Source organism: Camellia sinensis, unplaced genomic scaffold, assembly GCF_055761805.1.
Source record: "Camellia sinensis isolate YWXY unplaced genomic scaffold, ASM5576180v1 Unanchor3, whole genome shotgun sequence".
NCBI classification, from domain to species: Eukaryota; Viridiplantae; Streptophyta; class Magnoliopsida; order Ericales; family Theaceae; genus Camellia; species Camellia sinensis.
This window is the reverse complement of record NW_028129178.1, coordinates 20,863,876-20,935,964: the sequence shown is the minus strand read 5'-3', so window position 1 is coordinate 20,935,964 and position 72,089 is coordinate 20,863,876. Positions and strand designations below refer to the sequence as shown.

The window sequence follows — 72,089 nt, the reverse complement described above, 5'->3', positions numbered from 1 at the left end:
AATCGTGAGAAATGAGGTTATGAAAGAGGAATGTTGAGATTGGGAATGTATGGGATTAAAGGGTGTAGTTGAATTATTTATCACTCACCGAAATGAAATGTTGATTGAATATCCATTGCGCATTTATTTCCTGTTTAAAAATAACTGCTTTGGGCTATCGGTGGAGGATAGTCGTGATTGTTGTAGACAATGCATGATGATTAGGCAAACGGAAACTAATCACTGGAATGAGTCATTGAGTATGATGATTGAAAGAACACGTTAAATTTATGTGTTGTGTGATGATGTGTATAATGGTTGTTTATATGCATTGTGTTGTGTTGGAGGAGATAGGGGATGTACTCCACGGTTTAAGGGAAGATAGGGGATGGACCTCTAAACCGGATATGTTGGGAGGAGATAAGGGATGGACTCCATAGATAGAGCTCATATGCTTATCTATTAATGTGTTGACAGAGCTCATATGCTTGTCATTGGAAGTGCGATAGTGCTCATATGCATATCTGTGGAAGTGATGATATAGCTTGTATGCTTATCTGTTGTTGTGTGATATAGCTAGTATGCTTATCTATTATGAAATGGGAAGTGTTTGATATGAGTTACTGTCTCATATGAGTTGTTGGCCAAGTTCTGAGCCATGGTTATAAGTTGAGAATTGAAAGGAATTGGAAAATGAATTGTAATATGGACTTGTATGTCATGAAACTGTAAAGTGTGATGCGAGAAAGTATCAGTATTGGCCATCTATCAATTGCTAATCTTTTAGTCATTGTTCATGGTTGGTTTAGTGTATTTCTACTGGGCTGTGGCTCACCCTATATGGGAATATCATTTTCAGGTACAGGTAGCATGCCACCTCCAAGGACATAGCTTGGGAGGCTAGAGGCGGACACACTTTTGTTGTCTTATTTCTTTTGATGTATTACATGTAAATTGAAGCCAAGGGCTTAATGTGTAAATGAGTTAGTACTCTCTTGTTGTAACCAAGTGTTAACTTGGAAAGCTGTAAGCCTTTAGGGCATTTGCTTTTGTTGTTAACATGTAATACTTTTTGTAAAGAAACTCCGATGAATAGAAGAATGTGGAACTTTTTATATCAATGCATGTCTATATTGATGGGTTTAATGTTGTTATTTTGAGGGCGTTACACCATGGGCGCCTTAGCCTGCGAGATGGTAGGAGCATTGAGGGAATCCATGGACATTCTCAGGGCTGAGAATCAAGTCCACGCCCATGTAGTTGAGGCAGGGCCGTCTTTTCTAAAGAGGGAGTTTTTCTGGTCGAATCCAGACAAGTTTTTGGGTGATCCAAAGGAGCCACTAAAGGCTGATGAGTGGTTGGAACAGATGACAAAGACATTTGAGATGCTTGGCATCGAAGACGGAGGTTACGGGTGACCTTGGCATCCTTCCAGTTGAAGGGAGACGTGGGTTAGTGGTGGAAGTTTGTTCGGGGGCGTATTGGGGGGACTTGGAAGGCTTTTGTTGACGCCTTCCAGGAGAAGTTTTTGCCTCCCACTGTAAGGGAGAAGTTGAGGGATCAGTTCTGTCAGCTTAAGCAGCTGAATACACATGTGACAGAGTTTGAGGTCGCTTTTACCAGTTTGTCGAGATTTGCACCAGAGTTGGTGGTGACTGAGGAGCGTAGGTGTTTGGAGTTTGAGAAGAAATTGAGGACCAGACTCATGCTTCGAGTGGCTGGGTCCATGATTAGGGAGTATGGGCGCCTTGTGCAGGCTGCAGCCCATCTTGAGACCATTATGCATGTTGAGGAGGAAAGGATGAGCGGGCTCTAGGAGAAGTCAAGATGGTCAGGGGAACAACAAGACGCAGAGGGGTTCTAACCCTCAGCAGTCCCAGGGAGCACATTCGAGATCTACCTTTCTAGTACCGAGTTCGGGTTCTAGGAGAGGTGGTCAGGGAGACATCACTTGTTTCAAATGTGGTCAGTTAGGCCACAAGTCTCCAGCTTGCCCACATAGAGGGGGAGGGCAACGAGCAGCCTCATCTTCGGCTCGTTCTCAAGGCCAGAGTCAGGGCAGAGGCCAGCCGCTCACTTGTTATCAGTGTGGGCAAGCGGGGCACCTAAAGAGGTTTTGCCCACAGTTGGGTGGCACACTTGGTGCATTTGGTTCGAGGCAGACATAGAGTTATCAGCCAGCTCAGTCAATCCAGGCCTCGAGGGCCAATTAGGGAGCCTCTTCGGCTCAGTCTCTATAGTAGTCTTATGCTTCAAGAGGTGAGCAAGTAGATCGGAGACCTATAGGGCGTGTGTAGGATCTTGTACCGAATCCGTCTGTTGTGAGAGGTACCTTTTTGTTTTGTAACTTGGTTGCTAATGTGTTGATTGATACGGGTACATCTCACTCCTTGATATCTGCTGCTTTTGCTTCTGTTTTGGGATTGGAATTGGCATAGTTAGCTTCTCCTATTTGTGTAGTATCACCTGTTGGGGTCAGTTGATTTTGAAACAGGGGTGTCGGGGCTGTGACATAGAGGTCACCGATCATCGGCTTCCCTTCTCTTTTGTTTTGATGGATATGTCTGGGTTTGATGTAATTTTGGGTATAGACTGGTTATTGTCATACCAGGCTGTTATAGATTGCTACAGTCAGAGGGTTTACTGTATGTACCTTGAACGGGGATTGTTTTCATTTCTTGGAGATCGGGTTGGTAGGGTTTTACCACCAGTGTATGATCCGCGAGGGCGGAGTGAGCTTAGTTGTCTTCTCGCTAGCCTTCTGAGTAGTGAGTGTGATGAGACCAGGACTGAATTGCCCATAGTGGTTTGTGAGTACTCGGACGTCTTTTTTGAGGACCTTGTTAGTTTACCACCCCATCGAGAGATTGAGTTCTCTATTGACTTAGTGCCTGGCGCGGCACCGATGTCCATGGTACCGTATCGTTTTGCCCCAGCCGAGTTGAGTTAGTTGAAGATTCAACTCCAGGAGTTGCTAGATAAGGGTTTATTCGCCCTAGTACTTCACCGTGGGGAGCACCGGCCCTCTTTGCTAAAAAGAAAGATGGGGCTTTGAGACTTTGCATTGACTATTGAAAATTGAACCGGGTTACGGTTAAGAACAAATACCCTATGCCTCGTATAAACGATCTGTTTGATCAGTTGAAAGGATCCCGTTGTTTCTCTAAGATAGACTTGAGATCAAGTTACCATCAGCTGAGAGTTAGGGAGGAACATATTCCAAAGATGGCATTCCGTACGCGGTATGGCCATTACGAATTTTTGGTGATACCTTTGGGGCTCACCAATGCCCCAGCTGTGTTTATGGACTTGATGAACCAGATTTTCCAGGAGTTCTTAGATCGTTTTGTGGTTGTCTTCGTCGACGACATCTTGATTTATTCACCTTCTAAGGAGGAGCACGAGGAACACTTGCGAGTGGTTCTTGAGTTGCTTAGAGCCCATAAGCTGTATGCTAAATTAGGGAAGTGTGAGTTCTGGCTAAGAGAGGTTAAATTCTTAGGCAATGTAGTTTCCGGGGAATGGGTGACGGTAGATTCGTCCAAGATAGAGGCAGTGCAAGATTGGGCACAACCTAAGAACGCCTTTGAGATCCGTAGTTTTCTAGGTTTAGCTGGATATTTCCGTCAGTTTGTGAAGGATTTCTCCAGGCTAGCTTCGCCGTTGACTAGATTGACGCGAAAACGAGTTAAATTTGTTTGGACTGAGACTTGTGAAAAGTTATTCCAGGAGCTTAAGGTTAGACTTATCACCGCTCCAGTCTTGATTATTCTGGTGAGAGGTTTAGGTTATATAGTGTATTGTGATGCCTCACGTGAGGGTTTGGGTTGTGTATTGATGCAAGAGGGGAAAGTAGTAGCCTATGGCTTGCGACAGTTAAAAACACACGAGAGGAATTACCCTACGCATGACCTAGAGTTAGCAGCTGTGATATTTGCCTTGAAGATTTGGAGGCACTATCTTTATGGTGAGAGGTTCGAGGTGTTCTCAGATCACAAGAGTCTGAAATATTTGTTTACATAGAAAGACTTAAATTTGAGGCAGAGAAGGTGGATGGAGTTCATAGAGGATTATGACTTCGAGTTGCATTATCATTCGGGGAAGGCCAATGTTGTGGCCAATGCCCTAAGTAGGAAGTCCATTAGTGATGTAGCTTGTATTGCTATCTGAGAATGGGAGATGTTGGGTGCTCTTGGCGAGTTTGACTTGCATCTGGGCGAGTCTGTGGAGTCTGTAGCCTTGTTTTCTGTTGTTGCACAACCTACACTTGTGAACCGAGTATTAGAGGCGCAGAAGGGTAACTTTGAGGTAAAATCCCTCGGGGGAAAGATATCTAGTGGGAAGGTAGAGAAGGGTTTGATTGTGTATCCCGACCTGAGTGTGAGGTACCGAGACCGTCTGTTTGTACCAGAATCTTGCCGAAAGGAAGTATTTCGAGAGTTTCATCATTCACGCCTTGTGGTGCATCCGGGAGGCAAAAAGATGTATCATGATCTGAGTCACCAGTTTTGGTGGAGGGGTATGAAGAAGGATGTAGTGGTGTTTGTGTCAAAGTGCCTTACTTATCAGCAAGTGAAGGCCGAGCATCAGAGGCCAGCGGGTTTGTTACAGCCCTTGCCTATAGCCGAATGGAAATGGGAGCATGTCACGATGGACTTCGTTGTAGGTCTTCCGAGGACTCAATGGGGTAGTGATGCCATTTGGGTGGTAGTTGACCGACTGACTAAGTTAGCGCACTTCATTCCTATGTGCGTGAGAGATTCGGTAGATCAACTTGCCGACTTATATATTCGGGACATAGTGAGGTTATACGGGGTCCCAGTGTCGATTGTCTCAGATAGAGATCTGTGTTTTACTACTAGATTGTGGCAAGTTTGCAGAGTGCCATGGGCACTAAGTTGACCTTTAGCATAGCTTACCATCCTCAAACTGACGGGCAGTCCGAACGTACTATTCAAATCCTTGAGGATATGCTTCGAGGCTGTGTCCTTGACTTTAAGGGGTTGTGGGAGAGGCACTTTCCCTTAGTGTAGTTTGCCTACTACAATAATTTCCAATCAAGCATTGACATGGCATCGTTTGAGGCCTTGTATGGTCGACCGTGTAGATCTCCTGCGTGTTGGGTTGAGGTGGGTGATGCACCTTTGTTGGGCCCGAAGTTGGTTCAAGAAACGACGAAGAAAGTTGAACTTATTCGTAAGAGATTAGTTACGGCCCAGAGTCGCCAAAAGAGTTATGCCGACCGCCGGAGGAGGCCTTTGGCATTTGAGGTGGGTGATCACGTTTTTCTGAAAATATCACCTAGGCGGGGTTTGATGAGGTTTGGGAAGAGTGGGAAGTTATCCTCTCGGTTTATTGGCCCTTTTGAGATCCTTGAGCAGATTGGAGAGGTTGCTTATCGCTTGGCGTTGTCGCCGCAGTTGCTCGGAGTGCATGACGTGTTTCATGTTAGTATGCTTCGAAAATATAAGTCGGATCCATCACATGTATTGGATTGGACTGACTTAGAGGTAGATGAGGATGCCTCGTATAAGGAGAGGCCGATAAGGGTCTTGGATAGACGGGACCAAGTCTTGCGAGGCAAGACGATTCCCTTGGTTAAAGTTTTGTGGAAATATCACGGAGTTGAGAAAGCAACTTGGGAACGTGAAATCAAAGTCCGAGAGAAATATCCGAACTTATTTGCTAATGTATAACTCTGTATTGAGATTGTAATTGTTGTTAATGAAAAGTAAGAACATTGTATATGTTTTAAATTGTGAGAACATTGTATATGTTATGGACATCTTAGAAACATGAATTTATTGTAAACATTGCATATGTTTGAGAATATGGAATATCACATGTGTTGTGTTACATTGGAAGCATTGTATATGCCATGTACACTTCTTGAAAACTTCAATTTTGAGTGAGCATTATTAATGTTTTGGAAATTGTGAATTTCGTTTCAATATGGGGCTCGTGTATCGAGTCAGTGAAAATGAATGACAGTGGATGGGTCATGGTATTAGATTTGTAAGAATAACATGGTTGGGAATGACCAAACGTTGATTTTGAATTTGATTTGTAATTTCGGGGACGAAATTCTTTAAGGGGGAGAGGTTATAGCGATCCCGATTTCTAACCCGACCTTTATGGTGTTTCGGGCTCGGGTCTTGTGTCTTGATGTTGTTGTTTATGTCTTTTCCTCCTCTTACTCTTTGAATTTGAATTTTGGAATATCTTGGGCGTGTTTAGAACAAGTTGGTAGTGAGTGTGTGCAAGTGGTTGTTGCCCAGAATTTTGGTCTTCTGCTCGAGCGGGGTTTGCAATCACTCAGCATTATGTGCGTCTGCAAAAATACTACATAAGTGTTTTCCGCGCTCGAGCGGGGTTTATTATGCTCGAGCGGGTCTGAACTCGAGCGGTCTCCATGGCACTCGAGCAGCTGTCTGAAGTTTGTAAAATACTAGAAGTGTGTATTCTACGCTCGAGCGGATCTCTTTGCGCTCAAGCGGGTTATGCCTTGCTGTCGTGTGTTGGCGCTCGAGCGGCCTTTATTGCGCTCAAGCGGGTAAAACTTTTGTGTCTGACGCTCGAGCGTTAGGGTCTCTGCTCGAGCAGACTGCGCGTATATCAGATCGCGTAAGTGAAATTTTAAATCACTTTTTTTGTCCTTTCTCTCTCTAAAACTTTCCAAAACCCTAAGTTGAGAGCTTCTCACTCTAAAATACCCTCTCTCTCTACATTTTAGCCTAGATCAAGTGATCTCTTCACCATCTTTCCTTCATTAAAAAGCTTGAGCTCTTCAAGATCACCATTTTCATCCGAATGGAAGTTGATTTCGGCGTCTTTGGGGTTCATCTCTTGCTTGGCTCATCTTTTCTTCTTGAGGTAGGGATGTTCTACTCTCCTTTATGAGTTTTAACATAAGTATTGGTCATTTTGAATAAATTGTGGGATTTGGGAATTTTGGGTGAAGTTAGGGTTTGAGATTGAAAGTATAAAAGAGAGATCATCTATTTTTGAGGTTCCATGTGTATGTGTAGTCTCAATAATGAGGTTATAGTGTATAATGGGAGGAATTTTGGCCTTGGGTGCAACATTTGTAAAAAGGGGGAAAATGCCCTAATTTGCATTATGTAAATGTAGACGCGTCCCGCGAGGGGCCTTCGCTACTACAGTTCGGACTCGATTTTGTTACGGTTCTAAATCTGAACCAAAGAGTCCAAATCCGGCAAATCGTTTTGAGAAAACAGATTTTGAAAGAAGTGCCAAACATGGACTGCTTTGCCAGATACAGAGTCGCCACCTAAATATTTTATTAAGGGGGAATTTAGGAAACCCTGACTCGGTGCCAAAGGCCACGTGTCCGTCATCACCAAAGTTGCCTCGGCTTGGGAACTTGGGTACGATCGGGGAAGGTCAGCTATGAGCACCCCCTCTCGCCCGGTCCGAAGACCGGCCTCTACTAACCGTGATATTCTATTTTGAAAATGTTTATGTGTTCTTATTCTGGTTATTAGCCTACAATTACTATGTTATGCACACAGCAAACAAGTATAGACCAAATCGCCTAAATTGGAACAAAACATTTCATGTTTGTTTTGAAAATGGTTTGCTACTCGCAAGTAGGCTAAAATGCAGGTTTTGCCACCCTCAAGTGGTTTTTTAGAAAAGATGGTTTTCCCACTATCTAGTGGGCTTTAAAATTCACAGTTTTAATGTGTTATCCCAATTTAAGCAATTCGACCTCCATCCACAGGCATTCAAGCAGTAATATCACGTAAGCAACTAGCCTCATGGTAATCATGCTATCATGGCAACACTCACACGCATGCAAGGATGCTAAAGTATAAATACTTACATCGTACTCCGTGCCAAAACAAAGAACTCGTTAGCAATCAATGCATGATCCAAGTCCATGTTTAAATGCCTAATGCAACGCACATGGAATGTCACTAGAGTAGGCTCGGCTAGTCTATGAATGGCATGTGAAAATGCGCAGCTAGCATGTATTCAAGTTAGATTTGAAATGCTAATGCTGTTAGCATGATGCGCCGAGCCTGGTGCATGTAAGACAAATGTATGGATGCACGCATGCTATCATACTGTTATGCTAATTTAAATATGCCCTAGTCTACCATCATAGGCAGGTAAATAAAAGGGAGAAAGAAGTGGGGGTAGGAAGACATACACACACGCACCCACACTTATTACAAATACGCCCTCACTCGGAGGGACCGAATAAATATTACAGTCCGAATAAATAACTAACTACTTAATTAATTATTACAGAATTCCTATTTAATTAATAAATTAAATGCAAAGGGAAGGTGGCCACGGCCCCCGCCTCGAGATGCGCAAATGATGCATGCTTGACCCATATCGCCCGGAAACTCGCTGCCATAGCACTACTCCCTCTGTTTTCACTGCCTTTTCTACTCTGAAAACTTGTCAAAGTCCCAGAGAACCTTCTATGAGCATTGCAGAACATCATCGGCTGGGAGGGATGGCCACCGGCTGTGTACAATATCCATCGGCTGGAGATAAAGCTATCGGCACTGAATAAATGGCCGGTCGGCACTGAATGTTGCCGGTCGGCAGAAACTTCCTACAGAAGACAGTTTTGACAGCAACAAAGGACAGACAGTGTATGGCATGAAATTCCAAGCAAATGTGTGCACCAACACATCCCTTATCATGGTTTTGACTCAAAGGGGGATGTTCCTTGATTCTCGGACCACCAATTGCGCATTTCGATGCGTGATGGTCCAAGAAACCAAGTATGCGCTTTGATTTCAAATGTCATGCAAACCAAACAAACACATAAAGCCCAACCTCTATCACATGATCAAGAGGCAAGGCATGCATGCCAATGCAATGCAACCTAGGTATGCAAACAAGAATACAAGCATGCTATGCAACTACATGGCATACACAATGCTAACAACATAACATGTGCAACGCTTTGAAACATGGCATACACAATGCAAGATGGGCTTACACCAATACAAGTGGACCTCAGCCACACTCACATAGGAGGCCATAAGATGAAAATGAAGTGCCTCGAAATGCGTGCACACGGGCACGCAAACCGAGGCAATGGCATATGCAATGCAATGGCTAAAATGACATATAGAATGCAACATGGGCTTATACTAACATGAGAGAGCCTCAACCACACTCACATAAGAGGCCGATGGATGAAAATGAAGTGCCTCAAAATGCGTGCACACGGGCACGCAAACCGAGGCAATGCAAACAAGAATACAAGCATGCTATGCAACTACATCCCATACACAATGCTAACAACATAACATGCGCAACGCTTTGAAACATGGCATACACAATGCAAGATGGGCTTACACCAATACAAGTGGACCTCAGCCACACTCACATAAGAGTTCATAAGATGAAAATGAAGTGCCTCGAAATGCGTGCACATGGGCACGCAAACCGAGGCAATGGCATATGCAATGCAATGGCTAAAATGACATATAGAATGCAACATGGGCTTATACTAACATGAGAGAGCCTCAGCCACACTCACATAAGAGGCCGATGGATGAAAATGAAGTGCCTCGAAATGCGTGCACACGGGCACGCAAACCGAGGCAATGGCATATTCAATGCGATGGCGTGGAAAATGATATGCAAACATGCTAATGGGATTTCAGCACTGAAATGTGGGGGAAAACAGCCCCGAAATGAGGCGAAAGTACACCTGATGCATGGAATAGTCCCGAAACATGAATTTTGGCACCCGAAATGGCCTATAGCTATACCAAACATGCACAATATGGACATGCAATGAATAGACAGTAGCAAGGCAGCCCCAAAATAAGAATTTTTCCAGTTCAAAGCATGGCCAAACAGCAAACATAAATAGGGCAAAACTAGTATGCAAAAATGGCCCTAAATATGAGATTATGAAGCAACTCACAGCTGCTGACTCCAAACAGGTTAGGGCCCTTCAACAACATTGAAGAGGGGCCCAAAATATGCACATTTACAGAACTGTAAAAACGCCAAAAACAAACATAGGTATGGCTAAGCTCTTATGCAAGAAATGGGCCAAAAGGTGGGCAAAGAAGCAAGTATACAAAAAATTCATCAAACAGCCAAAGACCCTTAATGAAACATGACAAGGGGGTGAAAATATGGCTGTTTTTAGTTCGGACCAAAGTCCAAAAACAGCAACATCAGGGGCTGCCAAGGCATGCAAAAATGGGACCCAAAAGAGAATATAAAGGCAAGTATAGCATGGAGGTCCCAAACAGTGTTGAGCCCTTCTTCAATGTTGAAGAGGGGCTCAAAATAAGCCTATTTACAGTTTACATAATGCTCCAAAACAGATCACTTATAGGCCAAGAATAACATGCAAGATAATGGCATTTAAGAGGGGTAATGAAGCAAGTGCAAGCTACTGTCCTCAAACAGCAAGAGGTCCTCAATAAAACATGAAGAGGACCTCAAAATATGATGATTTACAGTTTGGGTCGGAGCCCAAAAATGCAAGCAACTATGGCTTAGATATGAAGCAAGAAAAGACTAGAAAAGGGAAGAGGAGAACTCACCCTTGAAGACCAGCAAACCAGCACCTCTTGGACCAAGTTTAGGTGCTCCTAAGCTCTGAAGAACAGCCTCAAGTTTCTGTAATGGAGTAAGGATGCCTTGTGCTATGATTTGATGAAGAAATGGCCCAAGAACAAGGGTGTTTGATGGTTGAATGGGAGAGATATAGTGAGAGATGAAGGGATATATGTATGTATATATCAGATATATCTATATATCTCTGGTTTTTTGTTCAAAACATCCAACCCCCCTAATGGAGGAGGAGAGGCCCCTTATATAGGCAAGACTAAGCTTCTAAGACAAGCTACAAAGGGTCAAAGGGGGCTAAGGGGAGGTCAAGGCATATTGGAGAAGCTAGGACAGCTGGTAAGCTTCTTGGGGAAGCCAAGACAAGGGGTCAAGGCTTCCTCAAGAAGCCTTGAGCAAAGGGTGCAAGAAAAGAGTCAAAAGGGGTGCAAAGGGTGCAAAACAGTCACACACGTGCATGGGGAGCAGAGTCTGTGCATTCCAGCTGGCACAGCTGGCATCCATTCAATCTGCAGAATGCTCTGGAAGGTCGTCGGCTAACAAAAATGGTCGGTCGGCTACTTTAACCTGCCGGTCGGCAATCTATTTGGCCGGTCGGCCATATATTTGGTCGGTCGGCAGGAAAAATCTGCTCTGCAGGTCTAACTTCAAACGGGCATAACTTCTTCATATGAACTCCTTTTCAGGTCAATATTGTGTCCAAATTGAAGCCCCGGAAGTAATATTTCCAATGGAACCAGCCTTGCATCAAAATTCTAACTGTACAAAAAGTTATACTTGTTTTGGTGAAGGCTGCTCAGTTTCAGTCCAACCGGGATGATGCCCAACTTCAACCAATCATATCTCCGCCCTCCGGACTCGGATTTAAGAGATTCTTGAATGAAAAATGAAGCCCCGGAAGTCTTCTTTCCAACGGTTGTGGCTTCATAGATTAACTCCAAGTGTATAGACTGATAAGCTTGATTTAGCGAGGACTGCTCGTCCCTGTCTTAGTAATTCTTGCCTATCTTCTTCTCCAACTTGGCTTCTCCCCTCTTCTCCTCTTTTCTTCAACTTCAAACCCCTAAGAAAGGTGTTTTGAAAGATTTTTCGAAGATTTCATCTCTCTTTCATTCATTTCCACTTTGTCCTTGCTCGGTTTATCGAAAAGCGCATTTTTTTTTGACAAAATGTGAGCCTCGGAACATCGTAGAAACTTTATTTCAAAAATGTTTTGAAAGAGAGGGTTTTAAGGTTTAAAAACCATTCAAAATAGCTTTGGTCCAAAATGGGGTGTGAAGTTGAGATTTGTCTCTCTTCTTGCCGAAGAAACTGAACCTTTCCCCTGCACACCTGTCTCCACCAAGTAAATCATCAGTAACGCCCAAGTCTTATGGGCTATCAAAAATGGGGTGTCTACAGTAAATTATTTGTATAATTGATGAAATCAATGTGGAAATATGATATTGACTTAGACATTATGAAATTGGGAAAGATTGTGATTAAATGGTGTAGTTGGATAGATAAATCACTCACCTATGGAAAATATGATAAATTATCTGTTTGATAAATTATTTATCTATTTAGAAATAACTGTTTTGGGATATCAGTGGAAGATAGCCGAGAGTGTTGTAGAAATTGCATGATGATTAGGTAAATTGAAACTAATCAATTGAATTATGTCATTGAATATGACGATTGGATTGACACATTGTATATGTGATTGAATTAGTCATTGTATATGACGACGTGTTGAAATACATTGCATATGTATCTTCGTTTGGGAGGAGATAGGGGATGTACTCCATTATTTGGGAGGAGATAGGGGATGGACTCCATTGATAATTAAGTTGGCCGGAGTGTCCAGGGTGAAAGTCCCGAAACCTTTTATATATATTTGGGTGCCGGTTCCCTCGGACGAAGTTCCGTAAAATGGCAAGATATTGGAAGTGAATAGAAGTGTATGAATGATGTTCATGATTGAAGTGTTGATAATGTGAGTTGTAGTCTCATTTTGAATTATTTGGATAATACTGAACTATGTCATGCATTGACTCAGAGAAATATATGAAAACGGATTGAAATAAGATTGTAAATGTTGATTGGTCATGGGAGTGGTATAAGTTGGTTTATGAGTGTTAAACATTTATCGAATGCTAATGTTTTAGTTATTTCTCATATATTGTTTAGCATATCTCTACTGGGCATTGGCTCACCCTACTTGGGACACTATTTTTAGGTACAGGTGATATGCCACCTCCAAGGGCTTAGCTTGAGATGTGTAGGAGTTGAAGGCTCTGTTTTGATTATTTTGTTTGTGATTAAATGTAAATCCAAGCCGTGGGCTTTCTATGTATAGAGCTAGGACTCTACTTTTGTTATAACCAAGCGATGACTTGGAAAGCTGTAAGCCCGTAGGGCATTCTTTTGTTGTTGATATGTAATATTTTTGTAAAGTAAACTCTGATGAATAAATATACATATATAAACTCTCTCATGTCTAATGATTGTATGAATGGTTGATTTACGTAAAAAAATTTTGAGGGCGTTACAAATTGCAATTTCTTATCGGAAAACCCATGTACTAATTCCACATAATGTTCAAATCAAACAAATCAATAATCGAGCCGAGCAAGAGTAGCCCTAAGCTCTGCTTGATAAGGCTCGTGAATATAAAATTAAATAAATTAATATTTATTTTTAATAATATATTAAATAAATTTTCAATAATCTTTTTATTTTTTATTTATGTTTGGTGTTTGTGTAAATTTTCATATTTGATTGATGAAATTTATTATTAATATAAGTATTATTATATATTTTACTCATTAATTTTGTATTTTTTTCAATCTTAATAAGTAAATTAATTTAAATTAAATTTTTTTTTTCAAGCTCAAGTTCGAACTCAAACTCAGCTCGTTTATGTAACCGAGCGAGCTCAAGCCGAGCTTGACTTCAACAAATATTTGACGAGCCGAGCTCGAACTCGATTTTTGAAACTTGACTAGAGCTTGAGCTCGACTGATTCTTAATAAACGAGCTTGAACATTCAAAAACTCTACTCAGTTTGGCTTGTTTGCAGCCCTAAATGGATACAGCCAATAAATAATTACTAAAATATGCAACAAAACCAGCTGAGACTGCAAATGCATGTTGAGTTTGTCTTTGATACTTTTAGCAACTTTTTCTTGTGTCTTTCTTTTTGTCTTTTTCTTTTTTGATTTTAGTTTTTCTTGTATCTTTCTATTAAATGTAAAGTGTCTATCTTATCAAAATAATAATAATAACATTTTATCAAAATTTTAATAATTACTCACATGTGGGACCCATAGGTAGTAAAAAAAATATTAGTATATTAATTTGTAATTATAACAAAGCTATAATGAACTCAGTTACAAATTATTTATGTTATTTGATGGTCTTTTTTTTTTTTTTTGGATTTGGAAATAGTTATGGTCTTTAAATACTACTAATATTATTATCTCTAAAAAATAAATTCATGGTTGGGACATTGCATGTCCAAGAGTACTATTTGCTTGGTTTGGGTTTTCTAAAAACACTTTTTAGAAAATTCTATTTTCTTATTTTTCGTATTTTTTTTTTGTTTTTATTGAATTTTTTTAATATTTGAAGCAATTTAAAAAAAAAAATTAGGCACACCTAACATAAATACACTTAAAAAGTAAGAAGACTTATTTATAAGTCATTTTTCAGACACTTATGGTAGACTAAGTCCTGTGTAATTTCTTATAGAGTCTCAAGTCCTATTTAGATAGGAATGTATTCCACAAGATCCTACATAAACGTAACGTGACGTGACACCTATATAAACATAACGTAACGTGACACCTACATAAACGTAACGTAACGTGTCACGTTACGTTTCGCAAACTTAATGAGTTTTTATTTTTTTAAATTGAATGTGAAAATGTTGTTGGTTTATGTTGGTGTCACGTTACATTTCATATAAATATGATCTATGGTAACATTCAATTTCATATAAATTGAATGTTGCCATAGATCATAGGTGTCACGTTACGTTTATGTAAGTGTCACGTTACGTTACGTTTATGTAGATATGATCTATGGTAACATTCAATTTCCTATACAGGAAATTGAATGTTGCCATAGATCATAGGTGTCACGTTACGTTATGTAGGTGTCACATTACATTATGTTTATGTAGATATGATCTATGGTATAGGAAATTGCATGTTACCATAAATCATAGGTGTCACGTTACGTTTATGTAGGTGTCACGTTATGTTACGTTTATATAGATATGATCTATGGTAACATTCAATTTTCTATATATGGTTTTACTAATATTTATGATATTAACAATTAATATTAAGGGTAAATGTGTCAACAAACTTTCCACAGGACTTATGGGAACGTAACTTTTTTGGGTGATTCTACTTACACCACTGTTTTACCTCCTTACACCCTCCATATAAGATTGTTTTTTTCTTCCAATTTTATCCATATGTGAAATTACTTAAAGGGACAAAACACTAAAATTAAATGTATTTGATTATCTCCTTACACCCCCTGACCTTTCAATTCCTACTTCTCTTTTTCCTTTCTCAACTTTTCTTTTCTCTTGCATATCTCTTTTGAAAAACTTATAATCATAGTGTTTTGATCATCAAAAAAAGCAATGTATGAAGAAACGGTGGTGAAAAACCATAAAAAAGGTGAAATAGTGACTTTTTTTTTTTTTTTTTTTTAGTTTGGTAGGTTTTTGTTTTGATTTTCTGGATTGGTGTGCGATTTTTTGTTCGGTGTTTTGAAATTGAACAAAATAACATAGTCCGGCATCACAGTGCCAAAAAAAAAAAAAAGTCTAGCATTCTATTACCGAACATCCCCAAATTATTATTTATAACAAAGTGGCTCTGTAAATGTATAGCAACTGAATGCTAGACAAATATATTTTTTCCAGCAACATAACACCAGGCAAATGTAATTTGTCTACTATTGTGTGACTGAACAGACACTTCACAGTGGGCTCCACTAACTTTGTTATGAAGCAAATTGAAATTTTCCAATTGTATGGAAACATAATGCTGGGGAAAACTATTTTGTCTAGTAACACAACACTGGATTAATTAAAATTCACTAGCAATTTATTACCGAACAGCCCCAGCACAAATTATTACCACATCATTTGAGAGGATGTGGCTCTGTAAATGTATAGCCACAAAAGGCTGGGCAAAGCCATTTATTCCAGAGTTATATCACCGAATTTTTGTAAATTGTTTCGCATTGTGTGACCGAACAGGCACTTCAATGTGGACTCTACTGACTTTGTTGGGAAGCAAACAAAAATTATCCAATTGAATGGTAACATAGTACTGGGAAACAAAATTTTATCCGGTAACATGGAACTAGAGTAGTTCAAATTGTTTAGCATTGTATTACCAAACAGGCCCAACACAAATAAAAAAAACATTGGTTAAGATAAAGTGGCTCTGGAAATATATAGGCCTTGTTTGGTTTGTATTTGAGAAACATGTTTTGAGATAAAAAGTACGAAAATTTGTTTGGTTTGGCTTTTTTTCAAAAGATGGTTTGAAAAATTATTTTGAGAGAAAGTTTTGAAAAAAGTGATTGATTTGATGTGCATGAGAGAGAGATTTGTTTGGAAAATTTGTAAACCAAACAAGTTTTGGAAAAAAATTTTGGAAAAATTTGTTTGGTTTGATTACTTTTGAAAACTTATTTGTAGAGAATTTTTCCCAAATTTTTTTGAGAAAAACAAACCAAACAAGGCCATAGCAACTAAATGCTGGAGGGATCTATTGTTTCCAGCAACTGAACACCGGAATAATTCAAATTGTTTAACAGTATGACGCTGAACTGACCCATAACACTGAAAAAATCAATGTTACTTCCAACAAATGGTACCATATCCCTCCAAAACACGTTAATACCATTACAATGCATTACAACAATAACAAATCCAAATGTTCGCCAAAATAAGTTTCCATTGACATAAATATTGAATACAAAATAGATGTGAAACTATTTAAAATTCTTACAAAAGTATGACAATTCATTACTTGTCCAACCAAGTATCCAGTTTACAAAAGATCTAAGGCATCCACAAAAACTATGCCATTAGGGAAAAGTATATCCCAAATTTTGTACGGCCTAGGCATTCACAAAAACTATGTCATAAAAAAAAAAAATTAGATCCCAAATTCTATACAGGCTAGGCTTTCACCATAAAAAAAAAAAAAAAAAACTACATCCCAAATATCATGTACGGTTAACACAAAACTATATCCCAAAATGTATACGGGCTAGACATTATGCAAAATTATGTCATCAAACAAAAAGTAGATCTCAATCCTCATGTACGGTCCATCCTACGACGTGTACGATAGTAGACTTGATGCTCTGTACGTGTCGAAGTAGATCCCAAACTCTGTCCATCAAGAACTTGCAGCATGCGACCAATGGTTTCATACAGCATGTCAGGGTACAAGACACGCTCATCACAACCGAGCCTATGGAATGCAGCACCAGCATTGAAAGCAGCATCATTGCACTGCAAAAAAATTGATAAAAATCATACTTAGTGTTTGATTTATGGTGAACCACTTAAAAGTGAAAAAAGTTAATTCACAATTTGCTTACCCACTCAGGATCCATAGTAACATCATTCTTGGGACATTAAACACGTGGATCAAACTAAGAGTGATGTGTAGGATTTTGAATGTAACGCCCTCAAAATAATACATAAAACCCATCACTTTAGACATGCATTGATATAAAAGAAACTAACATTTTCTATTCATTAGAGTAGTTCTTACAACAGTATTACATGTTCACAACAAAAGCAAATGTCCTATGGGCTTACAGCTTTCCAAGTCAACACCTGGTTACACAAAAGAAGAGTACTAACTCTATACAAGATAAGCCCTTGGCTTGATATACATGTAATACAAACAAAATAAACAAAAATAGTCTTCAACTCTCATCATCATCCAAGCTATGTCCTTAGAGGTGGCATACTACCTGTACCTGAAAATAATGTCCCATATAGGGTGAGCCAACGCCCAGTAGAAATATGCTAAACACAATATGAGCAATAACTAAGACATTAGCAATTGATAAATGTTCAATTTCCATAGACCAATTCATAACCCATTTCCATTTCATGACCACTATGTTCTTGTTTCATTTCAGTTTCCATTTCTTATCAATTTCACAATTTACATCAACGACTCAGAACCTGGCCAACCATTTATATGAGACAGTAACTCATATTAAACGTTTCCCAGTTTTACAATAGATAAACATACTAGTTGTATCACCATCTCAACAGATAAGCATACAAACTATATCCACATTTCAACAGATATGCATATTAGCTATATCAACACTTCCAAAGATAAGTATATCAGCTATATCAACACGTTAAGTGACAAGCATATGAGTTGTATCAGTGGAGTCCATCCCCTATCTCCTCCCAAACAACATCCGGTTTAGAGGTCCATCCCCTATCTTCCCTTAAATCGTGGAGTACATCCCCTATCTCCTCCCACACACACAACGTATATACACATAGGTCATATACACAATCAATCAATACATAATGTTAATGTATTCTATCAACCGTCATGCTCTATGACATATCCAATTAATTAGTTTTAGTTTGCCTAATCATCATGCACTGTCTACAACCATCAACACTACCCTCCACCGGTAGCCCAAGCAATTATTTCTAAACAGATAATAAAAGCTTCAACAGATAAAATATCAATATTTTCAAAAGTGAGCGATTAATAAGTCCAACTCCACTATTCTACTACATAATGAGCCAATTTCATTATTTCTAACTCAATTCCATATAACCACAATTTTCCCAAATTAATCATACCAATTAATTTATACTACCAATTAGGGTTTTCTACCCCATTTCCCAATATTGACCCAATGGTCCAAATATCAACAACCAACAACGATATCATTATTTTGAAACCCACAATACACATTTTAGAATCAAAATAACAAAATCCTCTTTTAACATTTTGAAACCCTAAGTCCCAAAATTACCCAACTTCAACACTTTATCAAAACAACCAAAAATCTATGTCAAAGACCATAAGAGTGAGTAGGAAGAATCCCTACCTCAAACGATGACACCCAAAGAAGAAGATGACGAAAATGAAGTTGCTCCAAATCACAAGTTTCTCGGATCAAAATGTAACCCTCGACGATCAACACAACTTTTACAAAGGCCAAAGGGAGGGAAACACTCTAACTAGATCAAACCCTAGAGAGAAGGGAGTTTCTAGAGAGAGAAGCTCTCAAATGGCGTTTTGGAAAAGTAAGAGAGAGAGAGAGGAAGTGTAGAAAATGATTCAAAAATGCCCAGATGCCCTCTGTTAGACGACATTCCCGCTCAAACGGAAAACACAACGCTCGAGGGTCAAGAACAAAAAACTAGGTCCGCTCGAGCGCAAGAAGGCCCACTCGAGCTCCAAGACACAAGAATAAAGTACATCCGCTCAAGCGCGAAAACCAGTCCGCTCGAGCGTAGATTTTCATCTCCCAGAACTTTCACCAACAAGGTACTACCCGCTCGAGCGCCAACAAGCCCGCTCGAGCATAGAAAACACACCTGCAGAAGTTTTGCAGTGACTCGAAATGCTGGAAGGGTGTAAACCCCGCTCGAGCGCAAAATGACCCGCTCGAGCGAACCACTCAAAAACTAGGCAACGACAATGGGATCCAAAGCTCTACCAACTTGTAACAACCAAGCCCAACACATCCTAAAACTCAAACAAATGGAATTAAAGGACGACAACAAGATAGACACAACTACTAACTCCACGGAATCGAGTCCGGAATGCAACAGAACCGTAAAGGGAATACCGGAAACGCTATATTGAACAACCCGATGCGAAACACGAGCATACCACTCACGATATCCCCATACACATTGAGGTGGCCGCTGTTGTACAGGCACACTACGAGCATTAATGGTGTAACGCCCTCAAAATAACAACATTAAACCCATCAGATAAGACATGCATTTACATATAATCTAACCACATTCTTTTATTCATTAGAGTTCCGCTACATAAGTATTACATGTTAACATCAAAACAAAATGCCCTACGGGCTTACAGCTTTCCAAGTTAACACTTGGTTACAACAAAAGAGTACTAACTCGTTTACACATTAAGCCCTAGGCTTGAAGTTACATGTAATACATCAAAAGCTAAGCGACAAAAGTATGTCCGCCTCTAGCCTCCCAGCTATGTCCTTGGAGGTGGCATGCTACCTGCACCTGAAAATGATATTCCCATATAGGGTTAGCCACAGCCCAGTAGAAATACACTAAACCAACCATGAACAATGACTAAAATATTAGCAATTGATAGATGGTCAACACTGATACATTCACATAAATTACACATTTATGTCATACAACTTATGAGTCTAAGTTACCTTTCATTTTCCCTTTTTCAACAGATAAGCATGCTAGCTCTATCATTATTTCCACAGATATGTATAAAAACTATATCCCACATTCAGATATGCATATAAGCTATATCCACATTCTCAACAGATATGTATAACAACAATATCCCACATTCATAGATAAGCATATAAGTTGTATCCACACTTTACCGAGATAAGCATATAAGCTCTATCTTCACTTCTCTAGACAAGCATATGAGCTGTATCTACGGAGTTCATCCCCTATCTTCTCCCAACACTATCCGGTTTAGAGGTACATCCCCTATCTTCCCCTAAACCGCGGAGTACATCCCCTATCTCCTCCTCTACACATAACGTATATAAACACATTGGTTCTATATACAATCACCAAATACATACAATTAATGTATTCTATCAACCGTCAAGTTCCATGACACATTTCATTGATTAGTTTCAGTTTGCCTAATCATCATGCATTGTCTACAACAATCACGACTATCCTCCACCGATAGCCCAAAGCAGTTATTTCTAAACAGAAAATAAATGCACAAATGGATATTCAATCAACATTTAATTTCCTCATTTCTTACCATTAATTATCCCAATTAATCAATCAATGTAATTAGGTCATTTTCCATAATTACCATTTCAACCCTTAGGTCCCATTTTCATCAATGATTCAACATTTATTCCATTTCTCTGTGCCAAACATGTATCTAGGTTTATTATGAATAAAACCCCAACTTTTGTAAAATTGCACAAAAGCCCCAAACTTTCACAAAATTACCAAACCAACCCCAACATCTCAAAATGCCAAAATTTAAAGACAAAACCCATAGAGAGGAGTAGGATATCCCTACCTCGAAGTTTAAGCCACAAAGGAGATGAAGACTCGAAGATCAACTTGCTCCAAATCCAAACTTTTTCAGATTAAATCGAAGCTCTCAACGCCCTCTATCTTTTTAACAAAGGCCCTAGGCTAAATTCACAAGCTAGGGAGATCAAATCTTAGAGAGAATGTAAGTTTAGAGAGAGAGAGGGTGTCGGATTTAGGTTTTGCTCAAAGAAAGGAAGTGAAAAAGTGATGTTTAAAATGCTACTGTCCGCTGATATAAAACACGCTCGCTCGAGCGAAGACTTGGTCGCTCGAGCGACCAGACACAGAAAACTCTCGCTCGAGCCAAGAAGTTCTCGATCGAGCGAAGAAAAACCTAGACCGCTCGAGCGAAGGAAGCTCGCTCGAGCCAAGAAAGGCAACTCTCAGGTCCAGAACCAGACGCAACACAACTCTCGCTCGAGCGACAAACTCCTCGCTCGAGCGAAGGACCAAAAAAATCTGGGCAGCAACACTAGGCTCCCAAACACAACCAACCTGTAACAAACCTGCCCAACACATCCTATAACTCAAATATGAAGAAAAAGGAATGTAAACACGATAATAACCAACTACCAACATCCACGGACACATGTCCGGATCACTGTACAACAAGGGTAAACCCGGGATCGCTATAAATGGACAACACATGATTCTCCCATTGCGCCCTTATCGTGTCATGGTATTGATACATTTCTATACTGTACTGGTTTACTGCCCCTTGTAGCTTGAGGATGAGATAATGGTTCTGGTGGGATGGTTTGGACCCTACCAAACTGTCGTAAAACCCTATTGGGGTGATAGGGTTCAACAATATCAAAGCATTTCAAACATCAAGTATAATATGTAACCTCATGAAGTGGATGGTGTGTCCTACATAATGAATCCCACTCGATCTACAAATATGGAATGCATAATGTTAGTTTGGATATCTTTTTCTTTTTTTTTTTTTTTTTTTTTTTTTGCAATATCACACTATTATAAAATGTCTAACCTTATTAGCACGTAACATGTCAAGTTGTTCTCGTAATGTCTGCAAATGGTCTTCTGTAAAACCTCCATCTCTTTGCGGACTCCAACGACATACACGACAAATTTAAACCCAATATCAGCAAAAACTCGAATATATTAAATGACTGATGTAAACAATATCAGCAAAGAAACCATAATTTCATAGATAACATTCAATTTAAAGAAAAAATTTGAATGTGCAAATGTATAGACTTCTATTAAGCAAATTGTAAGAATTCAATTTGCAGAGTTTTAGAGGAGGAAAAATAAGTTGGGACTAATGATCTTTAAGTTCAACTGGAGATACATTTCATTTTTATTAGCATGCAACTAGAGATACATTTATCATTAAGTTCATCATATTCTAATTCTACAATGTGTCCAGACACTATACATGTGCTTTCTTTCAATACAATAATGTCATTGTGCACATGAGAATTTTTAAATTCAACCACATTTACTAGATAGTCTATTTAATTTTGGTAAAAAAATGACAGGCCAGGCCTTTTCTTGGTCACTGGTTCATATTTTTGAACCCCAACTGTACTATGTCTGATTGGGTGATACATGCACCACCCAATAGTATGTCGTGTTGGTGCTTTCGCATATACTAGCTAATCAACAATGATTCTCTTGTTTTTATGTCAACCCATGAGAATCCCTGACTGTTGTAAAAAGCCTGTACAGTGGCCATCAAATGATGCATCATGATCATATGTCAATCCAAGAGAATCCCTAAACATTGTAACAAGCTTGTACAATGGCCGTTGAATATTTCACATCTTCAAAAATAAAAAAATTACAATCACTTCAGAAGGAACTAGAATTTTCGGACTTCAAACCTGCTGAATTATTTTTCCCAGGATTTTTAAATTTAAATGATAGAGTAGAGGTAAAGACAGAACTTCTAACTTTTTTGCTTGTTGATGTTCTGATATGATCCATAATAATTCATTTTCAGTTGTGTTGAAACAACGAAATAAAAACCCAAGAAGCAGAAAAGTTTAAAAAAAACTACATATTTAAGAAAACAATAGTGGAGCCAATGGTATATTCTTACTTAATTAGGTTTTTTGCAACTGTACTGAATGAGAACAACCCACAACTAGTGACTTTGGACAGTGTGATGAAGATTGGTACAACATACAGTACTCAGAAAGGAAAGAAGAATAGATATTCTCATATTTGATTTTATCTCTAATGCTTAAAAGCTTAACAGAATACTACACTTGGGAATACCTTGAATTTATTATCTTAGCCAACAGGCCCATTGTAATGGCAAGCTTAACAGAATATCTTGAATTTATTATCTCAACCAACAATGTCGTGATGGTGCCTTCGCATATACTAGGAGTTGCTTCTTATGGTTGCCCAAGTGGAGACGCTATCTCTAGGGGCTGACGGTTTTCTGGCAAATATGGACTCTCTTTAAAGGATATTAATAAAAAATAAAAAATAAAAAAGGCTCTAATTAATGGCTATTTGATTCCCCATTATATTGTGACTACAAAATACAAAAACCACAGCCCTTGAACCAACTGATTCAATTAAAGGCTCCATTGCAGTGAGTTTGTGAGCTTATGAAAACCAAAACAAAACCTTATCTATTCTATTACATAAATCCTACACATAACTCTGACTCTGTTTGACATGAAGTTGAAGTAGAAATACTTTTTAAGTCACAGTTTCTCAGCAAGAGTAGAAATACTTTTTCAAGTAAGAGCCACGAACTGATTGAAGTTACTAAATTACAACATAGAAGATCAAAACAGAGGACCAAAATTTCAACTTCAACATTCAAAATTCAAAATTAGAACATCAAAACAGAGAATAAAAATCTGACAACGTAGAGGACCAAAATTTGAAGTTCAACATTCAAAATTAGCACCAAAAATTACAAACCCAATTAAATTAGAAGATCAAAACCACCAAAACTGTGTTGGGAATGTGTTATTCTTTGTTTATTCAAAAAAAATTACGATATAGATGATAGAGATACATATATAGATACATATATATCTGTCAATATAGAGAGAGAAAGAAGAGTTTCTCACTTACCTTGAGCGAATGAGAAGAATGAGTTTAATCGTCCACACCGATAACACAGACCGCAACGTCGTTCAAATCCCTCCCGCCATCCGAAACACTCGCCTTCTCTATGTCGGATCCATCGTCTTCCTTGCTGCTGCTTCTCTCTTTTCCCTCCAAAAGTTGAGTGGTGTAAAGAGATGAAAGGGTTAATTTAGGGTTACTATTGGTAATATAATGGGGGTGTAATGAGAGTTATATTTTTTTTAGTGGTGTAATGAGATGGACGGTGTAAGGAGGTGTAAGTAGAATCACCCAAGTTTTTTAGTAGGACCATATATAGTATAAGTCTCCCTAATAAGACTTATAAATAATTTTCCTTAAAAAGTATAATTTTTGTGAAAAAAATCTTTAAAAAATTCACTAAATATCAAAAATACAAAACATCAGTATATTTTTCGTATTTTTGTGTATTTATTAATTTTTTAAAATATTTTTTTACAAATATTTTACTTTTTAGATACATCTAAGATGCATATAAAAAAGTAAAAAAAAATTTTTAAAATTTTAAAAATATTCACTAAAAATTTTTAAAAAAAATACACAAAAAACAAAAACACTTAAAAAACTCAAACCAAACTAAAGTCCTCTCTTTTGTCCTCAACGGCATCGCTTTACTCTGATATGCCCCAGCCACGAGGTACACGAGTCACTTTCATAATTGCATTTATATGCCAATGCTATATGTATATATATATATTTTTTCATTTCTCGAAAGCGGTCATGGAGCTCTTGTATATCTCAATCTCTCTCGTTTCCCTCTTTATAATTCTCGTTGTGTTTCTCTCACAATCCAAGGCCAAAAACCTGCTGCCAGGCAAAACAGGATGGCCGGTGATCGGGGAGAGCATCGAGTACTTGGGTGCCGGGTGGAAGGGACAACCAGAAAAGTTCATATTCGAGCGAATATTGAACTACTCATCTTACATCTTCAAGACAAATCTAATGCTATAACCGACTGTTGTGTTTTGTGGTGCACCGGCACATAAGTTCTTGTTCGCCAACGAAAACAAGCCGATTTAGTCATGGTGGCCTAGTTCCGTCGACAAGATCTTCCCATCTTCTACCCAGACATCATCCCAAGAGGAGGCTATCAAGATGAGGAAAATGCTCCCCAATTTCTTCAAACTGGAGGCCTTGCAGCGGTACATCGGCATCATGGACACCATTGCTCACCAACACTTTGCTACCGACTGGGACAACAAGGTTTGATTTAGGCATTTGATTTACTTTTCAAAATTTAATTCGGTTTCAAGTCATGATTTGAATCAAAATTTAGTAGGTGTTTGACGTAAATTTAAAAAGTATTTTTTTTACCTATATATACTTATTTAGGTAATATCAGTCAATATCTATTAATATCTGCTCTCTATTTTTCTTATCACTTTCTTTACTTTTCTACATTATTATATATATATATATATATATTTTTTTTTTTGTAAAAAACCAAGAAGTACACTTATTTAGAACATTCCAAATCACCTCTTATAATCAAATAAAATTTTAAAATACAACTCAAATTTATTTTTAAAAGTATCTTCTCTCTCTCTCTCTCTCTCTCTCTCTCTCTCTCTCTCTCTTATATATATATATATATATTTTATTATTATGAATCAATCAATTAATCATTTTTTTTCTCTCTATCATTTTTACACATTCTATACATCAATTAATCAATAATTTTTTTTAACAAAAATTACAAATCATCCCAAAACTATTTTCAAAACTCATAATCAAATAAATTCTCTTTTCAAATTATAATTCAAAAATTCAAAACTCAAAATATAACTCTACATCCAAATCAAAAATCTAAAACTAAACCAAAGAGACTCTTAGTTTTTCACAATTTTTTAAAGTTTTGATTTATTTTTATTTTTTATTCTCTTTTTTTATATTTTAATTTTTTTTATTTTTTTAAAACTCACTTTTTTTTTATCTACAAAATAAAATTTTATTAAAAATATGAAATTACATGTATAAGGAAATGGATTGCACTGAGAGTTTTCGAGAATAAAAACTCCCCTTTTATCAACAATGATGGAGACCTTCTTTCTGGAGGACCTTCACAACCCCCAAAGTGATCCACACCACTCATGATGTGGGCCCTACACATACATGAGTGGGCCTCACACATCATGAGTGGTGTGGATCACTTTGGAGGTTGTGGGGTACTCCAAAAAGGGGGGTCTCACTCATTTTCCATAATTTATTTTAAAAATTATATATATCGTTGACAGAAATCTAATACGATCAAATAGCTATTTATATCCGATCAACGTAATTTTTTACAAAGATAAAATACTCTTCTAGTTCTACATATTGAACGGTTTAGATTATCAAAATAGGACTCGTGATGAGCCCCTACAAGTATAACAATATGTTCTAATCCGATCTTAGATTGAAAAGCAGGGAAGCCTGGCCCAATTTATTAAATAGCGAATGTCACAATTCTTTCTCAAAGTCACCATCTAGAGAAATTTTTATATGTTAATAGGACACCACGTGACACTATCTTTTATCAATCACAAATGTATATGTTTTCTAATATTTTCCAAACGTCTAATATAAATATAATAGATTCTATTGTCAAAACTAATTACAATAATAAAAAATACCACACATAAAAATTACTCCACCATCTACTTTTCTTAAGATGGCGCGTTTCTATTTATGACTTTCAAGATTGAGAGAAAATGCCAAAGTAATTTGGGAAATAAGTAATTGTACTCTTGCAAGCAAGTGATTTTTATACGTGGATAGAATATATATGCATGCTGAGAGGGTAATTTATGTAAAAATTGGGCCAAGCTGGGTAATGGGCCGTTATGAGCAGCAGTACAAAAGGCCAAGTAAAATGGCCATGTAAGTTACTCCGGTCGTGTGGTTATTTTGTAGATAGTCTGGTCCTAATGCCGTGAAGCTAGTCCGGTTTGACAGAAGATCGAAGTTAGATCGGTCTAACGGTACTTTGGAGTTAGACCGGTCCTGGAGTTACACCGGTCTCGACATGTTAGTTCGGTCTGACCGCGCCATGGGTTGTGCATGAGGAGCCGACGTAAGAGCATTAAAAGGAAGAGTTAGTTCAGCTTACTCTTCGGCTATGCACAGGCATATTTACTTCGGTCATATTTGAGTTCGGCCATGATAAAACCATCTCACTTGGTTTAAGCAGTGAGGGGGGTTTTAAAGGATAAGCATTATCTTTCAGGAGTATGAATCCTAGGAGGACTCTGCATGGAGGAGTAGAAGTCCTACTAGGATTGTGCCACACGAAACCTATAAAAGCTCACAAACATCACCTTTGGAGAGGTAACACAACTTTGCTTTCTGAATACACAGAGTTTTTGTCTATTTGTCAAGCTTACTGACTTAGGCATCGGAGAGGTTTCCGACGCACACCCGCCGGCTAGCTCACGTTTGTGTTTTCAGGTGATAAAGCGACGACGTACAGAGGAGCGCAGGCTTGATCAACAGGATTATACAAGAAGGTTTATTTCTTTCCCGTACAATTGGCGCCGTCTGTGGGAAAAACAGACAGGACAAAACCTCTTGATCAAGCTTTACCTTTTGAAGAACAATGGCACACATTGAAGAATTACCACAGTCCACCATCGACGGGCAAACACCAGATGGGGGGGCCAGGCGTGAAGGACTACCTTCTATCCCTCCCATGGTGGACTTGGAGCCCCAACGACATAACTCCAGGAGAGATACTAGGGGAAGACGGACACACAGCCCCCGTCACTCTCGTTCACAAAGTCTTGAGAGGCAAAGACGGAGGATTGATCCTCAAGTTCTGGAGGACAGCGTGAAGGAACAAGACGAATTAATAAGGAAGATGGCGGCCGACATGGAAGCCTTGAAGCGCCAGATGAAGAAAAAAGAAGTGGCGATAGGAGAGGGGCGCAAAAACAAGACGCCCCCTCGCCACTTAGAAAATCGTAGTAGGAATACCACACCCTCGCAAGGAGAGAGCAGAAACCTCATGACAGGCGATACTCAATCTAGGTCTTCCAGAACTCGTCACTCCAGGTCTGAGAGGACGAGATCTGAAAGATCATACACTGAAGGAAGCACGTATTGGCCCTCACATACGCACCAAACCAGATCTAGACAAACGGAGTTACCCAGATCATCCGACTTACGAACCGTGCTCGAAGAAAAGGCACGATGCAAGGAGGATGCCAGGGCATGAGATCCACACAGAGTTTCTGCCTTACAGCGGTTGGCTCCTCAGACACATGGAAGCGTCGAGGTTGGAATGCCAATACCGCGCCTTGCCTATGAACCAACGGACAAAGCATTAGCAAGGCTGCAAACTTCGCCGTTTGTTCCAACGATTGAAAACGCGCCCCTACCATTAGGCTTCCCTCAGCCCAAATTCACTACATATGAAGGGAAGATGGACCCCTACTCACACTTGAGCCACTTTCGCCAGGTCATGGCTATATACAGGCGAAACGAGGCCTTAATGTGCATACTCTTCCCATCTAGCCTTGGCGACCTAGGCTTGACTTGGTTCGAGAAACTTCCAGAGAGCAGCATAGCCTCTTGGGCGCAATTGGCAGAGGCCTTCGTAACAAGGTTCCGAACAAACACTAAAACCCCAGTGGAGATCGACCAGCTACTCTCCATCGACATGGGCGATAAAGAGACCCTAAGATCCTACAATAGTCGCTACTGGGAGACATTCAATCAGATTGGGGACTGCCCCACCAATCTCGCCATTGCACAGTATAAAATAGGCCTTCCAGTCGGGAACGGACTAAGGGACTCGATCACCATGACCCCACCCCTCACCATGGAAGCCTTGATGGAAAGAGTGCATCAGCACATCAGGGTAGAAGAGGATGGCGCACGTGCCAAAGCAAAATCTGGGGCGACCACAGTACCAGAAAAGAAGACCTCAGCGAAGGTCAATACGGTAGATCGACCGAACAGAAACGGACGTGGCAGAGGAGATAACGGAGAAGACCCGGATAAAAGATGGTTGAGAATCCGCACTGCCATAACCACGGTGTTCAAGAAAACGATATATCAGATTCTAAGTGAAATAAGAGATGAGCCTTTCGTCAGATGGCCAACCAAGCTAGAGGAAGCTCAGAAGGACTATGACGAAAGATCACGATGCACCTTCCACAAAGAAAAGGGGCACCGCACTGAAAATTGCACGCCATTGAGACAACACTTGGAGGAATTGGTGGCAGCAGGTCACCTGGATAAATACATCGAAGGAGGGGCCTAACCAGCCCCCCAGGACCATAACCACCCCAACGGAATGCCAATCGATGCCCCACCTCAAGGCGTTATCAATGTGATACATGGAGTTTTCGAACCTGAGCGTATATGCGAGCTCAGAGGATCAATCAAAAAGGTTGAACACTTAAGAGAGGTGCTAAGTGCCCAACCTGCCATCAAGAAGGGGAAGACAGAGGCAACAAACGCCATGTTTTTTTCAGATAAAGACTTAGAACGGATATATTTCCCTCACAATGATGCCCTGGTCGTCACTCTCCGAGTCAAGGATTTTGATGTCAAGCGGATTCTGATTGACCAGGGTAGTTCATGTGAAATCATGTACTATGAAACATTTAAACAACTGAAGCTACAAGACAAAGACTTGGCGTCTGCTGTATCTCCCCTAATTGGATTCAACTCCATGCCAGAATGGCCCGTCGGCAAAATAATTCTTCCAGTTAGAGCAGGAAGCGTGACGAAACAAGTGGAGTTCTGGGTATTGAAGGTCCTCTCCACTTACAACATCATCTTAGGCAGAACATGGCTGCATGCCATGCGATCGGTGGCGTCATCCTACCACCAAGTAATGCGGTTCCCCAACGATTCTGGGGTAATTGAAGAAGTCTATGGAGATCAGATCATGTCGAAGTAATGCTTCGTCACGGTAAATGGCAGCCGCGCTGCCAAAGGATACGTTCATTCGGTGGAAGAACCTGAGAGTAATGAGCTATTCGTAGATGTCGGAAAAGCGGCGGATCAGAAAGCAGTGGAGGACTTGGTAGAGGTAAAAATAGATGAAAAGAACCCGGATAAGTTCTTTTTGCTCGGTTCGTCGTTGTCCAGCACTGAGAGATTAGAGGTTTTGGAATTCTTAACCTCTAACATTGAAGTGTTCGCCTGGACACCCTACGACATGCTAGGCATTGATCCAAACTTCATCTGTCACCAACTTAATGTCCACTCATCCGCCAGACCAGTCATTCAGAGCACTCGCAGATCAGCACTTCACCATGCCGAAATAGTGGCGTAAGAAGTAGGCAACTTGCTGGAGGCAGGAGCAATTAGAGAGGTGCACTACCCAAAATGGATCTCCAACACGGTCATAGTGCCAAAGAAGAATGGCAAATGGCGTGTCTGCGTCGACTACAAAACAGTCAACAAGGCATGCCCAAAAGACAGCTTTCCTTTACCACGGATTGATCAACTAGTAGACCTAACAGCGGGGCACAACCGACTTAGCTTTCTGGATGCATACACAGGCTACCACCAAATCGCCATGCATGAACCAGACCAGGAGGTCACATCCTTTACAACTCCGAGAGGACTATACTGTTACAAGGTCATGCCCTTTGGCTTGAAAAACGCAGGGGCAACATTCCAACGAATGGTCACCAAGATGTTCGAACCATTGTTAGGAAGAACGATGGAGGCTTACATCGACGACATGGTGGTCAAAAGCAAGAATGAAAATAACCATCTCAAGGACCTAGGAGAGATGTTTGAAATCCTAAAGAAGCACAAGTTGCGCCTCAACGCATCTAAGTGTGCATTCGGAGTAGGATCTGGCAAATTCTTGGGCTTCCTTGTGACCAACCGGGGTATAGAAGCGGAACCCTCCCAGATCAAAGCAATTCAGGATTTGGAGAGACCAAACTCAGTAAAAGAAGTACAGCATCTCACCGGCATGGCGTCCGCGCTCAATCGGTTCATAAGCCGATCGTTAGACAGACCACGACCATTCTTTCAAGCTTTAAAAACCAAGTTTGAATGGGACGAAGAATGCGACCAAGCACTGGAAAGCCTGAAAGAATACATGTCCTCTCCACCATTACTGGTCACCCCAATACCAGGAGAAGAACTCTTCCTATACCTTGCAGTCTCTCAGCACGCAATTAGCGCAGTGTTGGTCCGTGCGGAAGGAATTCAACATCTGCCCATCTATTATGTCAGCAAGACATTGCTGGGAGTCGAAACAAGGTATTTGCCACTGGAAAAACTGGCATTAGCCTTGATGATGGCCTCCAGGAAATTGGCACACTACTTTCGCGCCCACACCATAGTCGTCCTCACAGCTTTCCCACTAAAAGCTTTGTTTGAGAGGGCGAACTTTTCTGGGCGAATTTTGAAGTGGGCAGTAGAGCTGGGACAATTCGACGTCAAGTTCCAACCTAGAACCGCAGTAAAAGCCCAATCTTTGGCAGACTTCGTCGCAGAATTTACTCTTGGAAGTCATCATATCTGCCCAGTCGACCTAACTGACACGACCGAACTAGGGATGGAAGTTGACACCAGAATAGCGCAATCCCCAGCAGAAGGTACTCAGTCAGACTCCAAGGCAGACCAGACTAAAGACAGCAAGGAAGAAGGAAACCAAGCTACAACAAACCAAGACTCACCAACAAATAAAAACTTGGTTCAATCAGATAGCGAGGGGTAGACAGCAAGCATGGACCTTGAAGAAAACACCAGCACCATTCTTGACCCCACGACATCATCCGATCCCTCCACTTGCTGGAAGTTGTTCGTTGGTGAGATGTGGAAGCTCTTTGTGGATGGCGCATCCAACCGGCATGGTGCAGGACTTGACATAGTCCTCATCTCACCAGACGGCCTGGTTGTGGAGCAAGCAATGAACCTTGGCTTCCCAACATCAAACAACGAAGTGGAATATGAAGCACTCCTAGCAGGACTCAAATCAGCATACTACATGAAGGCCACCGAATTAATGGTCTACAGTGACTCACAGTTGGTGGTAAACCAAATTTCTGGAGACTATGAAGCAAAGGATGATAGGATGGCCAAGTACCAAGAATTGGTCAGAACAGAAATCAAGAAATTTGAAGTAGTAAGGATAGAACATATAGGCAGAGAGGAGAACAGCAGAGCAGACGAACTAGCAGGCTTCGCCTCAATGGTAGACACCTCCATCCCTCATCCACTACTGATCGACTACCTACCTAGACCAAGCATTGAGGACCCCGAAGTAGAAGAGGTATGTTGCACAGAACTAGGCCCCTCATGGATGGATCCCATCATACTATTCTTGAAAGATGGCGTCCTACCGGAAGAAAAGAAAGAATCCAACAAAATTAGAGCAAAGTCACAGCGATTTTGGCTCTCCCCATCTTTGGCATTATACAAAAAGTCGTTCTCAGGACCCTATCTAAAGTGTGTCCACCCCAGCAAAGTGGAAGCATTCTTGTACGAGATACACGAAGGGGTGTGCGGAAGCCATCAAGGAGGAAGATCGCTAGCTTATAGGGCTATTTCACAAGGATACTGGTGGCCATACATGCAGGCAGACTCAGAGAAATATGTGAAGAAGTGTGAGAAATGCCAAAAATTTGCACACCAAATACATCAACCAGCTAGAGAACTCCTACCATTGACTAGCCCATGGCCTTTTGCAATGTGGGGCTTGGACATAGTAGGACCACTTCCAACCGCACCCGGCAACAGGAAGTTCTTTCTCGCAGCAACAGACTACTTCACAAAGTGGGTAGAAGCAGAAGCATTGGCATAAATGAAGGAAAAAGATGTGAAGAAGTTTGTCTGGCAAAACATCATCACTCGGTTTGGCATACCAAAAGCCCTAATCTCAGATAATGGCACTCAGTTCGACGGCAAAATCTTCAGAGGCTTTTGTGAAGAGTACAAGATAGAGTTCTATAACTCTACACCGGCATATCCCCAAGCAAATGGACAGGCAGAAGCTTCAAACAAGATTGTCTTAGATGGACTGAAGAAAAGGTTAGAGAAGGCAAAAAGCAAGTGGGCGGAAGAACTTCCTCATGTTGTATGGGCTTACCGCACCACACCTTGACGATCAACAGGAGAAACACCATTCTCCTTAACCTACGGAATGGAAGCAGTAATCCCACTGGAAGTTGGCCTCCCCACAATTCGAAGCGAAAATTTTGATCTCGACTTGAATGAAGAAGCCGTAACGTTGGAGCTCGACCTCGCTGAAGAAAGAAGAGAAAGAGCACTAGTCCACATTGCCTCGTATCAACAAGAGTTATCCAGGAAATACAACAAAACAGTATATCCAAGACAATTCAAGATCGGAGATTGGGTGCTGCGCAAAGTAATGGGAAACACCCTGGTGCTAGGAGATGGCAAGCTAGGGCCTAATTGGGAAGGACCTTACAAAGTGGTTAGGTTAGCAGGCAAAGGGGCATACCACCTAGAAGACAAGGACGACAAAGCAATCCCTAGGCCATGGAATACAGCCAATCTCAAGTTATTTTATTTTTAGCTTTTTTCAAACATATGTAATTTTTTTTTCTTTCTTTCCTCAATAAAACAAATCGATTCTTTTCAGCATAAGTTGTTCTCTGTAAAAGTTAACTTTAGTGAAGTTAGGTATATTGCAAACATTATTCTAAGTTGGCTGGAAAAACTAATTTAGAGGTTGGCTGGATTAAACCAATACCCCTCCTAAGCCCAGGATAAGGATCCAGGTTGCAGGACGTTTGGTCGGAATAACCAAACATTATTCTAAGTTGGCTGGAAAAACTAACTTAGAGGTTGCCTGGATTAAACCAACACCCTTCCTAAGCCCAGGATACAGGCTGCAGGACGTTTGGTCGGAATAACCAAACATATTATTCTAAGTTGGCTGGAAAAACTAACTTAAAGGTTGGCTGGATTAAACCAACACCCTTCCTAAGCCCAGGATAAGGATCCAGGTTGCAGGACGTTTGGTCGGAATAACCAAACATATTATTCTAATTTGGCTGGAAAAACTAACTTAGAGGTTGGCTGGATTAAACCAACACCCTTCCTCAGCCCAGGATAAGGATCCAGGCTGCAGGACGTTCAGTCGGAATAACCAAACATTATTCTAAGTTGGCTGGAAAAACTAACTTAAAGGTTGGCTGGATTAAACTAACACCCTTCCTAAGCCCAGGATACAGGCAGCAGGACGTTTGGTCGGAATAACCAAACATATTATTCTAAGTTGGCTGGAAAAACTAACTTAAAGGTTGGCTGGATTAAACCAACACCCTTCCTAAGCCCAGGATAAGGATCCAGGCTGCAGGACGTTTGGTCGGAATAACCAAACATTATTCTAAGTTGGCTGGAAAAACTAACTTAGAGGCTGGCTGGATTAAACCAACACCTTTCCTAAGCCCAGGATAAGGATCCAGGCTGCAGGACGTTTGGTCGGAATAACCAAACATTATTCTAAGTTGGCCGAAAAAACTAACTTAGAGGTTGGCTAGATTAAACCAACTCTTAGTACTCTTTAGCCGACGTAAGGACATCGGCTAAAAGAGTGGTTAGCTGGATTAACTAACTCTTAGTACTCTTTAGCCGACGTAAGGATATCGGCTAAAAACGTGGTTGGCTGGATTAAACCAACTCTTAGTACTCTTTAGCCGAAGAAAGGACATCGGCTAAAAGAGTGGTTGGCTGGATTAAACCAACTCTTAGTACTCTTTAGCCGAAGAAAGGACATCGGCTAAAGAGTGGTTGGCTAGTAAGTTCAGTCAGATTGCTCCGCTGAGATCAGAAAAAAAATATCTCGGCCACACTACTATTAGAAAGCAAGCTCAAAACAGGAATTTAAACCGAGATAACAGTTGGAAGTGAAAAGATCACGGAAAAGTCATTACAAGTACAAACATACAGATCAACCGAAGTAAGAGTTCAAAAATAAGAAAATTTTCATTCATCAAAAAACAAATACAAAGGAGGGGCCGCAGCCCGGTTACAAGAGCAAAAAAGTAAACAACGAAAAGAAAGTACAAAATCAAGCAAAAAGGTCTTCAAGGTCAGCGTCAATGTCAACTTGAGCACCGGTTGCAGCAAGAAGATCAGTCTCAGTAGCAACTACGTCAGTCGGCGGTGGCTCAATAGTCAGGTCTTCAGCCGTTGGCTCCAACCGAGTTGATTGATTGTTGCCCTGCTCATTGACTACCGGAGTAACAGTTGGTTTGTTTTCTCTATCTTCATCATCTGAATCCTACAAAAATTGTTGTTGGACGGAAGCAGCATACTCCGCCAGTGAGGCCGGAATGAAATACTGAGGAGCATTATAGACCTCGGTTTCGGGCCCACAGCCGAGCTGCTCCACAGCACTTCTCCAGCCGCACTTGAAGAATAGGTCTTTCGCTCCCTCACATTGCGGAATATAGAGGCCTTCCGCCTCTTTGAAACCTTCAGCGTTTGCGTCACCGACCTTCTTCATCAGCTCGGCAATTTTGGCATCCTTTTTCCCTTCAAGCTTGACTAGCTCACGAAGGTACTTGTCTTTCATCAGGATCAACGCTTTCTGTTTGTCAGCTTCAGCCGAGGTAACTAGTCCAGATAGACGAGCTACCTCAACCTCTAGCTCGGCCGTTTTTTGGTGGGATTCCTTCAGCTCGGTCGTTTTTGCTTCAACTTCTGCCAGGGCCTGCCTCGTCGTTTTCCTGAGCTTCAATACCTTTTGGTGGGCAATTTGGCTCTTCTGAAGAGATTGTAATGAATGGAAAGAAATCAATAAGCAAATCGAACTGAAAGTTGGGAAAATTTTTTGAAGAGACAAGGGGCATCATACCAGGATCGTGGACTTGGTGGCCGATCGAATGGCCTTTAGCTCGGTCAAATTATGGTGGTGCTCCATGTCTGCTGGAAGGCACACACTTTTGGCAAGAGTGAAGGACATCAAGTGATCCTTCTCAGCGACCACTGAATCGGTGTCTTGAATAAGGCGGTTCTGAAATTTCAGCTTTGGTGCCCACCGAGAAGAGCCAGCCCGGTCAGAAGACTCCGGCTGTGGAATTGGTGGAGGGATGGATTCGTCGTCATCCACAAGACGCTGTTCGGTCGAAATAGATCGAGCGCGCTTGGATGGGCGTGATGAAGAAGGCTGTTGAGAAGGAAGGGCCACAACGACAGGTTGCGTTTGACTTGGTGTTGGTACTTCAGGTCTGTTGGTCTCAGTCAAGAGGGCCCTGACTCTGTTTCTTTTGGCCATTTCTTCTTCAGCGGTTAGTGGGATTAGTCTGATTTCTGGCAAGGTTGGGTCCGGTTTTGGGGCGTCCTCTAGCAGAAAGTCGGTCACTCTCGCTTTTCAGCGGCCGCTATATCTATAGGTCAGCGCGAATTTTAGCAGCTTGGCCCAACTACGTTCTGGATACCGTAGTGCGGCGCGCAAAGTCACTAGATTTGGGTAGCTGTATAAAGAATGGAGGTGGGTAGAATTTGCGAAAGAAGACAACTGTCAGTTCGGTCGAAAGATTAAAAAACCGAAATATAAAATAGCACGCAAGAAAACCGAAGTAAATATACCGGGTTCTCCTTTTTTCCAATTGATGCTTCGGCCAGGAATCTGGGCTTGGCGATTCTCAAAGTTCCCAGACACCCAGAAAAAATCGTCGTCGTTTAAGTCTTTATCCGGTGTGTTCTTTATTATTTTCTCACGACGACGGCGTATTCTAAGATAATACACCCAGCCGTCTTCCTTCGAACCAATGGAGTATTGGTGAAAGATTTCGGCCAGACCGAGGTTGAGACCGACTTGGCGGTTCAGTTCGGCTATACCCATTATTATACGGTAGGAATTGGTGGATAGTTGGGTTGGGCAGAGTCTGGTTTGCCTAAGAAACTCACAAATTAAGGGTTGGACTGGAAATCGTAGTCCGGTTTCAATTATGGACAAAAGGGTAAAGGGGACAAAGCCTTCATTGCCCCAAGGTATGACATCTTTTTCGGCTAAAATCAGGTGGACGTCATCGGGTATATTGTAGTCTTTTTTGAATTCGGCTAGACCGCCCGGAGTATTTACTAGAAACCTATACTTCCCTATTTTATGGTATAAATTATGAATAAATAAGTTCGGTCCAAAAATTGTGCTCAGTAGCTCGGTTGAGCGCTCAGAGGAGTGCCTGGGCAACCTAAGTCTGCAAAGTGAAGAACAAAGGTGTTAAGCACAGATCATTGGGCTGTGCTACAAATTAAAACCAAGAAAAAAAAGATATCCTACTTCGACTGTGTGGGATGCTACAGGTTTTGTCTCGGTTTCTTCAAGGTGATTGGTAGCTCGGTTTGAGCAGGGTTTTTATTACGTCGGCCTTGGCAAACGTCTCGATATCTCGGTTGTGGGAACGGTTCTGTTTGACTGGTTGATCGTCTAGGGGCAGCTCTCCTAGTTCGGTTGGTAACCTCGGCCGAGGTACAACAAGAAGTGGTTTAACTCGTTAAAACTACTAGTGTAAACATGAAGTGTTAATCTGGTTGTAAACTGGCTAAACTTCTACCTAGCTTAAACAGTGTCCTAGTTCGGTTGCATCATGATTTTGGATCAAAGACCAGTTTTCTACAAGATATTGTGTGAACTCGTGTTCTATTGTTAAGTTTTTTCCAGAAAAGTACAGAGCCAAGCGAAATGGAAAAAGATGTTTTGCAAAAACACGGAAAATAAAATACAAAAACAAAATAGATGAGCAATACTAACCAGATGAATAGGCAAGAACTGGAGATGGAAGCAACAGGCAGCAAACGACGAGCTCTTTCAGAAAACGAAGAACAGTGAAGACCTCGAAGAAAAGGAAGAAGATGAATAGCAAAAGTGGAAGGATTTTTGCCTTAGGGTTTGTTTTTGTTAGAAAGTCCAAAATTTGGGCGGGACTGTTCAAAACAAAGCGCGGAGTACGAAGGCGGCGTGACAGTTGCATTGAGCCAGTCAGCGCCTGCCACGTGTCATTGGAATAAGAAACGATTCAGTTGCTGTGATTGAAAAGACGTTTTAACCGGACAGCTAGAGCCCAGTGTGAGTTTCACTCGGATTGGATAGGCAAAAGAATTTTAGCTCGGCTGGAAAAGCTAAAGGGTTTTTAGCTCGCCTGGATAGGCTAAAAATTATAGCTCGGCTGGTTGACAGGTAATCCCAATCATGCTAGGCAGATGGAATTAAGGGGCAATTGAGAAGGTAATTTATGTAAAAATTGGGCCAAGCTGGGTAATGGACCGTTGTGAGCCGTAGTACAAAAGGCCAAGTAAAATGGCCATGTAAGTTACACCGGTCGTGTGGTTATTTTGTAGATAGTCCGGTCCTAATGCCGTGAAGCTAGTTCGGTTTGATAGAAGATCGAAGTTAGATCAGTCTAACGGTACTTTGGAGTTAGACCGGTCCTGGAGTTACACCGGTCTCGACATGTTAGTTTGGTCTGACCGTGCCATGGGTTGTGCATGAGGAGCCGACGTAAGAGCATTAAAAGGAAGAGTTAGTTTGGCTTACTCTTCGGCTATGCACAGACATATTTACTTCGGTCATATTTGAGTTCGGCCATGATAAAACCATCTCACTTGGTTTAAGGAGTGAGGGGGGTGTTGAAGGATAAGCATTATCTTTCAAGAGTATGAATCCTAGGAGGACTCTGCATGGAGGAGTAGAAGTCCTACTAGGATTGTGCCACACGAAACCTATAAAAGCTCACAAACATCACCTTTGGAGAGGTAACACAACTTTGCTTTCTGAATACACAGAGTTTTTGTCTATTTGTCAAGCTTACTGACTTAGGCATCGGAGATGTTTCCAGCGCACACCCGCCGGCTAGCTCGCGTTTGTGTTTTCAGGTGATAAAGCGACGACGTACAGAGAAGCGCAGGCTTGATCAACAGGATTATACGAGAAGGTTTATTTCTTTTCCATACACATGCAATACATTTTACCATAATCATTGGTGAAAAGGATTGAAATATAGATTATATTGTTAAATGTTTGAGAAATACTAGAAAGCATATATATTTGTGAGTGATAGATGGACAATCCGACAAAACATTTTCCTTGCAAGTACATAAAAGTAAATAATTGGAGTTATTTTCTTGCATTGTACTGTTTAATTTGGGGACTATCAAAGACCAGTTAAATACCTTGACAATTAAATTTTACAGAGAAGAACGTCATAATCTATTATACCGAGACTCAAATTTAAAAGCATATAAATCTATTTTTAAGTATAATTGTACTTAAATTATTTTACAATTGTATTTGTCAATAAATGCACTAATTTTTATTTAAATAATTATGAATTTTGTTGTTGCATATAATTTTATAGGACATGATCGTTGTGGTCTACCCACTCACCCAACGCTACACATTCTGGATTGCTTGTCGATTGTTTCTTAGCATAGAAGATCCAAAGGAAGTTGATAGATTCTTGGAACGTTTCAAGGTCTTATCAGAGGGGTTAGTGTCAATCCCAGTGGACTTTCTAGGGACACCATTTCATCGTTCCATCAAGGCGTCCGAATACATCAGAAAGGAGTTCCTAATGAGAATCATCAAGCAAAGAAAGATCGACTTGGCGGAGGGGAAGGCGTCACCAACGCAAGATATATTGTCCCACATGTTGCTCACGGCGGATGAGGATGGCAAGTTCATGAAGGAGATTGATATTGCAGATAAGATATTGGGTTTGCTTATTGGTGGCCATGACACTGCAAGCTCTGCTTGTGCTTTCATTGTCAAGTATCTCGCAGAGTTACCTCACATCTATCAAGGAGTTTACAAGGGTATGTATGTTCCTAATTTTACTCTACTTAACTGGACCATCTCGAGTGCTTCTAAATAGGGTGATTATTCAGTATTTCGGGAGTATGGACACGTGGTGCTTTATAAAGTTTTGATTGGTAGAGAGGGTTAGGGGCCCACGATTTATGTTGGAGATGGAGGAACAACATGGGGCTAAGTAATTGATGATTGGTTTGAAGTATGACTATGTAGTTTTCCAGGATTATTGAATATTTTCCCCTCTAAATGCACCTCTCAAAAATTAATAATGCCATTTTGGAGTTGAAATGATCTGAATCCACTAGCTAGATGTATATTTTCATCTAATGTTAACCTCATTGTACTCACATATGCATTTGATTTCATATTTTTCTGTAATATTTGTTGTGTGTAGACATGAAACATTAGTTATCTTATTATTGTACTTTTAACTTATCATATAATGTTACTTATCGAAAAATTACTTAGAATTTAAATATATTATAGAGAACAACATATGAAGATATTGGGTCCGGGATCAACCTGAAGAAAAATAATAATTATTTTTCTTTTACTATGAATTTTTTTGTTATATTGAGTTTGTTATTACTTATTACGGGCTTTCTTTTGTGTTAATTTTTGTGCTTATAGATATGTGTTGATATATTGTCTAAATTAATGTAATTCAATTTGTATTTAAAAATAATTTATTATTGATTGATTAAATATATGATAAAAAAAAATTAAGTTTATATAGCTTTGGCCAAATTTAAAAACAGAAAATCATGTGAATCAAGTCATTTGTTGAGTTGACTGAATCGAATGAGATCAGAGAGTTACCAAGGCCAAGGTGGTTCAAGCTTTATTTTGTTGTTTTTTTGGTTGGAATCGAATGTTGCATTTAACTTTAGAATAAATAAATTCCCAATGTATGATTGCACGTGGATGTGCAAAAAATTTTATAGTGAACTCTCTGTTTTTGATGCATTAATTTATTTTATTTTTTTTGATCTCTATCAATATATATATATATATTTTTTTCACCTCAAAATAAATTTATTTTTTATTAAGAATCTTATTAACGTTAAAAAAGTGATACATAAAAAATATGTGATCTTTTAAATTTTAAAAAAAAACTTACATGTTATCATTTTATTAATATTTTCACTGAATTGGAGCGGAAATACAATTTGGAGAAAGTTCCGTCCAAAACAATTAGATCTGTGGTATCTTATTTTAGTGATTTAACATGTTATTTTTTAGATTTTTTTTTTGTATAGTTTATATACATAAAAAAATTAATTTAATTCAATAATCGTAAAAAAAATTTACCCATAAATCTCATATGAGAGAATGTTGATTCATTTAGTCTTAACAGTTTTCTTATGAACCAATTAGTCCCTTTTGTTTTGAAAAGTTATATTCATTTGATTTGGTGCAATTTGAGTTTAGTGAATATCCTTTTGTGATTCATTTTTTCAATTTTCTGATTCATTTTTGGTGTGTGAATGGAAAGGTAAGGTGTGGAAGATTCTTTTTGGAGGGATTGGTGGCTAAAGTGTTGGTTGTTAAGTATGAAAATCTACATTTTTGTTAGTATGATTTTCTAGTGTTACATTGGAGTGTTACATTAGAATGTTGCATTTGAAAAATAATACACAAAGAAGTTTTTCTAAAATATTACATTGTTATATTTGAGAAAAGTACACTAAAAAGGTTTTTAATGTGTAACATTGGAGCGTTATGTTTGGAAAAAACACACTAAAAAGGTTTTGTGTGCTACATTAATTGGATTGCTACGTTTTGAAAAAGTACATTAAGGAGTTTTTTAGAATGTTACATTGTTACGTTTGAGAAAAATACACTAAGGAGTTTTTTAAGTGTATTACATTAGAGTTTTATGTTTTTTTAGTGTTGTATTGAAGTGTTACGTTTAGGAAAAGTAAATTAAGAATTTTTTTTTGAAGTGTTACGTTTAGTAATTTCAACATTATGAGAAAACCCACATTTGTCTCTCAACACGTAATATCCACGCGTTTATACTCGGCACTTTATATAATTCACAATAGAATGAGACTTTTAGGTGTATAAGAAAAAATGGAAAACCAAACAATTTATAAAATCACTATTTGAGATTTATTGGTACTTCACCCTAATCGTAACTACACAATTTCATTTAATTGGTCTTTTAGAAAAGGGTAAATTACAAATTCACCCCGGAGGTTTAATTAAAATATGAATTGCCTATGTAGTTCTAGAAATTACATTCCACTCCATGAGGTTTCTAATTTTATAACAAATTGCCTCTTTTATTAATAAATCATCAAGTCAATTAACAGTTTTTAATGATATAAGAAATATATTTCAATTAATAATTTAGATAATTTTATTATTGTATACGAGAGCAATTATGAATTTTATTTTTAATTAATTCTGTTAAACAAAAAATTCTAATAAAGGGGTATTTGAAATTTTTTAAACCATAGGGGGCAATTTGTATTTTAAAAAAACTTTAGGGGGTGTATTTGTAATTTATCCTTTAGAAAAAAATTATGATATAGATTTAATTTTAAAAAGTAAAGATGTAATGCTTAAAAGAGGAATGCTAGAGTAGAAAAGTAAGAGTTCCCAAAAGCACCGGATGAAATGTTGAATTGGGATGGCAAGTATAGTTTTTTTTTTTTTTTTGGTTTTTCTGATCCTTCGTAAACATGCAGAGCAAATGGACATTGCAAAATCGAAAGGTCCTGGTGAATTATTAAATTGGGAAGACATTCAAAAGATGAAATTATCATGGAATGTAGCTTGTGAAGTGTTGAGACTTGCACCACCTGTTCAAGGTGCTTTCAGAGATGTCTTGACTGATTTCATGTACGAAGGCTTCTATATCCCAAAGGGTTGGAAGGTATACTACTTACTTCATAAGTTAATTATCATTTCTTCTACTTGCATAGAAATTATGAGAGAGTAGTATTTAATTATGTAATAAGTTTATGTGTTTATAGATTTTTTCTATAATAAATGCAAGAAACACATTTGTGTACAAAATTTAATGGTTAAGTTAATTATTCACATTTCTTGTTTGTTGTTAAATTTTAAATATTTGTATGTATGTAGATATATTGGAGCACACACTCAACTCATAAAAATCCAGAATATTTCTCGGAACCATATAAATTTGATCCATCGAGATTTGAAGGAAGAGGACCAGCGCCTTACACATTTGTACCATTTGGAGGAGGACCGAGGATGTGCCCTGGAAAAGAGTATGTTCGTTTGGAAATATTGGTATTCACGCACAACCTTGTCAAGAGGTTCAAGTGGGAGAAATTGATTCCCAATGAGAAGATTGTTGTTAATCCCATGCCTATCCCCGAGAAGGGTCTTCCCATTCAACTATTTCCCTATTAATTAAATTAAAAACTTAAATACATTGATTCCGCTCAACTTGACTCAACTCAATAAAGTCTCTGTCTTTGATGATTCTATCACAAACATTTCTCTAGCTGTACATAAGCCAAGCTTTGTACCTAAACTTTTTCTTTTTTTAATTTCTTTCTTGTATTTGTCCTTATATTATTTACCTTATGTAGTTTTGTTATTATAATGTGTTACTTCATTAAGATTGTGTATTTGACCAGTTTTAGTTATGTAGTAACACCAATTTTAGTAGTAATTAATTTTTAATAAGGCACATACAAAAGTTGAGGTCTTATTTGAATGACATGATCAGCTGAAACGCAACTATTGATCTTGAAATTGCATATATTATTGTATTTCAACACTTGATGTTATGGTGGTTTAGAATCATCACCATCATTTGGAAAAACAAATCTTTGATATGTTTTATGGTCTGCTAGGAAATGGATTTTGTATTAAGCTGTTACAATAATTATTGTTGATTAGAGAGTTCTATTGTACTTGTGGTTGTGTGCTTTTGTTGGATTCTCACTAATTTTATTTTATTTTATTTTTTGTTTTGGTTAAGGGTTATTATCCATAGTTGTATTGCCTCGATGTATTTGTATATTTAAAGATAATAAAATTTTCTCCTCTAATATATATATTTATATATATAATAAACTTTTATTTTTGCTAATAATTTTTTTTTATAATCAAAACAAGTTATATGACAAGTCCCAAACTCACCCAAGAAAAAGACAAGCCCACAAGAGCTGAGATGAGTAGAGTGTCCAATCCATTTACTAGAGTTTGGTTTGGTTTTTAAAACCTATTTTTTGAAAGAAATTTTAAATAATTAAAAAATAATTTGGTGACACTCATCATTTTCGTTTTCATATTCATATTCAGAAAACTGATTCAAACATAGTTGACCAAATTAATCTCATAACTTGAAGTAAGTAAACAAACACTAATATGATTTAGATTAATGATTTATTCACACAATTTTTTTCTTCTGAATCTGTCTAAATGAGACTCTTACCGGTTGGAGTTTTTTGTTTCAAAAAGTCTTACTAGTAAGAGTCTCAATTGTGTGTATTCGAGTTGTACAAATTATGTGAATACAACGGGGTTGTATGATTTAAAATATTTTAAATTCAATTTATTTATTAGCTCTTGCATCTCATTAAAAGCTAATAGTTTAATTTTCTCTATCCACGTGAAATGATACTATATGCACCAAATAATAAATCAATTAGTGTATTAACCGATAATGTGGCATGATGTTAGAGATTTTGGATATTTATAATTTGTGTAATGAGTGAGATTAATAATAATGTCATAACATATGTTGGTATATTAATTTGTATATTAATTAGTGCATGTAACACCACTGTATTTTTGTGTGCGTATTTGTTAGTGTCTCATATAATTAATAATACGAATTTGTGTAAAAATATCTATATAATAAAGCAGAATGGTTTTTGAATCTTCAACATATTTTTGTCATACTGGGACATTTGGATGGCTCAGATTTGTTCAAATTATAAAACAATGACTGAGATATATTTTCCAAAAAATGTCATCCATATACATTTTCTACTTTCTCGCTTCTCTCTCTTACTTTTTCCTTTTCTCACCCATCATTCCATGATCTTATGGTCTCACCTTCCTCTTTTTTTTCTTTTTATTTTTTTATTTTCTCCCATTTTTATTTTTCTCTCTATTTGTTTTTTTTTTATTTTCTCCTTTTTGTTCAATATGTTTTACAAATATTTCCATAGAATGTATGTATGCTCGTAATACATTAGGACATTACGGACATACATACAATTTCCAAATAATTATAGAAGCAAAAGCAATATTGTATGTATGTCAGTGGAAATTGTATATATGCCAGACACATCTATCTATCTGGCTATATATTATATAAGTAAAAGCGAGTTTTCGTGAAGAGTTTTGTGAGAACTCCAAAATTTTATAATAAATTTGTGATTTTATGAAATAAAAAAAATAAATTTAAATAGCATTGAGATTATAATTATATTCTAATCCTAACATTATTTACACAATGCCTTCAGACATAGGCATACGCTAGTGTATATATATATATATATTATATACAAGTTATAACATTTTTAATATTTATACTAATGCGTTATAATCAAATCAATTATACATTTTTTAGATGTGAATTATAGAATTTTGTTATTCCAATTCAGAAAATTTTGGAGCAAGTGCCCAATTTCAAATATATGATAATTTTGTTATTTTAATTTAAAAAAATGAGTTTAGAAAATAAATTTATATATTCCATCCATTCTAAAATATTAGTCAATTAATTTATTTTTCATTATCCCAAAACGTTATTCTCTTTTCAAAAATTAAGGACTAAAATAATATGAATTTTTTATTTTGTCATTTTTAACATGCCCGGGGGTACCCGCGTACGTTAAAACGTTTGGACTCCCGAGATCTCTTTGATCTAGTCTCACAAGTGCAATGTGAAACATAGATGAAAGTCCAGATTTGACAACTTTTAGAAAATCCATTTTATTGCAAAACTTTTTGTTAGAAATGGACTGCGTCATCAGATCTCAGAGTCGCAACCAAATATTTATTTTGGAAAAATTAGGAAACCCATGACTCGTGCTAAGCCCACTATTCGTTGTAACCAAAGATGCTTGACTCGAAACTTTAGATATGAGAGGGGAAGGTCAATAATGAGCACCCCCGCTCACCCGATCAAAGATCGGCCTCTACTAAACCATGATATGAATTCTATTTACTTTATATGTTCATATTTCAATTATTTAATAAATCCTAAAATTTATTATGTGAAGCATACAAGTATAGACTATGTCATTTATTTTGGAATAATTTGATTTCATGTAATTTTGAAAGAGGTTTGGAGATGTACAACCCAAATGAATTGAGTTTACAAGCATGAAAATCAACACTATTCCAAAGTAAGTGACACAACCTCCATCCACTGGTATTCATACAGTTATATCAAGTAAGCATATAGCGATCCCGGGTTTACCCTTGTTGTACAGTGATCCGGACATGTGTCTGTGGATGTTGGTAGTTGGTTATTATCGTGTTTACATTCCTTTTTCTTCATATTTGAGTTATAGGATGTGTTGGGCAGGTTTGTTACAGGTTGGTTGTGTTTGGGAGCCTAGTGTTGCTGCCTAGATTTTTGGTCTTTCGCTCAAGCGAGGAGTTTGTCGCTCAAGCGAGAGTTGTGTTGCGTCTGGTTCTGGACCTGAGAGTTGCCTTTCTTGGCTCGAGCGAGCGTCCTTTGCTCGAGCGGTCTGGGTTTTTCTTCGCTCGATCGAGAACTTCTTGGCTCGAGCGAGAGTTTTCTGTGTCTGGTCGCTCGAGCGACCAAGTCTTCGCTCGAGCGAGCGTGTTTTATATCAGCGGACAGTAGCGTTTTAAATATCACTTTTCCACTTCCTTTCTTTGAGCAAAACCTAAATCCGACACCCTCTCTCTCTAAACTTACATTCTCTCTAAGATTTGATCTCCCTAGAGTGTGAATCTAGCCTAGGGCCTTTGTTAAAAAGATAGAGGGCGTTGAGAGCTTCGATTTAATCTGAAAAAGTTTGGATTTGGAGCAAGTTGATCTTCGAGTCTTCATCTCCTTTGTGGCTTAAACTTCGAGGTAGGGATATCCTACTCCTCTCTATGGGTTTTGTCTTTAAATTTTGGCATTTTGAGATGTTGGGGTTGGTTTGGTAATTTTGTGAAAGTTTGGGACTTTTGTGCAATTTTACAAAAGTTGGGGTTTTATTCATAATAAACCTAGATACATGTTTGGCATAGAGAAATGGAATAAATGTTGAATCATTGATGAAAATGGGACCTAAGGGTTGAAATGGTAATTATGGAAAATGACCTAATTACATTGATTGATTAATTGGGATAATTATTGGTAAGAAATGAGGAAATGAAATGTTGATTGAATATCCATTTGTGCATTTATTTTCTGTTTAGAAATAACTGCTTTGGGTTATCGGTGGAGGATAGTCGTGATTGTTGTAGACAATGCATGATGATTAGGCAAACTGAAACTAATCAATGAAATGTGTCATGGAACTTGACGGTTGATAGAATACATTAATTGTATGTATTGGGTGATTGTATATAGAACCAATGTGTTTATATACGTTATGTGTAGAGGAGGAGATAGGCGATGTACTCCGCGGTTTAGGGGAAGATAGGGGATGTACCTCTAAACCGGATAGTGTTGGGAGAAGATAGGGGATGAACTCCGTAGATACAGCTCATATGCTTGTCTAGAGAAGTGAAGATAGAACTTATATGCTTATCTTGGTAAAGTGTGGATACAACTTATATGCTTATCTGTGAATGTGGGATATTGTTGTTATACATATCTGTTGAGAATGTGGATATAGCTTTTATGCTTATCTGAATGTGAGATATAGTTTTTATACATATCTGTGGAAATAATGATAGAGCTAGCATGCTTATCTGTTGAAAAAGGGAAAATGAAAGGTAACTCAGACTCATAAGTTGTATGACATAAATGTGTAATTTATGTGAATGTATCAGTGTTGACCATCTATCAATTGCTAATATTTTAGTCATTGTTCATGGTTGGTTTAGTGTATTTCTACTGGGCTGTGGCTCACCCTATATGGGAATATCATTTTCAGGTGCAGGTAGCATGCCACCTCCAAGGACATAGCTGGGAGGCTAGAGGCGGACATACTTTTGTCGCTTAGCTTTTGATGTATTACATGTAACTTCAAGCCTAGGGCTTAATGTGTAAACGAGTTAGTACTCTTTTGTTGTAACCAAGTGTTAACTTGGAAAGCTGTAAGCCCGTAGGGCATTTTGTTTTGATGTTAACATGTAATACTTATGTAGCGGAACTCTAATGAATAAAAGAATGTGGTTAGATTATATGTAAATGCATGTCTTATCTGATGGGTTTAATGTTGTTATTTTGAGGGCGTTACAAAGCAAGTAGCCACATGGTAGGATGCTTAAACATAATAAGAAAAATGCACACAAACAGGATGCTAAAGCATAAAAACTTACATATTTATCGACGTCCCTTGAACAGCTACCAAACAAAGTTAATAAAACATGCATGATCTTATATACAAATCCTAATGCAATTCACTCATGAGATGCAACTAAAGATTTGGCTTCTAAGATATGACATGTGAATCATTTCAAAACATGAGCTAGCGCACATAATCACATAGGAATTGATTAAATCCACAAATGCAAATTTAGCCGAATCAAACTGCATGAAACATGGATGCAAAGCATGGATAAAGAAAGCCAAAATATGATGAGTATTCACACATAAAGAAAGCAAGTAAAAGAACGGGATAGAAAGAAGCGGGGCGGGGGAATTATTACAACATTTTAAATATTACAAATCCAAGGGAGATGAATAAATATTACAACATAATATAAAAAAATCCTTACAAACACTCAATGAAAATAACATGATAAAATAGCAGCTTCAAGTGCCTCAAAGACCATCGGAGGTTGTCGGAAGGCTACTCGATTTTGCTTAGAGGTTGAATGTAGTGACCCTCATCCTCGTCTTAGTCATGTTCATGTGCATCTGCATGTTTTGTTTTGTTAAGCTTGCACTTGTGGTTTTGACTTGTTTTGCCTAAAGTGAGGTTTCCGTCTTGTTTTGTACCTATGTGTTCTGGCTTGAGTATTGTTTGTACGTCTTGTCCCTTGCTTGGTGTGTGTAGCCGAGGTCATCTTAAGCCTAGGTCACGCCTTTGGACCTTTTACACCTAGGACCATCTTGGAACCACTTTGGCTGACCTCCACCTTCACCCTGGCATATTGGCCGAGATGTCGTCATCTAGGCCGAGGTGTGCAACACCTAGGCCGAGATGTGTATCATCTAGGCATCCTAAATCTTTGATCCCTATACCTGGTGATCTTGTTCCTGGATTGGTATGACCTAGACCGAGGTGTGACACATTTAGGCCGAGGTGTGGCATAGCTAGGCCAAGTGTTAACCTTCCTAGCCGAGATCATTATTGAGACCTTACTTGCCGACGCCTTGTCCTAATCCGAGGTCCTTACCTGCCGGAGTGCGCATGTCACCTTACTTGCTGAACACCCTTTGTCATGCTCTTGTCTTGTCATTCAGTCACCTTTTTGAGGAAACCCAATCTGGTGGTGCCACGTGCCCTAGCAGAGGGTTAAGTCAGCCGGCAGTGAAAAAAAACATATCATTGTGTGTCATATTTGCATGGTAGAGAGAGAAGCTCTAGGAAGAAGAGGAAGAGGTTCATAGAGTGAGAATAGATTTCCAAGCTCGATCCTTAGAGTTTGAACCATTGGATTGGTGTTTTGAGGTTAGATTCTTGTTTTGCTCTTGTTGTTCTTTATGCTCATCTAACTACATTGTATGATCTAGCATGATTCATGAGCCGTGCATTGCTTTGAAATTCGGGTTTAGAAAGAGAAAATGATGTTCTTGTGTTCTTTAAAGAAAACCACATTTTGATCCGAAAGTTTGTATCAAGATCCATGTTTTTGTGTTTGTTTTCATAAGATCTTCAAGTATGGGTGCCCAAGTCCATGTTTTCGAACTCATCTCATGAAATCCCAGATTTTGAACAAAGAAGTTATGATTTTAGCATTCATGTTCTTCATGTTCTTGTCTTTCATGTTCTTCAAAGGGAAACCCAGGTTTTCCCGACTTCATTTCCTCGAATGTGGCCATTGGGACCATACCTCGGCCAAGGGGTGTGGGATCTCGGCCAAGACCTGGTTGGTACCTAGCATGTTTTCCCCGAGATGAAAGACAGTGTTTTAACTTCAAGCATGTTTTGCTTTGACTTGACCTAGTTTTGAAAGAAATGTCGAGATCCTTTCCTGTCATGTAAAGCTTGTTCTAAGGGTGCATTTCATATCCATCTTTGAGCATCTTTTCTTGTCTTCTTGAAATGCATTCAATGGAATTTATTATGTGCATGTAGGCCTTGGATCCTTGCTTGTAATCCCCTCACCCGAAGAGCTATGTGAGTGGTATTTTTAATAAAGTTATGTAATAAAGTTTTGATAAAGCCTTGATTCGTTTTGGAAAAGTATTTGATCAAGCATGAATGATTGTCCCTAGTTTTGTATATGGTATTATATTTGTTTTGATGACATTCTGGGAAAGTCCTTAGTGCCAGGGGACTATAATGCAACTTTACCCTTGTTTTGAAAGTCTTTAGTGCCAGGAGACTATAATGCAACTGCACCCTTGTTTTGAAAGTCCTTACTGGTAGGGAACTATAATGCAACTGCAACCTTGTTTTGAAAGTCCTTAGTGCCAGGGGACTATAATGCGATTTCACCCTTGTTTTTCCACTGACGATTTTTTGCGTGGGTTTGTTTGTCCGAAATGTCATCCCTTGTACTATATTGATGCTAGTAAGCATCCCTTGAAGCTTTGAAAGATTTGACAGATGGACTTGGTTCATCCTTTGATTTTGTACAAGATATGCTATGTATTGTTTGATAAAGATCTTGATTATCAGTCATGCAAACCTTTATTTCTAATATCATTCACTGAGTATCCAAGCTCACCCTCTCCTTATATATATGTAGGTGACGGGCAAGAAGGCGGTGACGCCTAAATGTGTTTTGTATGATGTTTGGATTCATACTTTTGCTAGCATCTTGAAGATTATGCTTCTTGGCTTTGTATTTCACCTCCTTTGTATATGTCGGCTTGAGAAGCCTTTTGATCAAGATGTAATATGTACTTTATTTTATCTTTATTCAAGTTATAGACCATGTTAAGATGTATGTCATTTCATTTAATCTATGCATAGCTCTTATGGACTAATTAGATTGAAATTTATTGCTTCCGCATATGTAAGCCCCGTATGTATACTCTGTTTGTGTGTGAATCCTTGTAAGTTGGCGTTTGGTAATCTCGGATTACTGGCCATCACGGCACCGTTCTACTAGGGGTAGAATGGGGTCGTGACAGATTGGTATCAGAGCACCGGTTCCTTGTAGTGCGTTACTCACACACACTTTGAGTCCTAAAGAGCATAGGATGTCCCTTAGAATGATGTTATGATTGCATCATATTGCTTGCTACTTGACAAAGTCTGCATCATCTCAGCATAATTATTTGTTACTTACATACATGTTTATTTGCTCATTTTGTTTTAAAGTCATATTTTGCATACTCCTAGCATCATGAGAAGGGGTAGACCTCCGGTTGGCCGAGATCATTCTTAGGACAGATTGGACAGATTAGAAAGATTGGTCGAAGGTTTAGTCCGTGAGTTGAGACAACCTAGGCTGCAATACACTAGCACCACCTCTACTTAGGCCGAACAGACAAACGGCCGACATGCAGCTCCGCCTCCACCTCCACGTCCCCCAGTGCCGCAAGTGCCTCCACAGCAAGCTTTATATGGGAACGGTACGATAACCTTAATCAAAGAGTTCAAGAAGATGAACCTACTGAGATTCCAAGGGGGTATAGAGCCGATGAAAGCCAAAGCATGGGTTTTGGAAATGGAGAAGTTGTTCAAGATTTTTCCCAGCACCGACGCCCAGAAGGTGTCATTAGCAGCATTCACGTTGGACGACGACGCTCGAAGATGGTGGATGATGATTCCAGAAGGTAACCCAGGGTTGACTTGGGCTAGATTTTTGAAGTTGTTCTACAACAAGCATTTTCCGCTTAGTGTCCGAGATCGCAAGACCACAGAGTTCCAGACTCTGACATAAGGCAACAAGATAGTGGCAGAATACGACCGTGCTTTTACTGAATTGGCGAGATATGTGCCTCACATGGTCGATGACGAATATAGAAAAGCTAGGAAGTTTGAAAGTGGACTACGTGGACCAATACAGGATCGAGTTAACATGCTCAACATGCCGACTTACGCCGGAGTGTTAGACAAGGCCATTATGGCAGAAGCTAACTTGAACCGACACCAGAGTTCAGCAGAGAGCCAGAGGAAGAGACAAACCTACGAGAATTGCTGAGTACCATTTAATGCCAAACAGAAGGCGAATATGGGCAGTTCCAGCAACTCAAATCAGGGAGGTGATGCTAAGCCGATGTGTGCAAGTTGTGGGAAGCCACATTTTGGAGTCTGTCGTTGGGCGTCAGGAGCTTGCTTTGAATGTGGAGAGGTAGGTCATCGTGTGAAGGACTGCCCGAAGACAAAGGCTGACGATGGTAAGAAGAATGGGAACACCTCGGGTTCGGCGCAGAAAGGCAACGTCGAGAAAGGATAGATGAGACAGGGCAGAGTTTTTGCATTGGTGCCAGGAGACACTCAGAATGCCGTGACAGTAGTGTCAGGTACCCTTCCAATCTGCTCTCAAGATGCATATATACTGATTGATTCGGGTTCTACTCATTCATTTGTATCTGTTAAATTCACCGAGAAGTTAAATAGAGAACTGGAACCTTTAGGTTATGTGTTATCTGTGTCTACTCTGTCTAGAAGAACTATGACTGTTACATCCATTTATACAACATGTGTTGTTATGATTGAGAATGTTGAATTATTAGTTAATTTGATGCTGTTGGACATAACTCATTTTGATGTTATATTGGGAATGGACTGGTTAGTAGAAAACCATGCATCCATTAATTGTGTTTCCAAAAGTGTTGTACTGAAACCCCCAAACCAAGGCGAGGTTACATTTTAGGGTAAGGGAGTAGTACCCCCACCTTACTTGATCTCATCCATGAAGGCTTATAAGTTGATCCAAAAGGGGTGTCAAGGTTATCTGTGGAGTGTACTAAGTAATCTAAATGGAAACGTTGAAATTGCCGACATCCCAATTGTTAATGAATTCCCCGACGTCTTTCCAAACGATTTGCCTGGCCACTTAATCGATAAAGAAGTAGAATTTACTGTTGACGTCATGTCAGGAACCCATCCCATCTCCAAAACATCCTATAGAATGGCCCCAGCCGAGCTCAAAGAGTTGAAGCTGCAGTTACAAGAGCTGTTAGATAAGGGCTTCATCAGGCCGATCACTTCACCTTGGGGAGCACCAGTTCTATTTGTTAAGAAAAAAGATGGTACACTTCGTCTTTGTATTGATTATAGAGAACTAAACAAAGTAACCATTAAGAATAAGTACCCGTTGTCGAGGATCGATGATTTGCTCGATCAACTATAAGGAGCACGAGTCTTTTCTAAAATTGATCTCAGGTCAGGCTACCATCAGCTCAACGTTAAAGCCGAAGATGTTGAGAAGACTGCGTTTCGGCCGTGGTATGGCCATTACAAATTTTTGGTAATGCCTTTTGGAGTGACTAATGCTCCTGCAGCATTCATGGACTTGATGAATAGAGTCTTTAAGCCTTACCTAGACGAGTTTGTGGTCGTCTTCATCGACGATATGTTGATCTATTCCAAGAGTGAAGTTGAGCATGAGAAGCATCTGAGACTTGCCTTACAGATTTTGAGAGACAGGAAGTTGTATGCCAAGCTTAGCAAGTGTGAGTTTTGGCTTTCCAGCATTTCATTTTTGGGACATGTGACTAATGAAGAAGGTATTTCAGTTGATCCTAGCAAGGTTGACGCCGTTGTAAATTGGCCGTGGCCGACTAATGTATCTGAGGTTTGTAGTTTTCTGGGTTTGGCAGATATTATAGGAAGTTTGTGAAGGACTTCTCGAAGATTACAGTACCATTGACACAATTGACTCAAAAAGGAGTAACATACGAACGGACCAAGGGTAGAGAAGCAGCTTTCCAGGAACTCAAGACGAGGTTAGTGACTGCACCAGTTCTTGTACTACCATTAGGTAATGAGGAATTTCAGATTTATAGTGATGCATCACATAAGGGTTTGGGTTGTGTATTAATGCAAGGGGGTAAAGTCATAACATATGCATCTCGTCAATTGAAACCCCATGAGAAGAACTATCCCATCCATGATCTAGAATTAGCAGCCGTAGTATTTGCTTTGAAGATTTGGCGTCATTACTTGTATGGAGCTTCTTGCCAAGTTTTCATAGATCACAAGAGTTTGAAGTACTTGTTCACCCAGAAGGAATTAAATATGAGGCAGAGAAGGTGGCTTGAGTTATTAAAAGACTAGGATATGCAGATTCAGTACCATTCGGGTAAAGCAAACTCGGTGGCCGACACTTTAAGCCGGAAATTAGTTGGAAGTTTGGCATGTTTAGCAGTGATTTCAGTGGAGCCGACTATTATTGAGGAAGTGAAGACCAGGCAGATAGAGGATGAATTCTTAAAAATGGTGATTGATGAATTTGTCACCAAGCCGAGGTCAGGGTACGCCATTGAGAATCAGGTACATAAGTTTGAAGGAAGATTGTACGTGGCCGATGTCCCCGAGTTGAAAAGAAGAATTTTACAGGAAGCTCATGGTTCCAAATTTTCCATTCATCCAGGAAATACGAAGATGTACCAAGATGTGAAGAAAACTTTTTGGTGGCCAAATATGAAAAGAGAAATAGCCGGGTTCGTATCCCAGTGCCTATATTGTCAACAAGTGAAAGTAGAGCATCAGAGGCCAGCAGGACTCCTTCAACCTTTGTCAATTCCCGAGTGGAAATAGGAACACATCTCCATGGATTTTGTGGTTGGTTTGCTGAGGACAAAGAGGGGTATGGATTCAATTTGGGTTGTAGTTGATAGATTAACTAAGTCAGCACACTTCCTGCCTGTTAAGACTACCTTTAATGCCGATCAACTCGCTTTGTTGTATATGAATGAGATCATTAGACTTCATAGAGTACCGATGTCCATTGTGTCAGACCGAGATCCAAAGTTTGTTTCTAGATTTTGGCAGAGTCTACAAGGAGCTTTGGGAACCGAGTTGAGATTTAGCACAGCTTTTCATCCCCAGACTGATGGGCAAACAGAGAGAATAATTCAGACGCTTGAAGATATGCTCAGACTATGTGTATTGGACTTTAAGAGAAGTTGGGAAGTGCATTTGCCATTGGTAGAATTTGCTTACAACAACAGTTATCAAGCTAGCATTGGCATGGCGCCGTATGAAGCTCTGTATGGAAGGAAGTGCAAATCGCCGATATATTGGACCGAAGTAGGAGACAAAGCTTTAATCGGTCCCGAACTGATTCAAGTGACAACTAAGAAGATTAACCTTATCCGACAAAAAATTAGGACTGCTTAGAGTCGACAGAAGAGTTACGCCGACCAGAGGAGAAGAGAGTTAGAATTTGAAGTTGGGGATCATGTATTCCTGAAGATTTCGCCGATGAGGGAAGTTTCAAGATTTGGGAAGAAAGGTAAATTAGCACCTCGTTATATTGGACCGTTTGAAATCCTTGAAAGAGTTAACCCAGTTGCTTACAGACTTGCTTTGCCGCCATAATTAAGTCAAGTCCACAATGTGTTTCATATTTCGATGTTGAGGAAGTATATTCGAGATCCATTGCATGTGATTGATCATTTCAGGATTGTGATTAATGAAGATTTGGGTTACGAGGAGAAGCCGATACGGATTCTCGATAGGCAAGTGAAGCAGTTGAGGAACAAGTCAATACCGATGGTGAAAGTTGAATGGAAAGAGTATCATGGCAAGGATGCTACATGTGAAATGGAAGAAGAAATGAAAATCCAACATCCGGAGTTGTTTTCAGGGCAAGGTAACCTAAGTTTGGGGACCAAACTTCTTTAAGGAGGGTAAACTGTACTGACCTTCATCCACGTCTTAGTCATGTTCATGTGCATCTGCATGCTTTGTTTTGTTAAGCTTGCACTTGTGGTTTTGACTTGTTTTGCCTAAAGTGAGGTTTCCATCTTGTTTTGTACCTATGTGTTCTGGCTTGAGTATTGTTTGTACGTCTTGTCCTTTGCTTGGTGTGTGTAGCCGAGGTCATCTTAAGCCTAGGTCACACCTTTGGACCTTTTACACCTAGGACCATCTTGGAACCACTTTAGCTGACCTCCACCTTCACCCTGGCATATTGGCCGAGATGTCGTCATCTAGGCCGAGGTGTGCATCACCTAGGCCGAGATGTGTATCATCTAGGCTGAGATGTTATCATCTAGACATCCTAAATCTTTGATCCCTGCACCTGGTGATCTTGTTCTTGGATTGGTATGACCTAGACCGAGGTGTGGCATATCTAGGCCGAGTGTTAACCTTCCTAGCCGAGATCATTGAGACCTTACTTGCCGAAGCCTTTTCCTAATTCGAGGTCCTTACCTGCCGGAGTGCCCATGTCACCTTACTTGTTGAACACCCTTTGTCATGCTCTTGTCTTGTCATTCAGTCACCTTTTTGAGGAAACCCAATCCGGTGGTGCCACGTGCCCCAGCAGAGGGTTAAGTCATCCGGCAGTGGAAGAAAACATATCATTGTGTGTCATATTTGCATGGTAGAGAGAGAAGCTCTAGGAAGAAGAGGAAGAAGTTCTTAGAGTGTGAATAGATTTCCAAGCTTGATCCTTAGAGTTTGAACCGTTGAATTCGTGTTTTGAGGTTAGATTCTTGTTTTGCTCTTGTTGTTCTTTATGCTCATCTAACTACATTGTATGATCTAGCATGATTCATGAGCCAAGCATTGCTTTGAAATTCAAGTTTAGAAAGAGAAAATGATGTTCTTGTGTTCTTGAAAGAAAACCACATTTTGATCTGAAAGTTTGTATCAAGATCTATGTTTTTGTGTTTGTTTTCATAAGATCTTCAAGTATGGGTGCCCAGGTCCATGTTTTCGAACTCATCTCATGAACTCTCAGATTTTGAATAAAGAAGTTATGATTTTAGCATTCATATTTTTCATGTTTTTGTCCTTCATATTTTTCAAAGGGAAACCCAGGTTTTCCTGACTTCATTTCCTCGAATGTGGCCGTTGGGACCATACCTCGGCCAAGGGGTGTGGGACCTCGGCTAAGACCTGGTTGGTACCCAGTATGTTTTCCCTGAGATCAAAGACAGTGTTTTAACTTCCAGCATGTTTTGCTTTGACTTGACCTAGTTTTGAAAGAAATGCCGAGATCCTTTCCTATCATGTAAAGCTTGTTCTAAGGGTGCATTTCATATCCATCTTTGAGCATCTCTTCTTGTCTTCTTGAAATGCATTCAATCTAATTTATTATGTGCATGTAGGCCTTGGATCCTTGCTTGTAATCCTCTCACCCGAAGAGCTATGTGAGTGGTATTTTTAATAAAGTTATGTTATAAAGTTTTGATAAAGCCTTGATTCGTTTTGGAAAAGTATTTGATCAAGCATGAATGATTGTCCCTAGATTTGTATCTGGTATTATATTTGTTTTGATGACATTCTGGGAAAGTCCTTAGTGTCAGGGGACTATAATGCAACTGCACCCTTGTTTTGAAAGCCCTTAGTACCAGGGGACTATAATGCAACTGCACCCTTGTTTTGAAAGTCCTTAGTGCCAGGGGACTATAATGCGATTGCACCCTTGTTTTACCACTGACGATTTTCCGCGTGGGTTTGTTTGTCCGAAATGTCATCCCTTGTACTATATTGATGCTAGTAAACATCCCTTGAAGCTTTGAAAGATTTGACAGATGGACTTGGTTCATCCTTTGATTTTGTACAATATATGCTATGTATTGTTTGATAAAGATCTTGATTATCAGTCATGCAAACCTTTATTTCTAATATCATTCACTGAGTATCCAAACTCACCCTCTCCTTATATATATGTAGGTGACGAGCAAGAAGGCGGTGACGCTTAGATGTGTTTTGCATGATGTTTGGATGCATACTTTTGCTAGCATCTTGAAGATTATGCTTCTTGGCTTTGTATTTCACCTCTTTTGTATATGTCGGCTTGAGAAGCCTTTTGATCAAGATGTAATATGTACTTTATTTTTATCTTTATTCAAGTTATAGACCATGTTAAGATGTATGTCATTTCATTTAATCTATGCACAGCTCTTATGGACTAATTAGATTGAAATTTATTGCTTCAGCATATGTGAGCCCCATATGTATACTCTGTTTGTGTGTGAATCCTTGTAAGTTTGCCTTTTGTAATCTCGGATTACTGGCCATCATGGCACCGTTCTACTAGGGGCAGAATGGGGTCATGACATTGAAGGCACGGTCATGAAGGTTGCAGGCGCGATGGTGTATTTTTAGGTGGCTACCCCTACCAACTAATGGGCTAGGTAGCTCGATAAGCTCGACCAAATTCTGTTTTCTTAGATTTCAACAATAATATCTATGGGAGTCTCAACTCACCACTTTCAGTTAGATTACAACAATATGTAATATGATAAGAAATCAAAACAAAAGAGCAAAATAAGTTGAAATAAAAAGACAATGGCTTCAATATGACGTCTGATTGAACCCAACTCAATTTTATTATCTTGTGCCTCTTTTAGTCCAATTTTATTAGCCCTTTTAATTACCTTGCCATTCTTTAGTCATTTTAGTCCAAAAATGAGAGTTATGTCCACTAAATAAGAGAAGCGTCAAGCAAGGAGTTGTTCTTGGCATGAGAGAGAGGTAATGCCATGGTAATGAACCTCCGAAGAGATTAAACCATTCAGCATGGAGGGTCTCTTTCTTGTGCTAAAAACAACATATATGGGACTTCAATTCACCACTTTCAATTAGATTACGATAGTATAAAATATAACAATAAGTCAAAGCAAAAGAGCAAAATAGATAAGAAATGCAAGAAAAAGAAAGGTTTGTGAAATTCACCTTCCAAGGAAATGATAAACTTCTTAGTTCTCAAACTTCCTTTTGATCACCCTAAAGTGCAAGAAGTGTGTTCTCAAATCCTCAATTCGAAATTATGGAGTTTATGGAGTTCATGGTATGAAAAGTGAACTCTCTAGTTTTTCTCACTTTCAATTACTAAACACTCTTCCTTATGATCAAGGCAATTGATCTTTGGCTATATTAGAATTTCTGGAGTGATTTTGGTGTATGGAAATGAGAAATTTCAGTAGCTTTGGAAGCTTGGAAGTGTTTTGGCTCAAGTTTGAAATGGTTAATGGTTTCTCTCTTTTCTCTCTGACTCTTTCTAACTCTCTCTTCAATCAAATTTGTTTTGTTTTTGTTTTGCCCCCCTAAAATCTCTCCATTTGATTGCTTTATATAGGCAACAAATAGATAATATAATAATATAAAGTATAGAAAGATTATATATATATTTATATATGTTTGTTGAGGTTAATGTCGGCAGCCGAGGGCTGACCGACATCAATATATATTTTTTTATTAATTTTCTTTTATTATATAATATATTATAACATATAAAATATCTAAAATATATAATTTACATAAAATACTAAACATATAATATAATAATATTAAACACATATTTTAATATTATAATAATTTTTTTATTATTTTCTTTTATATATATAGAATATATAATTTATACCAATTATATAAAAACACCAAAAATATGAACAAACACATAAAATTATGCAAAATTACAAAAATACTAAACTAATGAAATATTTAGTATTTTAAAACAATTTGGCCAAAATGGTAAAGGTTGGGATTAAAGTTCAAATTTTGTCTCTCTTACTGAGGATTCTGTGAGACACACATTCTAATTGTCATCATCGGGTAATCAAAAGAATGTGCCCAAGTCTTAGGGCCGGTCAAAATGGGGTGTCTACAGTTGCCTCTCTTTGACAGAGCTCGAAGTCATTTCATAACGTGAGTGAATGTTAAAGCCCGAAGACGACCCTTTTGACAAGGCCATAAGACTTGGGCGAACAAACAAATGTGCAAATGCAAGTGGTTGAACTAGAAGGTTGCCTACGTATCCCATTCTAAGGAATCAAACCAGCGTAGTTAAGGGGCAAGATACTGATGATATACAGGAAGATTTTGAGAACTGGACTTATACGCTACGCGAAGCCGATTATTTTTGAAAACTTATGATCATGCAATGAACAATTTGATAACATGAATGAAAAGCTTAAATCAAAACAAAAAGCAAGTCATGTCTCACATGGAAAGAAGTAAATCAGAAACATCTTCTCGCGTTGCGTACGGAAAGAGAGGGAAGACCTCAACCAAGAGAAATCAACAACCTAATGTGTCTCACACGAAAGGAGGAAAGATAGTGTAAATATCACGCGCACCTGATGTTTTTAACCGAGTAGAACAACAACCTAACGTGTCTCACATGAAAGAAGGAATGATGGTGTAAACACCAGGCGCACCTGATGTTTTTAACCGAGTAGAACAACAACCTAACGTGTCTTATACGAAAGGAGGAAGGATGGTGTAAACATCGGGCGCACCGAATTTTTTAACTAAGCAAAACAACAATCTAACGCGTCTCACGCAAAAGGAGGAAGGAGGGTATAAACATCAGGCACACCTGATGTTTTTAACCGAGTAAATCAACAACCTAACGCGTCTCACGCGAAAGGAGCAAAAGGTGAACAAATCCAAACGTGTTTCATGCGAGAGAAGAAATAGTGAACGAATCCAAACGCATCTCACGCGAGAGGAGAAATAGTGAACAAATCAAAACGCGTCTCACGCGAGAGGAGAAATAGTGAACAAATTCAAACGCGTCTCACGCCAGAGGAGAAATAGTGGTGTAACCTACAGATGTTCCTAGCCGTATTTCATATGGAAAGGGAGAAGGTTTCACGTTTCACGTGAAAGGAGCGAAGGTGGTGTAACCAACAGGCGTACCTAACCGTATCTCATACGGAAAGGGGAAAGGTTTTAACCGAGGGGAAAAACAATGGTGAAACCAACAGGCATTGCTCAACGTATTTTATATGGAGAGAGGGAATGATTTAACCAAGGAGAACAATAATAGTGTAACCAACAGGCGTATCTCAACGTATTTCATACGGAGAGAGGGAAGGTTTTAAGCAGGTGAACTTCTCATTCTAACACGTTTCACATGAAAGAAGGAAAGGTAAATTCGAAGTCCAAATGCATCTCACGTGAGTGGAAGAAGGTATGGTAGAATGACAAGGGGTAACCTCTATATGTAGATGCCACTGATACCGCTTTTCTTCCTGATTATATTCACAAGTTTCCCTATTCTCCAACAGGGTGACAGACTAGGTTGATTTAGTATCCAGAATTGAGGCGTACACACGCTACCTCAACCTATGGGGCTACCATACAGATTTCAAGCCAGGGATACACCCCTGAGTATTTGAACCAGACTTTAGTCTCGGAAATTCCAAACCTTTCTATTCTAGGCATCGCCATTCGAACTCTAGTTTCCATAGTCGTAGTTGGTTTCCTAGGAACTCATTGCAAACACAGGCAGATGGCTATACCACACCACCACCTGAAGTCATTCGGGCACAACAAACACCAAATGAATTGCACCTCGAGAGGATTTAAGGTCTCCTAGACCCCAGGAGTGGACAGGACAGTGCGATGCGCAAGATAGCGATTGAATTGAATTGCACAAGATAGTGTGATGCGCAAAATAGTGAGATTGACTTGGAGTGCACAAGATGGTGCGATGCACAAGATAGTGGGATTGAATTGGAGTTGTGTGGTAGATGCTCAAAGTGAGATTATTGTCCGATAGATGCACAAAATAAAAGGAGAAGTTATAAGTTCGAACCAAATACCGCATACATATACCATATACAGACAAAATACATACAGATATGTACATACAATATGCATATATACATATACAGACAAATTGCGCATAGATATGTACCTATAGTATACATATATTTATATACAGACAAAATACACATAGATATGTATGGACATATACACAAACATATACGGATATCTACACAGATATATACGATATATGACAGCGTGCGTACGGAAAACACACAAAAAGAAAGGAAAAACACAAAATGCAAGGACACAGGGGTTCGACTCTTTAATCTTAAGTCCTTAACCACTGAGCCAAACCACTGAACCAAGCCATCCTTGTGAAAAAGAATGCAAACAAATATATATATAATATGTAGGTATACGAGACATATATACATAAAACCAAAACAAAACAAAAGAAACACTCGTTGCTATGGGAGGTCGAACCTCTGACCTCAAGCTTAGGTTTTCAATCCTTAGCCACTGAGCCAAACCATTGAGCCCAAGCCACTCTTGTGACCAAATATTCAAACAAATATATATAATACACAGATGTACAATACATATACGCATATATATACACAACTCTCCCGCCTCTTCCTCTATTTTTGTCTCACTCTCTCTTCCTTTATCTTCTTCGAGCGTCGTGTCTGGCACGTGATTTCAACAATCGCGGCGCCTGACTGATAGGCTATCCAATCCTGCCCCGATTGTCAATGATCATCTCGGCCTTTCTCCTTCTTTGTCTTCTTCTTCGCTCTCTTCTTAAGTTAAGGACTGCGAGAGAGAGAGAGGCAGAGCAAATGCCTGCAAACTTTCTCTGCCACCACTTTGCAACCTCCTTCTTTTGCATTACTCTCCTCTGCCATGGCTTATTGACACAGTTCTCTCACTATTTTTCCAGACCTGAATGAGTCCACAATAGAGATGACCAATTCTGACTCCTCTGAACCTCAATTGCGGGCTTCTCCTCCTTCCCCTATTTTCATTTTTCCAGCGATGTCAGTTGAGCAAATAATGCCAGCATAATTTGACATCGAAGCAAACTCGTATATCCTGAGGTCATGTGTGGAGACCGTGACTGCAGTCTCCAACTTGTCTCGTCGACTGCAGAACAGGATGTGTGAGGTACATCAGCTAAATGCACAACTCTCCCTTCTCCAACGTATGTACAAAGATGCTCGAGTAGAAATTAGTGCGCTGAAAAAGCAGAGCAAAGAGCTGAAACGACAGGCCACCTCCGTGGCTCGATTTGAAGTTTCTTCGCGCAACCAATTTGATGGCCGGTGAGGAATAATCTCCTTCGGAAGCTCTGCCAAGGCCGATGCAGAATCTTCAAGAGCTTTGAAGGAGTAAAGATGAAGCGAGGCAGTTGATGGTAAAGTCAGGCAACAAAGCTGTGTGCAAATGAAGCCAGTTGTAATCTTCGTCGTCGGGCTGCTGCCGGAGAAGAAAGAAGAAAAAGGTACCTCTCTTTATTTATTTATTTATTTATTTTCTATTTTTCTGGGTTTGTTTTTTGTGTTTTGTACAACTTTGATCGAGGTTGATCCCTGGCATTAATAAAACAAGTTTGTTCTGCAAATCTGAATGGCATGAATGGCACAATACTGAACATAAAAATCATTTTATTTTGAATTTTGTACTTGAAAATGACTGCATTTTAGTGAATTCTAAACTAAATATTGAGCCTATCACTGACCAAAACACAAAACACAATTTAATGAAATGAAAATGAAGCAAAAACCATCCCAAAACACACCCCTTTGTGCTTGTCGGAGCAAAATGAGCGCAAAACAAAGCAACACCAGTGGACCGCCCGACGGAAAAGCATCGCTGGTGACAACTATTGTGCATTTTTCGGCGATTGCTTGATTAAGGTGATAGTGTGGGTAAAGGACAGAAAACCTGACTCAATTGTGCCCCTGGTTCATCACTTCGCCCTTTTTTGTTTTTCTTTTCCGCTAAAGCAATTTTGATTAACATGAGAGGAACATTAGCACACTTGTTCCATTTTCTATCTTGAAATCATATGAACCAAATTATGAGCATTGAAAATTTTCTCTTTTTGGTCCAAAGAATGGTCTAAGTTTTGAAAAAATAAAATAATTTTTTAGAAAATCAGTCAACTTCATTAAAAGTCCTCAAAATCTATTTTCGCAAATGACCATTACTTAATCAACATGAAGTCAACCCTTGAGATGTGCAACTGAATTCGTCATGCGACTGAACCCGTAATGAAGGAGAAATAGGACAACTGAATCAAATGGGGACGAGCCAATCAAATATGGATAGCCGAGTCAAATAAAGATACACCAATCCAACATGAACGAGATGAGTGAGTTGAAAAATAATTAAAGCCGAACTTCAAGATGAAGCTGCCTACGTATCCCAAAGATAGGAATCAGGCCATACGTAGTTCCAGTTAAGGTTCACTCGGGTATTGACACTCTCCTTTTGTGTTCTAACTTTTGCCAAAGCCGCTCTTTCGGGTTTTCAACCTTGCGAGCTTTTCATTTTTCATTTTTTATTTTTTATTTTATTTATTTTATTTTATTTTTTTTTCATTTTTTTATTTTTTCTTTTTTGTTTTTCTGCTCTAACTTTTGCTTTGGTCGCCCTTTCAGGTTTTCAGCCCAGCGAGCCTCTCAAGGGTAGTACTTTTTCAGCTTGTCCATGTTGATTGGTTGTGAGAACTCTAAACCATCCAAATCCATGAGAATGACTTCTCCTCCTGACCAAATTGATTTAATGATGTAGGGACCCATCCAATTGGGTCTAAACTTGCCCATAGGGTCGTAAATAGGAGCTCGGTTGTCTTTCAACACTAAGTTTCCTTCCCTCAAATTCCTGGATCTAACCTTTTTGTTGAATGCTCTGGCAATCCTGCGTTGATACCCCTGAATGTGGTATAACGCCTTCAATCTTCACTCATCAAATAGCATTAGTTCCTCAAATCGGTTTTGTTGCCAATCAGCTTCTGTTATCTAACATTCAGCCATAATCCTTAATGAAGGCACTTCCAACTCAATCGGCAAAACAGCCTCCATTCCATATACTAAAGAGTAAGGGGTTGCCCCTGTAGACATTTGGATTGATGTCCTATATCCGCAAAGTGCAAAAGGCAACTTATCTGGCCAATCTCTATAAGTTTCTACCGTCTTACACAGAATGGTCTTGATGTTCTTATTTGTAGCTTCAATAGCTCCCTTAGTTTGTGGCCTGTAAGTTGATGACTTGTGAAAAACCACTTTATACTTCTCAAGTAAAATTGCCACTTCTCCTTTGAAATGTGAGCCATTGTCTAAAATTAATTCGTTTGGCACCCGGTACCTGCAGATAATGTTGTTCTCGATAAATTTGGCCATGTGCGATGCTTTAAACACTGAATACGACTATGCTTCAACCCACTTGGTAAAATAGTCAATGGCAACCAAGATGAACTGATGCCCATTTTGAACCTATCGGTGTGACCGCCCCGACGATATCTATGCCCCAGACTAAGAAAGGCCAAGGCGAAGTCATATTGTAGAGTTTTGATGACGAGATGTTCATGCGATTGGCGTGGATTTGACATTTGTGGCATCGCCTAACAAAGTTGATACAATCACTCTCCATGGTTAACCAGTAGTATCCTTGTCTAAGAATTTTTTGGCTAGCATTATACCGTTCATATGGGCTCCACACTCTCCTCCATGGATGGCTTCCATGATACGCTTTGCCTCTTCTTTCTCTACACACAGCTTGTGCATTCCCAAATGCCCTCTCTTGTATAACTTATCTCCACAAATGACGAACTAAGTAGCCGTTGTATCCCCCTTTTGTCTTTGGTGTTTGCCCCTTGTGGGTATGTACCACTTTCCAAAAAATTCCAAATATCAATGTACCAAGGGTTTTCATCTTGAACTTCTTCCATTGCAGCTATCATTTCATACGTGGGGGCATACCTTTGTTCTATAAGGATCAGACGCATCTTGATCCCGACCGGTATATCTATCATTGATGCCAGGGTAGCCAACGCATCAGCAAATCGGTTGTTCTCTCTCACCAGGTGTGTAAAAGTCAATTTTTCGAACCTCGGGATCAACATGTCCAAGGTCTGATAATAGACTTTCATTTTTTCCACTTTAACTTTCCAATTTCCGTTGGCTTGAGAGACGACCAAGTTCGAGTCCCCAATCACATCCAACCTTATTGCCCCTAGTTCCAGGGCTGCTTCCAATCCGGCAACGCACGCCTCATACTCTGCTTGGTTGTTGGATACCTTGAATCGGAGTTTGAAAGCTAAGGGAATATGGGAATTATCTGGCGCTATGAGCAACATGCCTGTCCCATAGCCAAATTGATTGGATGCTCCATCAAAGTACAACTTCCAAGTATCTTCTTCCATCTGCATGACCTCTTCATCTGGGAATGAGTACTCCATATCTTTTCCTCCTTCAATTAGGTGATCAGCCAAAAATTCTGCCACGACCTTTCTTTTGACAGATTTGCGAGTGACTTACGGTCAAATTCGGAAAGCAAAAACAACCAACGAGCTAGCCTATCGGTAAGTGCTGGTTTCTCAAAGAGATATTTGATTGGGTCTAATCTTGAAACTAGAATTACCGAGTGAGCTAACAAGTAGTGTCTCAACTTCCTGGTGGTCCATACCAAAGCTAAGCAAGCTTTTTCCAAAGGAGTATAGTGGGTCTCATATTCAAGCATCTTTTTACTTAAATAGTAGACAACCTTCTCCACTTTCTCATCCGACTCTTGTGCAAGCATACATCCCATGGTTGATTCAGTCACTAATAAATACAAAATTAGTGGTTTCCCTGGCTCGGGTGGTGATAACACAGGCGCATTCTGCAAATATTGCTTAACTTGCTCGAAGGGGAATTGACACCGATCATCCCATTGAAACTTTTTCCCTTTCTTCAACAAACCAAATTGCAGTTCACAAGTTAAAGTTAATTTTGAAATAAACCTCCTTATGAATTGTAACTTTCCCAAAAAGCCGCACACCTCCTTTTCGATCATTGGTGGTGGCATTTATAAGATGGCCTTAATTTTATATGGATCAACTTTGATTCCTCTCTGTGTGATCAGAAATCCCAACATCTTGCATGTAGTTACCCCAAAGGTGCATTTTTGTGGATTTAGCCTTAGCTTGTATTCCCTAATTCTCTCAAAGAATTTCTTCAATGCAGTGTAATGGCTTTCCCGATCTTTGGACTTGACAATCATGTCATCTACATACACCTCAACTTCCTTGTGGATCATATCATGCAAAAGAGTGGTAGCAGCTCTCTGATAGGTGGCCCTAGCATTCTTCAAACCGAATAGTATAACGCTGCAGCAGTATGTCCTCCACGGTGTGGTAAATGATGTCTTTTCTCTGTCCTCTGGAGCCATAAGGATCTGGTTATACCCTGAAAAACCATCCATGAATGACAGTAAGGCATGCCCTACAGTGAAGTCTACCAATTCATCAATATGTGGCAATGGGAAATCATCCTTCGAACTAGCATTATTCAAATCCCGGAGTCAACACAAACTCGGTTTCTGCCATCTTTCTTCGGAACTGGCACAATATTGGCTAACTAAGTAGGATATTCTGATATGAACAAAAACCCAACATTGATTTGCTTCGTAACCTCTTCTTTAATTTTCAAGGCCTAGTCCGGACGAATTTTGCGAAGCTTCTGTTTGACAAGTTGGGCCTCAGGGTCGAGAGGGATCCTATGCTGTACAATCTTAGGGTCAATTCCTGGCATGTCTTCGTAGGACCATGTAAAGACATCTTTGAATTCTATTAATAAAGAAACTAATTGTTTACGTTCCTCTAAAGACAATGTAGAACCAATTTGGGTCAAGTGAGGATCTTTTTCAGTACCCACATTTACAGAAACAATTTCATCCACTAATGGCTTAGCATGCCTTTCTTCCTCCCAGTTGATTAAAGTTGTCAAAGCCCGAGGAATTTCTTCTTCTTCATTTTTATCAAGATCTTGAAAATTTTGGTCAATGTTATGAACTATGGACACATAAAAGTAAGAAGAAATCACATCTTCATTCAAATCCTCGGGCTCACAAGTTGCAACAGACTCAAAAGAGAAAGAAAAAGAAAACTCAGGCATTTTAGGCAAACTTAAATATGCCTCCAACCCCACAGGTCCACCGGACTCAGACTCAACAGTTAATTCAGAATTCCCAATACAACTCCTTTCAAAATGCCAATTTATTTGTGAGCCATTCATTGCATCCATGATGAAGCTTGAACAGTTAGCAGGTATCTCTTCCCTGATCACGGCAATGGTCATATCCCCCAAATTCATTGGTTCAGCGCTAGTATGCGATTCTGTCAATAAATCAGCCAATGTTAGACCCAGGACTTCCTCTGTGCTGCTTTCCGAGTTGACTTCTCTGTCTTGTCTGATGTCGTTGCTAGGATCTACCCACTCCTCGCCACTATCAGAGTGCTGATGATCGAAAAAGAACTCAAACCCAAGGTATCTCTTATTCTCCACTTGATCAAACTAGGGCTCAGGAAAACCATAGAAAAGGAAGTCTTCTCCTTGGCGGAGAAAGCATCCGTTCAGGGTCCCATGAATTGGCTTATGAACCAACTCCAACTGCTGCCCGATTCTCTTGGCCTTGATCCTCTCCCTAATCTCTTCAGTTTTCCTTTTTCAGTCATCAGCTGTGGGTGCATACCCTAGTCCGAATGCATGTGGGTTATGAGGTACTTCACTGGCTGTAGTAATACCTTTCCTACCACTTCATCCCAATCCCATCCCTGGAATGTGACCTAGTTTACTCATGAAATTGATTGATTGGGCACTGACGTATACACCATCGTCTTTTGCCATGAGCGTTTGAACTAGCTGGGCCTCTGCCAATGTAAAACCTAATAGGAACACATCCTCTTCCCCATGCTGTATTTCTAGCAGTGGTGTTGTGACTTCTGGAGAAGGATGAATGGATGAATTTTCGAAGACAATGGCAATTCCTCCGCCGTATGGGTACTTTACCAATTGATGTAATGTGGAGGATACAGCTTTCATCTGATGAAGCCAGGGCCTTCCCAATAGCAAGTTGAATGTTGTGGGAACATCCATGACATGAAATTCAACTTCGTGCTCAGATGGGCCCACTGTTATTTGTACTTTGATTGTCCCCATCACTTCCTGACTAGTATTATCATAGGCTCGGATCAATTGAGTAGTAGGCATGAAATCTGTCGGCTTTAGCCCGATTGCATAAGCAGTGCGTATAGGGAAAACATTGATGGCTGATCAGGTGTCAATCAGAACAATCGGGATCCATTTCTTTCTGCATTCCAATGATATGTACAGAGGCTTATTATGTCGGGATCCTTCTTGTGGTAGCTCTTTGTCAGCAAAAGTTATTGCTAGGATGGTTTCTCTCGGGGTGATTAATGACACTAAATGCTCAGGAGTGGTGTCAATTGACAACTTAACCTTGCTCAACATTGACAACATTGCCTGTCGATGTTCTCGGGAAGCCATGAGAAGACCTCAAATGAAAATGTTTGCTTGGATCTTTTTCAGTTGTTTTAGAACCAGGTCTTCTTCTACCTCTTTCTCTTTTTCATTCTCTTTCTCTTTCTCTACCTCTTTATCTTTGCCAGAGGGCTCTCCTTGGTCTAGATGTGGAGGCTTGAAGTAGTGCCCACTCCTAGTCAAATGATCAATTTTGTCTGCATACCAAGTCACATCCAGCACATGGTTTACCCATTCATCATCTGTGTAGGCGAGCTGTAGGTCATTTTCATCCCACGATTCGCCTTCGTTGACTGAAAGGAAATTATCTAGTGCTTCTTGAATCATTCCAATAGTATGCTCTGAATGGCCTTCTGGTTCTTCTTCTTTTCCTCTGGAACTCTTTCCTTTACCACATTCAACAGGGTTTTTGAAATTAAGTCTTAGTTCATCCTCTTTTCTTTCAGTTTTCTCATCAAAAGCTTCGCCACCGCTTGACCAACCGTGGCTGTAATTCTTCGGTTCCCACCATTCTATTTGTACATTCCCAAGATCTAATTCTTCAAAGAAATGAAGATTAGCCAAGTCCTCCTCTAGGTTGGCCAAATCATCCAACCCCTGCTCAATTAAATCCTCTCTAATTGATAGGAAATGAGTCAGGCAGATCAACCTCAAGCTTTAGTTGACCACTGGGAGCAATATACTGCCCAGGATCATACTTTTTCACTAATAGTTTGCCATCCTCAAGCAATGGTACTGCCACCATAGGGTTTTTTGGGTTTTGGCTGGGTTGGAGTTGCATCCATAATGCATAACTTGGTGCATTCAGGAATATATACCTCAGGTTTTGGTAAATGGGTAGGTGTGATATAGATATTGGGGTTAAAGGTGGATGAAAGTGTATGGATGAGGTTAAGATGAGGAGGTGGTGGAATTCTGTCAAGGGATGGCAACGGGTTGGTAGTGACGTTGGGTTTTGGTGATTGTGGGGGAGTTATGACTTTATTGTCTATGAGATCTTGGATCTCATGACGGAGACGAAAGCAATGGTCTGTGTCATCTCCTGGTTGTTGGTGGAAAACACAGTGTTTGGTAGGGTCATGTTTGGCTGTGAGAGGTTCGGGAAGAGGTCGGGGGTCCAAAGGCTTCAAATACCGTCGTTTTGCCAAGATGTTCTTTGCTTTAGAGAGTGACATATATAGAGGGGTGAATGTTCTGCTTGGGGCTTGGGTTGTGTTTTGCGGGCCAGTATGAGCAAAGGGGTCGGCTATTTTAGTGGTGGTGGAAACCAAGTTGAGTTTAGAGGGCTTCATAGCTGTGCTACCACTGGTGGTTGCATTGGAACTGCAACCAAAAGGCTTCCAAACAAGTTCCATAGCCTCCACAATGATTCCCTGTTTGATGGCATCCTCTATCTGGACCCCTATCTCATTTAAGTCATTAAAAGTGAAGAGTGGGAGGACTATCATTTTTTGTAACATCTTTCCATGCAGATTTCTGATTATCATATGGATTTGGTCTTTTTCAAGTGGCCTGTTGGTCATCATTGCTGCTTTTGCCCTCCATCTGGTGATAAAGGCCACGAAACTTTCATTGGGCTGTTGACGGGTGGCCTCTAATTCCTGAGTAGTCACTTCAATCTGGGTGTTGTAACGCCCTCAAAATTAACCCATTATATATATCATAAACATGCTTTATTTAAAGAAGACAATTGATTAATTCATTCATCAGAGTATTACTAAATATAGCATTACATGTAACATCGAATAAAATGCCCTACAGGCTTACATCTTTCCAAGCCAACACTTGGATTCAAAAATATGAGTTCTAATCTCAATACAAGAAAAGCCCTAGGCTTGAATGTTTACATGTACAAATAAATATCAACTATTAACTAAAGATAGTCTTCTTCAATCCAGATGCCAAACCCTCCCAAGCTAAATTCTTGGAGGTAGTTTATCGCCTGAACCTGAAAATGATGTTCCCATAAAAGGTGAGCCACAGCCCAGTAGAGATATACTAAACCACATATAAGCAATGAATAAAGCAATAGCATTCAACAGATGGTCAACCAAAATAATCAATTACTTCATTTTACAGTCTCGTGACACTATTGACAAAGATACATTTTACTTTCCAATTTTATCCATATGGCTCAGAACCTGGCCAAACTTACAACAGTGAATCACATATATCATATTCACATTCTTCCATTATCAACAACAAATGAGACTCAAGCTCATATCAAACACTTCATACTTCCAGATTGATACACATTTTAGTGCTGTATCAATAAAACACTTCTATATAAATAAGCACACATAAAAGTGATGCTAATGGAGTCCATCCCCTATCTCCTCCCAAACAAAATCCGGTTTAGAGGTCCATCCCCTATCTTCCCCTAAACCGTGGAGTACATCCCCTATCTCCTCCCACACACAAAACAATGTATGCAAATGCAATGCTCAATCAATACACATATTTTCTGTATTAATGCCATAGTCAAAATTAATGATTTAACCAATGTGATTAGTTTCAGTTATTCCTAATCCACATGCAATGTCTACAACAATCACGACTATCCTCCACCGATAGCCCAAAACAGTTATTTCTAAACTGAAAATAACCATGTCAACAATTCAATGGACAAATGATACCAATTACCCAATTATGCCATTTAATCAATAAATTCCCCAATTCCATGAATTTAACCCTCTTTTCCCAATTCCATGAATTACTTATACAAATTAATTCAATAATACAACTAGGGTTTTTCCCAAAATTTACCCAAGTATTCCCAACATATCAAAATACCAAAACTTAGAACAAAACCTATAAAATGGAGTAGGAAATCCCTACCTCAAAGAAAATAACCCGAATGGAGAAGATAGAGATAAATGCCCAAATTCCAATGTGCTCCAAATCACCAAATGTTCAGATTAGAATGAAGCCCAAGCCGTCCTCTA

At 39.3% G+C, this 72,089-nt stretch overlaps 1 protein-coding gene across 1 annotated transcript; it reads left to right on the top strand.

Annotated features, from left to right (window-relative positions):
- The first annotated feature begins 25,027 nt into the window (after positions 1 to 25,027).
- LOC114275002 (cytochrome P450 716A75-like) lies at positions 25,028 to 43,411 on the top strand. Its single transcript, XM_082912529.1, has 4 exons — positions 25,028 to 25,183; positions 39,265 to 39,721; positions 42,416 to 42,603; positions 42,816 to 43,411. Exons 1-4 carry the CDS (start codon positions 25,076 to 25,078, stop codon positions 43,107 to 43,109), a joined length of 1,047 nt encoding a protein of 348 aa, XP_082768655.1. The 5' UTR covers positions 25,028 to 25,075; the 3' UTR covers positions 43,110 to 43,411.
- Positions 43,412 to 72,089: the final 28,678 nt, after the last annotated feature.

What these genes read in the sequence shown, in the direction of transcription:
- LOC114275002 (XM_082912529.1), top strand. Translation starts at nt 25,076, where the DNA reads ATGAGGAAAATGCTCCCCAATTTCTTCAAACTGGAGGCCTTGCAGCGG. An exon ending in CTATCAAGGAGTTTACAAGG is followed by an intron (nt 39,722 to 42,415) that starts GTATGTATGTTC and finishes GTAAACATGCAG; the next exon opens with AGCAAATGGACATTGCAAAA. An exon ending in ATATCCCAAAGGGTTGGAAG is followed by an intron (nt 42,604 to 42,815) that starts GTATACTACTTA and finishes GTATGTATGTAG; the next exon opens with ATATATTGGAGCACACACTC.